The sequence below is a fragment of the Salvelinus namaycush genome, chromosome 19, assembly GCF_016432855.1.
Source record: "Salvelinus namaycush isolate Seneca chromosome 19, SaNama_1.0, whole genome shotgun sequence".
Classification (NCBI taxonomy): Eukaryota; Metazoa; Chordata; class Actinopteri; order Salmoniformes; family Salmonidae; genus Salvelinus; species Salvelinus namaycush.
In genome coordinates this window covers 34,833,388-34,905,476 of record NC_052325.1, presented here as the reverse complement: position 1 = coordinate 34,905,476, position 72,089 = coordinate 34,833,388, and the positions used below count along the sequence as shown (strand labels likewise).

The window sequence follows — 72,089 nt, the reverse complement described above, 5'->3', positions numbered from 1 at the left end:
CTAAGTTAGCAATTACTACAGTAGAGCCATCACATGCTGTAGCAGATACTATTGAGAATACTGACCAGGAAATAGCCATTCATGTGAGCCTTGCCTTCAAGACAAACACCCTGTACATATACTGAAGTAGAACGGGCAGGGCTCTTTGCTTCTCAGTTACAGACACAGCTTCTTCTGCAGCCCACTGGAAGGTTAGATACATTTACATGACACTGTGTTGAATTGTATGGCTGCCCTCAGCAAATTCAGTTAATGAAAACCTGAAGTCAGCAATACAACAATAGAGGTGTCATGAGCTTCAGCAGATACTATGGTGAATACTAACCAACCAGGAAATAGCCCCGCCTCCTTGACAAACATATGCAGAATGTGTTGTAAGACAAACTGTACATGCTTCTTACTCACTCCTATACCAGCACTAGGGGATGGTGCTACTTACTCTAGTCTGATCGTGGGTTTGGAGAAGAACTCATTGTAGAGCTGGTGCTCATCCTGACAGACGTGAACCATGAAGGCACAGCCACTACGCACCTGGGAGGAGAACACAGGACAGACAGAATCGGCACTGGCAAACCATGTTGAAGGCTTCTCAGATAATCAAAAGTGAATGGATTCTAGTAAAAAAATATATATGTGGTCTTACTAATGCACAGTGGTCCTTGTTGTTTTGACTGGTCAGGTCTGTGATGGTGGATGTGATGCTGGGGCTGAGGAGCTGCTCTCTCTGGTCCAAGTAGCACTGGTGGATCTCCTCTAACAGCTGGTGGTACCTGGAGATGCCAGAACGTGGGAAATAATTATACGTAGATGACAGAAAACATTACATAGGTGAGGTGCTCCTGATAATGGCGTTTTAGCATACAAGAGCCCCATACTTACTCAGGAATTCTCTCTGACCTCTGCTCTATCTGTTCAATCAGTGTCTGAAAGAACAATCACACAATTATTAATCTCTAGAAAGACAACACATAATTGCATACCAAAAGAAGGGTGGCTTAGAATGTTGATGGTAATTCCAAAAGAAAAAATAAGTAATTATACTAACTCTGACTTTGGGTGCAGCTGCTCTGAACTTGACATAGTACAGTGTGAAGGCATTGTCTGCGTTAGCCAGACCCAATGGATCCTGAAAGAAAAGTATATTCTAATCAGACATACAACTCAAGAGCGAAGACAGTTGATTGTGTACCAGTACCAAGTCACTATCGATAATAAAAGTGGCCGAGGAGTTCTTCCTACCCTTTTTGTTAACTGGTTGGTGAGATTCTGCATAGTGTTCACAGTGTGAGTCTTCATGAAGTGCATAGCTTTAGACAGACATTGTTTGAACTTGGCCAGATACACTGGGTAGTCCTTAAAGTTTGGCTGTAGGTGAAAAATAACAGAAATAAGTAAGTCATAACACAATATAGTGACACAGCTCTACAGTAGAATACGGACACTTTCCATTGTGAGCTGAAAATATACTTACATGGGATGAAGCATACTCTATACAGTCATCCAATTTTGAAAGCATTGGTATAAATCCTTCACTGTTTACAGACAGTGTGGGTGAGTTTAATTTCTGCAAAGACAGAGCGAGAGAGATGATGACCTTTTGCAATGCTCGGGTTAGGAACAAGATTCCCCTTCAGAGACATTTGCTCAAGGATTTCAAATGTCACAGCAAAGGAGGATGGATAATAGGTTTAATCAGAAAACCAGCATACTGTGTTGAGGTTCTCCAACTCATTGAAATAGGAAAGCTTCTGCTGTATGCTCTCAGCCAGATCCACCAGTTCAGACTGTTAAAGAGAAAAGTATATGTTGGCAGGGAACTATGATTTTGATAACAGGCTGACATTTCATGTCCGATGTTGCATTCCATTACAAATGGAAACAGGTCCATACTACTATGATCTGTTGGTACCTTTTGTGCCGCTGACAGTCTCACAGCCTACATGTAAAATGGTTCTCTACCTGTTCTTTAAGGAGCTGTTCACAAGCCTCATGGAGGGTGCCTGTCTTGTTGGACACAAACAGGTACTGCTTCTGCAGAGAGTCCAGGTGCTCAAGGGCAGCATTCACGTCACTCAGAATAGCATCACATTGTTCCTGATAACAATTGAGATGGTCTCTGGTTTTCCTGCAGGAGTAACACACACGGAACATTCCAGTAAATTCCTCAGAGATAGAGATCTAATGCAGTTTATGATGCACTGTATACAAATCTACTTTCAATTTGAGAGATCAGCAAGTGGAAAGACATGAACATCAAGTTCACCTGTGCTTAGCTCCTTCATCTTGATCCATTTGTGTCTGTAGCTTTGAAAACCAGGAGAAAAACTGCAACGCAAAGAACACTGAAATAGCTAACTACTACACAACAAACTAACACATGCAACAATCATATGATACGAAAAATAGTAGACAGTAAGGGCATGTAATGACAGTGTGTACGTGTGTGTGCCTCAGAGGCTACGTTTATACAGGCTGCCCAATTCGTATCTTTTCTCACTAATCGGATCAGCTCTGAAAAAGAGCTGATGTGATTGGTCAAGAGACAATTTGTGGAGAAAATATCAGAATTATTAGGCTACTTTTGTAATCACAGCCAGAGTGGTAGCATTGAAGTGTAATGAAAAGCAACACACCTGTTGTGCTGTCTCTATCCTCTCATTCTCCAGATCAAGCATCTGAAAGCCCTTGAGCAGGACATCTTCTGTGGAAGCTGGTACAGTTGTCGTAAATGGGGACCGTAAAGAGCGGGATGTCAGGCTGCACAAGTCTTCAATGGGCAACTGGATAGGGAACGCAAATGCGGTTTAAACCAACACATGACACAATCAATACTGTCATAGATCTCAAAATATTAAACAGTTAGAGCTATCTTTACCAGGTTTGATTGACAGGTTACTATGATATGAGGTTATGATTCGATGACTAAATGGTATGTTAGTGAGAGTTAGCTAAGCCTACTCACAGAAGTCATCAAACAAGCATATCAACTCTGGAAGTTGTTAGCAAAGTAGCTCGTTAGCCTAGCTGGCTAGTGGCTACTAACTAAGACTCAACAAACGACGTGGCAGACGGTTGCTAGCTAGCTATATATTTGAACTGGCAGCTAGCTAGGTTGACTTGTGACACTAACTAATGTTATGCTCCTTAGCAAGTCCCTCCTGACAATCCTACAATGTAATCAACCAATTTGCCTTCTGGAATGCATCTTTGCACCTGTCAACTAACTGCTAAATCGGTGGTAGCCTAGTTAGCTAGGTTATTAGCATTAGCAGCTAGCTTGTCAACTCACCTCTGCGGGAATAGGGAGGGTTTCAGCGGCAGCTCGGATGTCCAGAATAGAGTCCGTTTGTTTCTCGGTCAGGGGAGCCATGGCATCTGTCCGCCGGTCCCACTGTGACAGTTTTTCACGCGTTTCTTTATCTGTCAGGTCCAGAAAAGAATGGTCTGTAGACGCCATCATCATTCTCAGCAACATTAAACGTCAGCAACAGAGTACTTCCTCTTCCGGAAAAATAGGGGGAGGACTCTGACTACAGCATCCAATGGTATGACTACTTTTCAGAACAATTTCTTACTCATTGGTGGTTGAAACGCTTAAAACGTTGCACACATAAATAAAGGTGATAAAGGAGTGGGTGTTCTTAGGAGACATTTAGTGAACAGTGTCCCAGTACATAACTGGGACAGTGCTCCGACCCATTCAGGACACCTTCTCAAAACTGTGCCTGTGGAAGGACCCCATACACCCCAACCACGAGCTGTTCACTCCCTTACCGTCGGGTAGATGGTATCGGCTCATGAGTTCTGATACCAACAGGCTCAGAGACCGTTTCTACACAGCAAATGTTCTAGTGTTAAGGCAACACAGACTATAGTCTATATTGGTCCACACTTTTGAGTGTTAAATTAACACTGTGCTTAGTGCTGACCCTGTTACCCTTTGTCAGTGTTAGAGAATTAACACTTTCATTGTTATGCAATAACACCCTGTGTAGTATTTTTAACACTATGAAGTGTATATAGTTTACACCAGTGGTGTTATGCAATAATACCTCATATAGTATTTTTAACCATTACACAAGCATTTCGCTACACCCGCAATAACATCTGCTAAACAAGTGTATGTGACCCCCCAAAAATATTTTGATTTGAAGAGGTGCGTAACTCTTGAAAAGGTCACTCAGTGTTGGGTTAAGGACATTACAATAATAGTCTTTATTGCCACATGCAAGTGCTTATAAAGACTTTACAACTGGCACTTTAAATAAACATAACAATAGCCTACTAAAACTGGTACAACACTTCCACTCACAGGTCACCACTAAGCCATTCCTCAATATAATTACCCAGTGTGCCTTTTCAAGTGAATTGTAGAGTTACCACCTATTACTGTATTTGTTAGAGACATGGTTGTTGAATTCATACTGTACATGTTCAGTCCTGTGGACTTCAAGTGAGTTTGTACTTTAGGCAAATGCTATCATTGAAATTAATCTCTTTATGACAATACATTACATACTGTATATCATACGGCCTTGCTTTGATGACCAAGTTTTACCCTAACACAGTGGTGTTAGGAACCTCCTGGTTTACAGCCCACATCAGGACTGCAAATCACATTATTCTGGCTTGCAAAGTGATGTGTAATTCCTATTAGAAACCAGTCAGAGTTAGGATATCCAACAGTTTTTATTCACCCACAACCTGCATTCAGAATGACTGTCAGGGTTAGGAACATTGACAAAGGAGTCTACCTAAACCATTTAAACTGGATCAATCATTTCAATAACAGGCACATCTAACTAACTGATTGGATTAGTTTAGAAGTTTAGATAAACATTTTATTTATCTTTGTGCTGCATAAGATTAATTAATTAATCAATCTCCATGCAAAACCACAGATATTAAATACAATCCTAAAAAAATCTAGCTACAGTAGAGCATGCTGGGCAAAACGATGATGATGGACATGGTTTTGATGGGAATGTTTTACTTTCCAAAGAATAAAATGGACACAATCACACTCAACACTGATTATTAACACCAACACTGGGGTTATTTTACACCACTAAGTATTCATTTCATTTTTGTTGTTGTTAATTGAACTCCTGAATCAACACTAGAAGTGTTACACTGGAAAATCAACACTTGGTAACACTGGCATATTTGCTGTCTACAAATGACCAACAGAACTTGAGACTTCAAACAGTGAAATGCTTACTTGCAAGCTCTTCCTCAACAATACAGTAATACTAAGTCAGATAAAAATACACACGTGAATAAAGAAATATACAGTGCCTTCGGAAAGTATAAAACCCTTTAACTTTTTCCACATCTTGTTACGTTGCAGCCTTATTCTAAAATTCATAAAACTCAATGTTTGTCCTCATCAATCTACACACAATACCCTATAATGACAAAATGAAAACAGATTTCTTTAAATGTTAGCAAACAGAAATACCTTATTTATGTAAGTATTCACACCTTTTGCTATGAGACTCGAAATTGAGCTCAGGTGTATCCTGTTTCCATTGATCATCCTTGAGATGTTTCTACAACTTGATTGGAGTCCACCTGTGGTAAATTCAATTGATTGGACATGATTTGGAAAGGCACACACCTGTCTATATAAGGTCCCACAGCTGACAGTGCATGTCAGAGCAAAAGCCATGAGGTTGAAAGAATTGTCTGTAGAGCTCCGAGACAGGATTGTGTCGAGGCACAGATCTGGGTAAGAGTACCAAAACATTTCTGCAGCACTGAAGGTCCCCAAGAACACATTGGCCTCCATCATTCTTAAATGGAATAAGTTTGGAACCACCAAGACTCTTCCTAGAGCTGAGCAATTGGGTGAGAAGGGCCTTTGTCAGGGGGGTGACCAAGAACCCAATGGTCACTCTGGAAGAGCACAAGAGTTCCTCTGTGGAGATGTGAGAACCTTCCAGAAGGTCAACCATCTCTGCAGCACTCCATCAATCAGGCCTTTACGGTACAGTGGTCAGACGGAAGCCACTCCTCTGTAAAAAGCACATGATAACCCTTTTGGAGTTTGCCAAAAGGCACCTAAAGAACTCTCAGACCATGAGAAACAAGATTCGCTGGTTTGATGAAACCAAGATTGAACTCTTTGGCCTGAATGCCATGTCTGGAGGAAACCTGGCAACATCCCTAAGGTGAAGCATGGTGGTGACAGCATTATCCTGTGGGGATGTTTTTCAGTGGCAGGGACTGGGAGACTAGTCAGGTTTAAGGCAAAGATGAACGGAGAAAAGTACAGAGAGATCCTTGATGAAAACCTGCTCTAGATTGCTCAGGACATCAGACTGGGGCGAAGATTCACCTTCCAACAGGGTAACGACCCTAAGCACACAGCCAAGACAATGCAGGAGTGGCTTTGGGACAAGTCTCTGAATGTCTTGAGTGGCCCAGCCAGAGCCTGGCCTTGAACCCGTTTGATCATCTCTGGAGAGACCTGAAAATAGTTGTGCAGCGACGCTCCCCATCCAACCTGACAGAGCATGAGCGGATCTGCAGAGAAGAATGGGAGAAACTCCCCAAATAAAGGTGTGCCAAGCTTGTAGCGTCATACCCAAGAAGACTCAATTCTGTAATCGCTGCCAAAAGTGCTTCAACAAAGTACTGAGTAAAGGGTCTGAATACTTACATAAATGTGATATTTCCAGTTTTTTTGTTGTTGTGCAAAAACATATGAAAACCTGCTTTTGTTTTGTCATTATGTGGTATTGTGTATAGATTGATAAGGTTTTTATTTACTTAATCCATTTTAGAATAAGGCTGTAACGTAACAAAATGTGGAAAAAGGAAATGGGTCTGAATACTCTCCGAATGCACTGTACATGCTACCGGGGTGGCAGAAAACATTACATGCTAAATACACCGTCCACGAGCATGCGCCATCGCACGGGTGTTGATTTTGTCCATCCACACCCAACTCGATCAGTACATGCAGGTTAAAAAAATTAAAACCAACTGTGAACCAACTATATTATAGCTGAAATGTGTTCATTTTTGAGCAACCCAACCAAAACCACATGTGAGTTATAGATCTGTCATTTTCATTAAAAGCAAGTCTAAGAAGCGGTTGATCTGTTCTTTGTGTGCTATGGCTACGCTAACCATCCTTAAGTTTAGTTTTTGTGTATACCAGCTTTAAACTCCTGAATGTACAATACTTTTGGTTGTTGAAAATATTTCACAGCGGAGCGATTTTTGCATTTGCACCTTTAATTTGGGGGCATGTCGAAACACACATGAAACATTCGTGGACATTAAGGTAGCTTGCTACTGCTAGCCCATTTGTCTTGTGTGGGAAATTGTTTAATAACATATGAAATGTCTATGGTCCTTTTTTATGCAGAATTTTGTCCCTGAGATATACAGAATCGGAACCTAGTAAGTTATAGTTAGATTTAAGTTATCTTTAATTAATCTCTCCTCTTTTTTCTTTCAAGCAACCACTTGGGTTTGTATCTTCCTGATTTCCAATAAGGAGGGGACTTGTCCATCTCAAATTCAGACGATCATTCATGTGCGCAAGCGGTGTGGGAAAAGATTGAATTACATGTATGTGTACATTTATTTTGCAGCGCTTGTGCACTCAAGGTGGCCGGTGAGGTTAGTAGTGCACAGGTCAGCGGTTTCTTCACTTGCACCCACAATTGCACCCACAATTGCTAATAACCCATCCGCAACCACCCAACTACACTACATGACCAAAAGTATGTGGACACCTGCTAATCGAACATCTCATTCCAAAATAACAGGCATTAATATGGAGTTTGTCCCCCCTTTGCTGCTATAACAGCCTCCACTCTTCTGGGAAGTATTTCTAACATATGTTAGTGTAACGGATGTGAAATGGCTAGCTAGTTAGCGGGTACGCGCTACTAGCGTTTCAATCAGTTACGTCACTTGCTTTGAAACCTAGAAGTAGTGTTGCACCTTGCTCTGCAAGGGCCGTGGCTTTTGTGGAGCGATGGGTAACGACGCTTCGTGGGTGTCAGTTGTTGATGTGTGCAGAGGGTTCCTGGTTCGCGCCCGAGGTCGGGGCGAGGGGACGTACTAAAGTTATATTGTTACATTAGAACATTGCGGCAACAAGAGCATTAGTGAGCTCGGACACTGATGTTGGGCAATTAGGCCTGGCTCACAGTTGGCTTTCCAATTCATCGATTGAGGTCAGGGCTCTGAGCAGGCCAGTCAAGTTCTTCCAGACCGATCGCGACAAACCATTTTTGTATGGACCTCCCTTTGTGCACAGGGGCATTGTCATGCTAAAACAGTAAAGGGCCTTCCCCAAACTGTTGCCACAAAGATGGAAGCACAGAATTGTCTAGAATGTCATTGTTTGCTCCTGAGTGGCACAGTAGTCTAAGGCACTGCATCTCAGTGCAAGAGATACAGTTCCTGGTTTGATTCCAGGCTGTATCACATCCGGCCTTGATTTGGAGTCCCATAGGGCGGCGCACAATTGGTCCGGGTTTGGCTGGGGTATGCTGTCATTGTAAATAAGAATTTGTTCTTAACTGACTTGCCTAGTTAAATAAAGGTTAAATAAAAATACATGTAAAAAATGATTCATTATTCCTCATCCACCAAACTTTACAGGTAGCACTATGCATTTGGGTAGGTAGCGTTCTCATGTCATCTGCCAAACCCAGATTCGTCCGTTGAACGGCCAGATGGTGAAGCGTGATTCATCACTCCAGAGAACGCGTTTCAACTGCTCCAGAGTCCAATGGTGGCGAGCTTTACACCACTCCAGCCAATGCTTGGCATTGCGCGTGGTGATCTTAGGCTTGTGTGCAGCTGCTCGGCCATGGCAACCCATTTCATGAAGCTCCTGATGAACAGTTATTGTGCTGAAGTTGCTTCCAGAGGCAGTTTAGAACTTGGTAGTGAGTGCTGCAACCGAGGACAGATGATTTTTATGCGCTACTCGCTTCAACAATAGACAGTCCCGTTCTGTGAGCTTGTGTGGCCTACCACTTCTTGGCTGAGCCGTTGTTGCTCCTAGACTTTTCCACTTCACAATAACAGCAAAACAGTTAACATACTAAATAAGCTTTTATAAAGCTTAAAGATCACACCTTAACAGACGGTCCCTAACCGTGCATTGATTCTCTCAAGATGTTGAAAGAATAAATCATGTCTCTGCCCCAGTTCCATTTCTATTTTACTGCAAGAAATGCTTAATTCTGCACAAGTTCATATTATATTAGGCTATGTGAGATGTTATAGAGCACATAGTCAGTGTCCAGAGTTTTGTTAGGCTGCTATTCCATTTAAATAATCTGAACAGTATAGTTCCCTTGACGTGCAATTACCCGCCTTGTAGCCCCATGGAGAACCAAGCTGTGTAAATCAATGACACAAAATGTCAAACCCATCAAATGCCTTGCTTGTTAGTGCTCACTAGATTAGTGTCATAGCTGCAACAGTGCGTGAGGATTGCCAGGAAATCACATATTAAAACCCCATCAAAATATGTTGATGTATGTCGATTTTGTGTATAAAGCACACTTCTGGCAAAAAATTGTTATGTTTTTCCTCCAGGTTTTCTTCCATTTTCTGCAGTTACAAACTAGGATGTGGAACAATGTCACATTCAAAACAACTGGGAACTGGGAACTTAGAAATCTCTGACTTCAGTGCGTACAAGACAACTAGGAACTCGGGGAAAAAACATGCTCCGACTGGTAAAAATCCTATTGAACAGTCATTCAGCTCAAATTCCCATTCAGGAACTTGGGCCCCTTTCTAGATCTCCGACTATCCGTCCTGAAGATTACTGACGTCATGATTTGACCTCGTTTTTTTCGGACAACTCTCTGCAAAATGCTTCCTTCACGGTTTGAAAACAGTGACGAACATCACACGTAGCACCAACAGGTATGTGGGGGGAGGGTTCTTGAAATGTAACATCTCATCAAAATCTTGGAGCTGGGAGCCAGCGGACCATTCAAACCGTTTTTGCAATACAAAATTCTCCATATCCCCAAGGGAGGCGTGACAGCGACATGATTTCAGAGGAATGGCGACATGAGACTACCCGTCTTGTGGCTGTTGAATATGTACAGCACCTCACAGTCATCTCACATACAGTATGTAACGTAGCAGGCACTTCAATCATCCTCTTTTACTACTTCACCAAATCTTTCCCAAACATTAAAATACTGTTCTGGCCTTCCCTTCTATTTCTGTTCAACTCTCCATTTTGCATATTTTCTCTTATTGAAACTCTGACATTGTCCTTTTTGCCTCAGTGAATCAAGTTAACTTTTTCTTCCCAAGTTCCCAAAATAATTTGTCAATTGGTGTGTAGGCCTATTTGGTGTGCTAGTTAGGCTCTAAAGCTTAGGCTACGCACTAACATGCTGTCCACACCGCGAGCGTTGCAAAAATAAATGTACATAAATGTTATTCAATCATTGCACACACACTGCTCGCGAGAGTGTGCGTGGCCAGGCGCTAAAATGGAAGTTGGTTATATTTATGACGCTCAACGCGCTGCAAGTCCTGTCTCTCAAATCTCCTCATTGGTTTTTCGAAGCATTCACCCATGTGTCACGCCCTGACCTTAGTTATCTATATTTTCTTTATTATTTTGGTTAGGTCAGGGTGTGACGAGGGTGGGTATGCTTGTTTTGTTTTGTCTAGGGTTTTTGTATGTCTAGGGATGTTTGTAAGTCTAGGCATATGTAGGTCTATGGTGGCTTGAATTGGTTCCCAATCAGAGGCAGCTGTTTATCGTTGTCTCTGATTGGGGATCATATTTAGGTTGCCGTTTTCCCTTTTGGTTTTGTGGGTTCTTATTCTATGTTTAGTTGCCTGTCTGCACTAGCCATATTAGCTTCACGTTTTGTTATTTTGTTTGTTTTGTTCAGTGTTCATTCTTTAAATAAAGAAGAATGTACGCTTATCATGCTGCGCCTTGGTCTCCTCCCTACGACGGCCGTGACACCATGTGGGTGATTGAAAGACACTCCAGTCGGTTGCAGTAATGCACCGTAAAGTTGGTTGCCAACCGCCATATCAAGTCCAAAGAAGAAAAGAAGCCTGTAGGAAGGAGGAGAGATGATGAGAAACACATTTGGTTTACCATTTTATCTGTGGATTAATTGTCAGAGTAGAGGACCTTGTGCATTTCAGATAAAATAACAACCTAATGCTTATATCCCAGGACAAATTAGCTCGCAACAGCAAGCTAGCTAGCTAAATTGCCATAAATGTTTAGTGCTTTTTAACCTGTCCCCAAATTAAAATATTTGGTTCAGAGTTTGTTTTGATATTTTAACCTACGTGTCCTGATTGCTTCTGGTGTGGGTGAACAAACCCTGTTCCTGCAGCTACCCAGTACTTAATTTGGAAACCAAATGAAATCTGTTCAATAGTAACATGTTTTCACAACGAAACATATTTCATTAAACTGTTGACTGCCCCTGTCTCTGGGCTCTGGAGAAACAAATAAAGGAGATAGGGGACAAGATGGAAACTCATGGTGGTTAGATATTCTGTAGCTAAACGTAAAGTGTCAGTCTACTAATTATGAACATTAAAAAAATTCCCTATTACTAGGCTATTCAAAATCTAAAACAAATTCACTATAATTGTAGGCTAGATCTGAATCTGTTCAATGTAGACCAATTATGTAACAATGATATCTTAAATCAGTATTTAAAAGAAAAAATATTATGCCATGTGTAATATGCGGTTGGCTGTGTATTTTATAATGGCACAATCATTATTTTAATTCAGTTTTTTGGGGGGGCTTGGGCTCATATACAGGCCTATGCTTATGTATAAGCTCTAATATGCATGTGAGTGTTTTGAAATAATCATCACCTTAGAAAGCGCTGTCCATTTTGTTGTTAGGCTTTGAAACAACATCACCAATGACCATGTTTTCCATTCAGTTTCAACCTATTGTTCAACCTATTGTTGAACTTCTTTCTTCAAATTGATCATTCACAGTGAGGTGAGTTTTAAAAGCACATACTGTTTTGATGATAAGTCTTTGATGTGATTTTCGATTTGCATTTGCATTTATGCCAGAGTGGTTAAAGAGACAATAGAGCCATGAGTACCAGGCCATTAGCCTGATGATTGTTGGCGAGTTGGGTAGGCTACTACTAATGCATGCATTATTTGCTCGCTTTGAGGACAATACAGTGCCACTGACACGGCCCGCTACCAAAATCTGCGGGCTCTCCTTCACGTGGCCAACGTAAGTAAAACATTTAAAGGTGTTAACCCTCGCAAGGCTGTCGGCCCAGACGGCATCCCTAGCCGTGTCCTCAGAGCATGCACAGACCAGCTGGCTGGTGTGTTTACGGACATATTCAATCAATCCCTATCCCAGTCTGCTGTTCCCACATGCTTCAAGAGGTCCACTATTGTTCCTTTTCCTAGGAAAGCTAAGGTAACTGAGCTAAACGACTATCGCCCGTAGCACTCACTTCCGTCATCATGTCATGAAGTGCTTTGAGAGACTAGTCAAGAATCATATCAACTCCACCGTAACTGACACCCTAGACCCACTCCAATTTGCTTACCGCCCCAATAGGTCCACAGACGACGCAATCACAATCACACTGCACACTGCCTTAACCCATCTGGACAAGATGAATAGCTATGTAAGAATGCTGTTCATCGACTACAGCTCAGCATTTAACACCATAGCACCCTTCAAACTCATCATTAAGCTCAGACCGTGGGTATCGACCCCGCCCTGTGCAACTAAGTCCTGGACTTTCTGACGGGCCGCCCCCAGGTGGTGAGGGTAGGAAACAACATCTCCACCCCGCTGATCCTCAACACTGGGGCCCTACAAGGGTGCGTTCTGAGCCCTCTCCTGTACTCCCTGTTCACCCACGACTGCGTGGCCATGCACGCCTCCAGCTCAATCATCAAGTTTGCGGACGACACTACAGTGGTAGGCTTGATTACCAACAACGACGAGACGGCCTACAGGGAGGAGGTGAGGGCCCTCGGAGTGTGGTGTCAGGAAAATAACCTCACACTCAACGTCAACAAAACAAAGGAGATGATTGTGGACTTCAGGAAACAGCAGAGGGAGCACCCCCCTATCCACATCGACGGGACAGTAGTGGAGAAGGTGGAAAGTTTTAAGTTCCTCGGTGTACACATCACGGACAAACTGAATTGGTCCAACCACACAGACAGCGTTGTGAAGAAGGCGCAGCAGCGCCTCTTCAACCTCAGGAGGCTGAAGAAATTCGGCTTGTCACCAAAAGCACTCACAAACTTCTACAGATGCACAATTGAGAGCATCCTGTCGGGCTGTATCACCGCCTGGTACGGCAACTGCTCCGCCCACAACCGTAAGGCTCTCCAGAGGGTAGTGAGGTCTGCACAACGCATCACCGGGGGCAAACTACCTGCCCTCCAGGACACCTACACCACCCGATGTCACAGGAAGGCCATAAAGATCATCAAGGACAACAACCACCCGAGCCACTGCCTGTTCATCCCGCTATCATCCAGAAGGCGAGGTCAGTACAGGTGCATCAAAGCGGGGACCGAGAGACTGAAAAACAGCTTCTATCTCAAGGCCATCAGACTGTTAAACAGCCACCACTAACATTTAGTGGCCGCTGCCAACATACTGACTCAACTCCAGCCACTTTAATAATGGGAATTGATGGAAATTATGTAAAAATGTATCACTAGCCACTTTAAACAATGCCACTTAATATAATGTTTATATACCCTACATTACTCATCTCATATGTATATGTATATACTGTACTCTATATCATCTACTGCATCTTGCCATCTTTATGTAATACATGTATCACTAGCCACTTTAAACTATGCCACTTTATGTTTACATATCCTACATTACTCATCTCATATGTATATGTATATACTGTACTCTATATCATCTACTGCATCTTGCCATCTTTATGTAATACATGTATCACTAGCCACTTTAAACTATGCCACTTTATGTTTACATACCCTACATTACTCATCTCATATGTATAGACTGTACACTATACCATCTACTGCATCTTGCCTATGCCGTTCTGTACCATCACTCATTCATATATCTTTATGTACATATTCTTTATCCCTTTACACTTGTGTGTATAAGGTAGTAGTTGTGGAATTGTTAGGTTAGATTACTTGTTGGTTATTACTGCATTGTCGGAACTAGAAGCACAAGCATTTCGCTACACTCGCATTAACATCTGCTAATCATGTGTATGTGACAAATAAAATTTGATTTGATTTGATTTGATAATTAGCGGAGGAGTGGTGACCACCCCCTCTGATAGCTTGCACATTATTTGAAAAATTTAGAGGAAAAATGTACTTAAAAAAAAAAAAGTTTGGGTTTGGAATTTGTTCGAAGCTGCAAAGACAAGTTTTATCTTTTTACAGATGTTAACGAACCATCAGTACTGTACCAGTAATGTGGGAGTTGGACGTGAATGAATTTGCAAAAGCAAATTGTATTAATTAATCAATGATAATGAATAATCATACCTTGATAGGCTATCTGGGAATTAAACTTTAATTAACCTGAGAAGTTGGTTCATCTGTGTCACGCCCTGGCCTTAGTTATCTTTGTTTTCTTTATTATTTTAGTTAGGTCAGGGTGTGACATGGGGAATGTATGTGTTTTTGTAGTGTCTAGGGGTGTTGTATGTGTATGGGGCAGTGTCTAGTGTAGTTGTCTAGGTAAGTCTATGGTTGCCTGAAGGGTTCTCAATCAGAGACAGCTGTCATTCATTGTCTCTGATTGGGAGCCATATTTAAGGCAGCCATAGGCATTATGTTAATGTGGGTAATTGTCTATGTTGTACGTTTGATGCTTGTGTATGCACTTACGTCATTAGCTTCACAGTTGTTTGTTGTTTTGTTTAGTTTGTAAGTGTTTAGTTCGTGGTTCATCTTCGTCTAATAAAAGAAGATGTATTTTTCTCACGCTGCGCCTTGGTCCACTCTCTCACCTCAAGACGACCGTGACAATCTAGGTTAATATGGGAAGTTTAGAAGTGTCTCATTTGATTGAAAGAACTTTAAGGTATGTTCAACAATTTAACTTATTACATTTAATTAGACGATGATATCCAGTCAATGGAGATTGTATGGATTATCATAAGTGTAAACAGCAGTTCAGATGTTAGGGTACATTCACCACTAAGTTCACTTCTTAGTAAGGCCGAAGACACATGGGATTCCTGCTGGAGGCGGGACTTCCTTCAGTACTGGGTAGTTTGGACTGAGATTTGGACAAGCAAATTTGACTGATGAATCAATATTAATGATAAATCAAACTTGTATATTCTGTTTGGGAATTAAACTTTAAATTAACCTGAAAACCTTGTTGATCTAGGTTAATGTGGAAAAAGTTTACATTGTCTCATTGTAGAAAAGTAATCTATTTGGATATTATTTAAAAGATCTACTTGAGAAGGTAAATCTGGCAATGTTACTTCTTAGTTAAACTTCTTATGGCTGCAATCCCGGTAACGGGATGATATGACAACAGCCAGTGAAAGTGCAGGGTGCCAAATTCAAAACAACAGAAATCTCATAATTAAAATTCCTCAGACATACATGTGTTATATACCATTTTAAAGGTAATCTTGTTGTTAATCCCACCAAAGTGTCTGATTTCAAATATGCTTTTCAGCGAAAGCACTACAAACGATTATGTTAGGTCACACCAAACCACAATAAGCACAGCCATTCTTTCCAGCGAAAGATAGCAGTCACAAAAAGCACAATTATAGCTAAAATGAATCACTAACTTTTGATGATCTTCATCAGATGACACTCATAGGACTTCATGTTACACAATACATGTATGTTTTGTTTGATAAAGTTCATATTTATATAAAGAAATCGGAGTTTACATTGGCGCGTTACATTCACTAGTTCCAAAAACATCCAGTGATAGTGCAAAGCCACATTGTTTCAACAGAAATACTCATCATAAATGTAGATGATAATACAAGTTATACACATGGAATTATAGATATACCTCTCCTTAATGCAACCGCTGTGTCAGATTTCAAAAAAACTTTACAGAAAAAGCAAACCATGCAATAATCTGAGACGGAGCTCAGAACAAGAGTCAAATTAGCCGCCATGTTGGAGTCAACAGAAACCAGAAATTACATGATAAATATTCCCTTACCTTTGATGATCTTCATCAGAATGAACTCCCAGGAATCCCCGGTCCACAATAAATGCTTGATTTGTTCGATAATGTCCGTTATTAATGTCCAATTAGCTACTTTGGTTAGCGCGTTTAGTAAACAATTCCAAAGTCACAAAGCGCGTTCACTAAAACGTGACGAATTGTCCAAAGGTTCCGTAACAGTCAGTAGAAACATGTCAAACGATGTATTGAATCAATCTTTAGAATGTTGTTAACATACATCTTGAATAACGTTCCAACCGGAGAATTACATTGACTTCAGATGAGCGATGGAACGGAGCTGCCTCTCACGTGAACGCGCGTGGTCAAAGCATGGTCACCTCATGGCAGTGGTGATTCATTCCTGTCTCCTTCGGCCCCCCTTCACAGTAGAGTCATCAGACAAAGTTCTATTGACTGTTGACATCTAGTGGAAGCCGTAGGAAGTGAAAACTCATCCATATCTCGCTGTAATTTCAATGGGAGCTTGGTTGAAAATCTACCAGCCTCAGAAAAAATCCAAACAGGAAGTGGAACTTCTCAGGTTTTTGCCTGCCATATGAGTTCTGTTATACTCACAGACATAATTCAAACAGTTTTAGAAACTTCAGAGTGTTTTCTATCCAATAGTATTACTAATATGCATATATTAGCAACTATGACTGAGGAGCAGACCGTTTACTCTGGGCACCTCTGTGCACCTTTCATCCAAGCTACTCAATACTGCCCCTGCAGCCATAAAGAGAACATCCCTGGTCATCCCTACTGCCTCTGATCTGGCGGACTCACTCAATACAAATGTTTCGTTTGTAAATTATATCTGAATGTGCCCCTGGCTGTCCGTAAACAATTTACAACAATGAAATTGTGCCACCTGGTTTGCTTAATACAAGCAATTTGAAATGATTTATACTTTTACTTTTGATACTTAAGTATATTTTTGCAATTACATTTTATTTTGATAGTTAAGTATATTTAAAACCAAATACTTTTAGACTTACTAATTTTCTATTAAGGTATCTTTACTTTTACTTAAGTATGAAAATTGGCTACTTTTTCCACCAATGGAGTGCCAAAGTGGTGTTGGCTTGTGGAGAGATGTATACAGCAGTGATAATTATGGATGAGATCTCTATTGGTTGATAAAAGGGTCTGCAGCTTACCGTGAGGTATTCTGTGTCAGGTGAGCAAAAGCTAAAGATTTCCTTCTCACTGGAAGTAGCCCACCAGTTGGAGTTTATGAAGAGGGACTTGCCCGAGGTCGCCTTCGTCCGATTGTGCCACCACATGGAGAAACCACTGAGTTCTATGTACATAGAGTCATTCAGCCACATCTCTGCTAGGATTTTTTTTATTTACATTTTTATAAAAAACATTTTTTTTATTTAACCTTTATTTAACTAGGCAAGTCAGTTAAAAACAAATTCTTATTTACAATGACGGCCTACACCGGCCAAACCCGGACGATGCTGGGCCAATTGTGCGCCGCCGTATGGGACTCGGTTGTGATATAGCCTGGATTTAAACCAGGGTGTCTGTAGGGACGCCTCAAGCACTGAGATGCAGAGCCTTAGAACGCTGCGCTACTCGGGAGGCATATTCTGTAAGATTGCAGCTTTTCAAGTCCATCTGATAGAAGACTCTCAAACAAAGCTCATCCATCTTATTCTTGAGTGACTGGACATTTGCCAATAGAACGGAGGGGATTCTCTTAGTCTCAATCTCACCAGGATGCCGGCTAATGTATCGCATATACGCATGCAGAATTTTGTTAGCCCATGAAACAAAGCAATGGGGTCCGGTATGAGTGAGGGAACAGCTGAATCAGAGTTGAAATCGGATTTGAAGTCAAAATCGAGTTTAGTAATTGGCAATCTGATATCCAGAAGTGCTTGGTGGTCATATGTGATAATAATATGAACTTTCTGTACAACAAAAGTAAAGATTAACATGAAAAAAGTCACTAAATAGCAAAGTCGGGTTGGAACTTGTAAGATGTCACCCTTCTTGCCATCTGAATACACAGCTACAGACCCACATACAAACATCTTATTCTGAAAACTAGGTAGGCCTAACTACTGCACCTGCTATTTTTACCCAGTATAATTGTATTTAAGAAATATAGGTATGTTATGATACTGTGTAAATAGCACAAATACAGATTTGATCAAATTGACCAGCAATAATATTTCACTCATGTTTTTTTGTACACAAATATTTACAGATGCCTCCAATCAAACTACGCAGGTCTCTGTGACATCATTGTAGCCAGGCGATGTTCGTGCACTCGAGCTATGTCATGATCCATGTCTCGAGGGTGTCCGATGGTGAGGTCACGGTAAAATTCAGATATGTTCTAGTCTACTTTAGTTGAAAGGATTGGGGTCCAGTGGTCTTAAAGCCATGTTACTTGAGCACAAAAAGAGATGTCAGAGGGAATCTCATCACAGCTTAATCATTGTTGTATTGTGCTGAGGAGTTATTTAGAATAATAGTGACACACTTTTTAAAAAGTGGGTTAATAAAGGATACAGTGTGACATTAATGAGACATTTATGGTCAGTGAATTTAATCACAGCTAAAATACATCAGGTGAACCACATTGTTTTACCTACAGGGGTATCTGAATTCAATTAAAATTACTGTTAAGATTAGGTAGCAGACAATTAAAAATCATTATCATTACAATTGAGATGTTTTATTACAAATTCACTACGTGAAAAGTTTGTTGATGTCACTTTATTACATTTTTAACGAGGAATGTATACTAGTGTGAAAATAATGATGCAGGCATCAGAAAAAGTCAAATTGCTCAAATACCAAAAGTATGTGAACATACAGAGCCAATATGTGAGAAGAAACCAGCAAGGTATTTACAGAGATTGCACATGGTGCATTTAATTACAATTAACCCCCTGTAGGTCTAAGCCCTTAGATCGTCATATCTACTAAGCTAACATATGGAATTGGTCATAAAATGTATAATTTAGCCATTTGATTTAGAATTTTAGGACGCGTGTGAACAGGCACAATGGTTTCCACTAGCTACCACATACACAAAGTTAAAAGTACAGTATATATCATCAAATAAATCCTTAAAAAACTTTGTGGCCGTGGTAACTAGTGACGACCAGGTACAATTCCAATTGAATTTTTTTTTTCTCGAAGTGGCCTGCATGTCACGTGTCCTACTTATATCAGTACACACGTAACAACCTAATCATTCTGAAAGTTATATTCAATCAAATAAGCCACATGTAGCAAATTAGCGCATTTTTCAAAACCAAATTCGACACACTTTCTTTGACCAGACAAAAAACTCCTGTGCTTGGTGAGCAAAAAATAAATAAAACACCCAGTTATCCATCTCGCTTCACCTCTTCTTCTCGGGTCTTTAGCAGAAACACACAAGGAGCTATTCAATATTCAAAATTCCATCACCATCTGACGCGGTGGTGCGTCAAGTTATTTCTGTATCGAAATTTCACTTAAAATGGCTTCTATTTCAAATGTACATTTTCGACAATAATAAGCTTTTTAACATCATAGTGGTTTTTAACAAAGAGAAGATGAAGAATTTTCTCTGTTAATTTGTCAATCATAGTCAAGTTGTCAGTGCACTAAATCACCTAAGATGAACTCTTAAAATAACTCTTAACATGCTTATTATAATTCTAATTGTAGAGAGGATCTTGGTACACCTGCATGAAACAGAACAGGTGTAGATGACTAATCCTGATATGACTGCTTTATGAAGTAATCTGTGGTACTGCTGCTATGATGCCATGTCAAAATCAACAGGTTACACATAAAACGTTTATCAACATGCTGCTAACGATGGATACATGGAAAGACGGAAACAACCTTCTATATTTGTTAGAAGGAAATAAACTATTCTCAGAGCTGCATGAAAATAAGTTTGACTGAATTTCAAAACGTTATATCCATCTTCCTCTCTAAGCGCACCCCAAAAACCAACAAGCATACATATAGTAGTGTACATTAATGTGCAAAGCAAGAAATAAAATCCAATAAATGGTTTCCATAAATAATTCAAGAAATTAATTTACTTCTAATAAGAGCATGATTAGAGACATCTGGGACCATGGCTTTATTGTTTTATACAGCATTGGTGCTGGGACAAAAAGGCAGCCAGGTGAGGCTGCAATCAGTCTGTTCTGCTCCCTCTGTGTCTCTGTGTTCTATTAGCTGGACTGTTAATCCCGGCAGTCTGTTCCCTCTAGGTGGTCTGGGATGGGCAGCCCTGTGAGGACAGTCAGACACTTGTTCCACACGTTGAACACGGGACAGACTGGCTGAGCGAAGGCGATGTCGAACGTGTACAGGTGCTGTGAGCCGGCGCCATCGTAGAAGGCCAGGGAGCCAGCATCGTAGTCCAGCAACACCCCCACACGACGCAGGTGGGGGGACGGTTCGATGGGCATCTCCTTGCTGTTGTGACGTACTACCCAGGAGTTGTTGCAGCGAGAAAGTACCCACGAGGCAGAGTTCTTGCCAATCCACTCATGTTTCGGTGCTGACTTGTAAGCAACGCCCACAGCAAACCTGATAAAGATAGAAAAATAGAATATTGAATGTTGATGGCTCATTTTCTGGTAGTGGTCAAATAGCACCGATGGGAAATGATAGGCCTAACATCCTAGAGATTTTAGATTTTAAGATTGCGTTTACTATAGAGTAACAGAGACCATGATTGGATTTCCCAATCTGATTCTCACACACATTTGTCTCTCCAAATGTTCTAGTCTGATGTACTTCAAACACCACAGGTCCATATCCTTACCATGTGCTCCCTCCTATCAAGGCTTCCCAGTAGTGGCGCCCGCTGTCGATGTACACGTTCCCTGTGACGCCGTAGCTGCCCTGGCTGGTGAAGCGGTCCTGAGTGTGGCTCTTCTTGGACAACGTCTCGTCTCGCTCCACTGTCAGGTTGTCATGGGAGACCTTCAGCTTCTTGTGAGCAGACTTTGGGTCCAACTTGAATGGTTGACCTGTGAATTGACCATTAATAGATTAACAGTAAACAATGGTAAATATGCTATCTCCATATATCAAATCTCCAAAGATGCTTAATGATATCAGCATGGTACAGCTATTCGAATACGTAAACATACTGTTGGTCTTGAGTTTCCAAGGCTCACTGCTGCGACTCCCTGCCTGATTGATGGCCTTGACGATGAACATGTACTTGGTGCCACACTGGAGTCCATGCACCGTGTAGTGATTCTGCTTGATGTTGGGCACAATCATCCAGCTATCAGCCGAGTTACACAAACCTAGACCACAGACGAAGACAATCAGTTAATGGCAGATGAGAGAGAAAAAAACAACCACTGGATTGTAACAAACACACAATGTAAAATAAATTTGTTGAGATAAGAACACCTCCAATGAATCATTCTCCAATTGTTGTCATTAAATCAAACAATAACATTACCTATTCACTGTAGTATGAACAGGCACTGGGGCAGAAGAGGGCCAATTGCTTGATTCAGCATGCTGTAACCCTGTTAGGGTGATCTATTCCAACAGTCTGTCACTTACATGAGCCACAGGGAAAAATTCTGCCCATAATCTGCCTATATCCTCTTGCCTAGAGTCTGTGCCAGAGAGATACAGAGCAGAGATCTCTGATATCTTATTATCCACACAATTAAATGGTTGTTGCCCCCCTGCTGACATGATAAATGATTTCTTTGATCAGGATAGTGCAATGAAGACCCCAAAGCTACATACAGTAAGAGGCTTTCTATGTATGATTGCTCTCAGATAGCCTACCTTTTATGATTTAAAATGTTGTACCACAACAGACGTACTGTACAGACACACCCAACATACTGTACTGAGGACATCTAGACAAGAATTGTATACTTACTGACAACATTGGCTTGTCCGGTGAAGATGGCATACTGAAGCTCATAGGAGACCACACAGAACTCGTCATCAGACGTCCAGTGAACAGTGATGGTGTCGTTCGATGCCGTACATAATTCCGCCCGGATTATTGGGGGATTTGGTGCTGCAAATAGAAAAATATAGTTATTTTTATTCACGTCAGTTCCTGGTATGTGTCATTTAATGACAACAATGATGGACAGTTGACATAACACACAGTAGAGTACCGTACTTTGGATTGACACAATCAGTGTATTTTCTTATGTCCAACGTGTTATGTGCAGGGGATTGGAGATTTTAGGTAAATACAACCAAGCCCACTCTTGCAAGTGACTTTTACTGTGCGTTTTTCTTCTTATTTTTTATTTAACCTTTATTTAACTAGGCAAGTCAGTGAAGAATGAATTCTTATTTACAATGACGGCCTAGGAACAGTGGGTTAACTGCCTTGTTCAGGGGCCGAACGACAGACTTTGCCAGCTCAGGGATTCGATCCACCAACCTTTCGGTTACTGGCCCAATGCTCTAACCACTAGGATACCTGCCGATTCAGGTGGAAAAGTTACTGCTCCTTGAGCTACAACCCACTGCCTCAATACAGAACAGAGGACAGGACACCCTGCTGAGAATGTCCTAAAAGCCAGAACACTCAAAAGCCATTTCATTAAACTGTAAACAAACCTCAAACTGTATCTTCTAAACTTGTGAGCATTTCCTTGCCCTCAGGAAGCACTCAACAAAGCACCAAGGGTATTACCCAGTCAAAACCACTGTACACGCCACATAACATACACATTATACACAATTATCTACTACCACGTGTTGTAGATACGTGGTAGTAGAGTAGTGGCCTGAGGGCACACACTTAATGTGTTGTGAAATCTGTTCTGAAATGTATTGTAATGTTTTTAAAATGGTATAACTGCCTTAATTTTGCTGGACCCCAGCAAGAGTAGCTACTGCCCTGGAGTAACTAATGGGGATCCATAATAATTACAAATACAAATACAGTGTAGCTGTTTTCACTTTGACTTCTAAAGAAATAGATAAACAGGGATTGCACTATACCATAATCTCCTATTTCAGATAGAACTGAGTTATAGATATGTTCTTAATATCCTTAATATCAAGGATCATGTTCGGAGTTGTGTTCACCTGTGAGGTAATCCAAGCTTTCCAGCATTTTCTTTTCCCTTGTGAAGTCCAACGCAAACGTATCAAAGGTGTCATTTAGGTTGATCTCTGGTATCAGGATCTGAGAGGATGCTGTTGCCATGGACACTCTGAAACCCAAAGATACAGGATTCACGTGACATTTATCTTATTACAACCTGTGACTCTCAGTCAGTTGAGGGTTTGGATCATTATCACCACAATCGGTTGACTTGATAGCTCACCTTTCACAGATGCTTTTGGCTGTTTGCAGGAAGCGGGCATGGTCTGTCTCCTTGAGGGTGTGATCAGCCTGAGTGATGAGGGACGACGATCTCTCAATGATCTGCTTGCAGCTGGCGATCTGCTGGGCTAGCTTTCGCAGCCGTATAGCCTGAAAAGAAACAATGGATTATTGAATTCACTGGTGCAGAGGCAGGTACAGTAGACCTGCAGTATCAAGTCTACAAACCTACTTCTCAGGCTACCACGGCTTCAGAAACTGAAGGACTACCAAGGCTCCAGGTTCAATTGAGTTGACAGTTCCTACTTTAACGGTCACAATCAAGAGGTAATTCATTTGTACATAAACATATCACCATTTTCTCAAATTCAAAACATGCTTTTATTTCATCACATCTGCTTAAACCATTGTAAGAGATACACTTTGAGGATGGCATGAGGAGAATCTACATCCTCCATAACATCACCATGGTAACAGAGCCATTACATCCTCCCCTCTGGGAGTGTGGCTGCTTTCCCCCTCCGTCCATCGGCAGGGAGCAGAGAGCAGCCTCTGACTCCTGACTGTGACATGCGGCACAGGGCGAGGAAGGAAGCAGTGCTCCTCAGAGGGATCACAGGAAACAGGTGTGATGTGGCTCTGAACATGGCATAGCATGCCAGAGCCATCCCTCCGAGCCCCTCAATCTCTCTCTAATGACACTTATTACATTTTTTTATCTAACCTTTATTTAACTAGGCAAGTAAATTAAGAACAAATTCATATTTACAATAATGGCCTACCCCGGCCAAACCCTAACAACGCTGGGCCAATTGTGCGCCGCCCTATGGGACTCCCAATCACAGCCGGTTGTGATACAGCCTGGAATCGAACCAGGGTCTGTAGTGACACCTCTGGCACTGAGATGCAGTGCCTAACATGCTGACCAGACCGGACACGTCACGTGCGCGAGCGTCGCAAAATAAATGTAGGAAATGTAGGAATAAATGTAGGAATCCATGTTATTCAATTATTGCACCCACTTACCTTGCCCTCCTTTATCTTGGTGGCTATCATCTGCCTTCTCTGCTGTATGATGTCGATCAGGAGGTCACATTCTTCAAGGAGCTTGTTCTCTTGTCTTGATGCATTACACTTGGGAAGAGATTAGAACAGGGATGGTCAAAGATATGAATGTGGTGGTAGTTGATGGTTTTTCATTGCAGTGGCTTTGGCCTGATACAGGATAAAAGATAGTACAATATTCATTGTTAAAATACAATAATGCTCATATACAGTAACAAAGCCCCTCTGGCTCGTATGAGATAATAGTCCACTTGAGGCAGAAGACCTACCTAGGGTTTCCCAGGTTAGATCTACACAATACAGTCATCACACACAGGATAGCACAGTGCCGCAGGTGAGAATCAGCGGAGCATAGTCATTGCAGCAGTAGTTCTTTTTCCTAAATACAGCCAGAGCTGCTACATGGCCCAGTCTCTCTTTCATCTCTCTGTGGGCACGTTGTGTCATCTGTCATTTTAGTCCTCAATTGGTTCAAATGTTCAAATGTTTTTGCTGTGTTCTATCTATCTATTCCCCAAATAACCCTATACCATGCACATACACACAGACATTCACGCACGCTTGCCAATATTGCAATGTTTATAGGCTACAGTAAGATTAGCCTATATCCTACTTTATACAGTTAGGTTTACTGGCATATCCACTTTATTGTATACCCAGTGAACATATTCATCTCAGTAACTGTGTCCGTGAGATAATATTATATTATATCGAGAGCTTGGTTCTAAGGTTCTATCTGCATTTTTGTCAAACTTGAGTAATTGACATACTGTAACCTTATTCTATTCAATGTACTCTACCTATATAGTGCTCTAGATACCCCAATTCATGTTGTTAATTTCAAAAGAATACTAGATGAAAAGTGCTGACACCATTTAAACCAGTGAGGGTTCGGAACTTTAGAGCCAATTATCTCGGAATCATCTTTTTGCAGATACAACCTTATGTCACCGTTTTCTAACATGTTCACTGAATTGCAAAGTTTTGCATTTCACAGAATCTGGTGAGCTTGAATGCTAAATGACAATATTGAGGTTTGAGGCAATTTTTTTTTTTTTTACAATCAGAGATATTCCTTTTCCTTTTCTACGCACTTTATGTCAGCAACCACTGTATCTATTCTGGCACGTAATGGGTTAAATGTACAATACTCACAAGGAAGAAATCAACAAATCATATCATCAAATAATCAAACATTAGAAATGACACAGAAACTGGGAGATGTGCCACATAGCCTAATAGGGAAAGAGATAAACGTCCTTACCTCCACATGTTGGCAAGTCTGAATCAACTTGCCCATCAGAGTTTCCAACTCATTGTTCCTCTTGATTAGATTGCTGAGGTTAGAGTCCAAGGCTTGCTGTGGAAAAAAAGAATAGAACAAAACTATGAACAACAGAGTATGTAACTGAAAATAATATTCCTCTAGCAAACTGTACACAGTTCACAACATTTAGAAAGAAGGGGGGGGGGAAGTCAAAATCACAACCATGTCTGTCCACTGGTGGAAGATGATAAGCTAACAGAGAATCCCTTCATAGGGTCTGGTTGTGTACCATTTGGTGTGTGATCAGTCAGTCAGTAACCTCTGAGCTAGCCCCAATGCCAGAGCTCCCATCTTTCTGTCTGCTCACTAAGCTCCCAAAGTTGAGAGGGACAAGAAGAGCATCTGCCAGAGATTTAGGCAACTAAACCATGCATGCATTAATCACCCGCCGATGACTCAGATCAAACTCTCTCACAGCTTGACTATCTACGGCTCTATGGCTAGGTGAATATTTGGGAAGTTCTGTTTGGCTGTTATGCATCCAGAAGGTTCTTTATGTTGTATTATTGTCTGGCACAATGATTTAGATTGCAATGTATTACTCTTCTCCATGAAGGATTACATTGTCTTGCCACAGGGGTTATGCAGTGAGGCGTAAGGAGGGCACAAGGGCATTGGTTAGATGTCTGAGAGGGTTATTTGTTAACGGTATATAATCCTGGATTAATTTAATACTGTGATTATGCTCCAGGAGAATTGTTATGTGTGTATGGGTCTATAGATAACATCATGAGTCTACTTCACTGAATAAAAACAGTAAGAGAATACAAAAATGGAGTGCTATACCATTATGTTGCCCTCTAGATAACAGTCAATTGAAATAAACAACTTGTTGAAATACTAGATATAAAGATTGTCCACCATGTTTTTTATATTATTTTTTTAATCATATTAAGTACAAGCCCAGATGTATGATCTTAATTTGATCAGCCTGTTGCAGGAGAACTTTCCTGCAATGCAGGACATTTTTAACTTGTAGTATATTTGAGGTTTGTAATTTCCACTTTGAAATTTCAGATTTGATTTTCCCTTACGAATAATGTATCATCTCCTACAAAAATGTCCATTAATTATAATCCACATAATAATTCACATTTCCTGTTGAGGCGGGAACATTTTCCTGTTGTAGTAAACTGGCTCAAATTAAGATCCTACATCTCTACTGTATGATGAAAAGTTTAAAGAATTGAGTGAACAGAGAGCATAGAACTTTGGAGATCTGAAGGTGTCTGTGAAGTCACTGTTTAGCTAATGGTGGGGAAAGCTCTCTCAGGTCGGCCTTTTCGCATTGCGATTTCATAAGGCTCTGTGCGTCAGCCGTCAGTGTGTACAGAAATAGCATTTTTTTTTTTTTACTGCTCTCACCAAGATTATTTATTTATATTCAAGCAGAGGTGATGAAGCCATTAGAATAGCTCTGTGCTGTTGTGGATTGAAGGTGCAGGGGACCGACCCAGAGAGCCCTGGCTAGATAACAGCTGAGCGAGCTGAAGTAGCCTCACCAGAACAACAACCCACACACTACAACGCAATGAAAAATGCTCCAATGCAGTTCCTAAAGTATGAATGGATGTGTTATAATAATTGAATCTACCGAAAAAGGCAATTATATACAGCAGTGTGTTAATTTGTATGTTTGACTGTATAGTTGTATAATGCACTTGAAATAATTGCCTTGGTGAAGAAATTTTACATAATGCGAAAACAAAAGAAGTCATAGAGGGTATAGTAATGAATGATATGCCTCTTGGTGGGTTAACACTCTGTTGCCAGGCCAAAACAACATTGCTTTATGTAAATAGGGTATTTCCCTCTCTCTCCTGTCTCTCTTCCATAAACGTTTGACAGTTAGGGTGGCATGCCAGTTGGCATTTCAACTCCCAACAGGAGATAAAGCATCCACTTCCTCTCAGAGATGATTTATCCTGTGCCATTAATCTGAGAGGATTTGGATCCCTGCAGAAGCTCCCAGAACAACTCTGAGAGGAGAGACAGCAGGCCCATGCTGGAGACTAGATAACCCACTCTGCCAACTCCATCTCTCTCTGTTACTCATTTTAGGTGGACGTGGCTTCCTTTAGCCTTTTGAGGGTTGATGCACAGTTTTTGATCGTGGCCACTGGCAAGTCATCTACATGGTAAATTTCATTGTTTTGCATGTGAACGCACTCTTCCCAAGAAATGCACTATTTTATAATATATTAATAGAGTTTGAAATAATAAACCAGGCTATTGCCTCTTTTTACAATCGACACAATCAAAGCTTTCACTGTCCTTAGATCAGGTGGTAAAATTATGGAATAGTTGGCAGGACAGTTTCCAAACATCGACAGTGGTCTGACCTGTCCGGTTTTTGTCAGAAAGGAAGAGAGACTGAGCAAGCCAAAGCCAAAGAAAGGTGTGGGACCAAAAGCATTCCTCATCCAGAGGAAGCAGCTATTCTTCTCTCATCACGTCTGGATTACTTTAGGAAAACAGAACTCCATTGCAGGGAACTGTATAAACATGTTCTATGGTTGATGCAAAAAGTTGCACAATGAATCATAATAGTAGGGGAAATTAAGTTGAGAATCTTTCAATGAAAATATGAACAATATGTCAGATGAAAGTGAGGACAAAATGTAAAACTACTGGAAACTCTACAGTACAATAACCAATAACGATCAGTCTCATTATATAAAAGGGAAAATGTATTTTAACCTCCTTACCCTCTCTTCCTCACCTCTCTGTCTGCATTCATCACAAGGTAACATAAGAGATTTCAGACATGTACAGGTATCGAAATACTACTGTTACGTCTTTGATTCGTGTTCCTCCTACGTTAGTCAGAGAGTGCTACAGTGCATGTGCCCTCTGGGATGTAACCAAATAGGGCAGTGATGGGGCTTGGCAGAGGACCATCAGCATACTGTAGTCTAGCTCGTCAAGACTTGTGAAAATAAGAAATAGGGCATGCTAAGTGTAGTTAATTTTGCAACACATGTAGGATTCTTTTTGCATTTAATACCCTTGTATATGATTACTTTTTGTCTGTTTCTATTCCCCCTGACCTTAGTACCAAGGTATTGTCATACTATCTCCCCAAGTCAGCATATACAGTGGGGCTAGGATGACCTGGTCTTGGCTTAATTTTATGTTGTTGCAGCACTGTCCTTTGTGCTCTGTGTCTGTCACATGGGGCTATTGTCTTGATTTTGAAAAGTTTAATCTTTAACATAAAAGTGATAAGTCACCCCGCTTCACCTATTGAAGTTAAACCTATAAAATATACAACAGCCAAAGTACAAAATAATCCTATCTAAATAAATAATGTTAACAGAGAGTATTTGAAAAGGATAAGATATTTTTGGACATGGAGATGCAGCCATAGGCCTCAATGCAAAAGGTCTATGACGATAAGTAAGGACCAGTGTGGTTGTGACATTACAATTGCCATGCTCAGAATAACTTCATTAATTTGTTTCTGCCTCAGACATTCTAATCACATATATTGTAGGATTTGCAGTGAAAAATGTGACCACGCACACTGCTAGCCGTTTTTGTAATTTGATCAGCAACTTACTGTATTAATCAACAGTATAATACTGTATAAACTAAACCAAGTAGATTACCGTAGAATGCACAGTAAAGTACTGTATTTGTTTTACAGCACACTGAAAGACCTTTCTGTAATTTCAACAGTAAAACACTGTAGAATGCACAGTAAAATACCGTATTTAAAAAAAAAAGTATTAATTATGTTGCATTGTGGGAAAATGTGGGCAGGGAAAGAATCTCTGGCTCATTAACATATTTAAATCACACTTTGTAAGAGGCTATATTTGTTGGACCTGTGAGTGAGAATGCTGTACCCCCACAGAATACAGTAATATACTGTATTTTTGGAATTCTACAAATCTTGTCCTGAAACTCTACAGCAGCTTACTGAACATTTGCTGCCAGTAATTTACTGTAATTTAGAATATAGTACCATATTGCATTTTTGGAGCACCAAAAGCCTTTTAAACATTAGTGGATGCATGGTATTGTTGTTTCTCACTCATTAACATATTTTGAGGCGTGTCTTGTAAGAGGCTATGTTTGTTGCACCCGCTAGTGAGAGTGCTGTACCAATTTATTTGATATGTGGTAGTAGTTACCTAATACTTAATCTGATATAGGAGACAGATCAGAGTGGCAGAAAGTCTAAAATTGTTAAAGGTTGAGTGCAGGGCAAAACAGATCAAAAGGACATGAAACACCTAGTATTCATTAATATGTTTTAATATGCAAATGCATACAGCCAACCTGCTTGCTCTAATTCCTTGTAATTACAGTAAAATACTGTAGAAATAATTTTCATAGTTTATAGTCACTTTTACTTTATTGTACTGTGTTTCATTGCATGAATTTACTGTGAATATTTCAGTATTGTATTGGCACTATCCAGAGATGACCTATGATACAGTATATAATAAGATGTCTTGTTGTAATTACAATTATTTTGAAGACCAATGTATCCTTAACTACAACATTTTCAGTAACAGTTAGATAAACTTTTACTTGCTATGACTGTGACGTGTTTAAAAAAAAAATCTACCTTGGTTTAATGCACTAGATGTAAGTTGTTAAGGACAAGAGCACCCACTAAATGACCAAAATATAAATGTTAAAAATTCAAACTTCAAAGAACACTGGGTAATATGTCGCTGCATGGGCAATTTCAGTAATGTACTGTAAATTAGATTACAGTAAAAATTTTGGTAACATGTTTGGATTACTGTAAAATGGATTACAGTAGCGTACTGTAAAATTAATTACAGTTACTTACTGGCTTCAACTAGCCAGTGTAGTAGATAGAGCATCTTACATCTGGCAAGTAATATTGGACATACATGGGTTATAGTTGACCACAAGTCTGCCACTGCCCACTCTTAGTAATACCATTAAAATGCAGTGCAACAGTGAAGTAGGGGATAGTTATTTTCCTAGTAATGTAAATCTGGTAATGTATTTTTTTTTTATAGTGTTCTCTCTTGTGTTTATCTAACAGTATGATGGCACAAAAAGTGAAACTATGTTCCATAGTACATATCTATATACTGTATGTATAGATATGTCACTACTCATTACATAAACTATGCAGATCTCGCATAGAGGCCATGAAGCCATCCACAATAAAATGTGGACTATATTCTAAAGGTCAGGTTTACCGAGTATTTGCACATGTGCAAAATATGCTCCTGATATTTTCAGAGGGGAATAAAAGCGCCCCGGAAATGATCTAGATTTGACCTTAATATAATTTCTACTGTATATTGCATCATATTTGATACTCTAGTCTGTAGGTTTTATTCCCCATTGAAAATAGCAGCTATAAACTCTTAGTAGACCTGTCCCTGAATGTAGATACCGTAGATATCACCTGGTATGCTTCCTCCTGTTCACTCCTCTCACTGAGATAGCAGTCTGGAGTTCTCTGCACAATGACAGCATGATCAAACAAAGGAGAAACTGGTTAAGGCTGATGCTCTGACCTCAATCGCTATACTGCAATCTAAGATTACCGCATCTCAGTTTCACTGGGAGTCTGGGACCAAGCTTGACATTCGCCATTGGCATTCTCTTTGTTTTTGGTGAAAGGACAAGCAAAAATAGTTTGTGTGTATCATGTAATGCAAAACCCCCTTTTTATGATTCATGCTCAAGTAGTGTTATATATTTATATATGTGTGAAAAGTCCTGTGGTCTTTCAAAGCCATGCAGTGGAAGCCATGTGATCCCTAGAAACCTTTTCGCTAGACTTGACACCTACTCAGTTGCTACACTATTACACTGACTTCTTATTTACTAAAGGCATTAACTAAACACTGCCTTATGCAAATATTTACAAAAAATGTATACGCCATCAATAGCCTGTGATAGAATGACAATAGATAGGCTATGTCTACTGTACAGTAAAAATAAAAGACGGTAAAAAATGTTAACTACAAAAAAATTGTTTTAGCATCCACTTGATGAATTGAAAATACTAAAATAACAACTTTACTGAGAATATATTTCAATACTTTATATGTTGATCAATATAGAATTGTAAAAGGTTGAGGTCTGCTAACATCCCAGCCCTGCTTGCTGCATCTCTTGATAGAACTTGTCAAATGTGAGGGTCAATTTCCATGTGAAAGGCTAACTATAACACACAGCTGCATGGTTCTGCCTTGTAATAAAGCATTAATTGCTCCCATGAGGTTTCTGGAGCCATGATCGTGTCCCATGGTGTGTGTTGGCAAAATACTAACCCACAAAGCCCGAATCTCAGTGCTTTGACAGGGGCTCATTCAAGTCTAAAGTGGAAGGAATGCGTGGCCACCTTTTTGCGTGTTCCAGCTAACAAAGTCTCTCTCATGACGCCTTATTAATATGGAACCATGGAGGGAAAGTGGTTAGCTCTACTTAACCTGAAACCCTGGAAGCAATATTTTTTATTGGTTGGAATTACGTGGCAAATGTTACATTTAAGGCCGTCAAAGAAAGAGTGTCTTGATGTGTGATCTCTCCTTGTTCCCAAAGCTCTTGCTTTTGAAATATGAACAGAAATCACATTAGTTTAATGCTGTTGTATTATTGGGGAATCTGACCGAACGGGGATTTCCATTAGCCATTTCTGTAATACTTTCTTTTAAGGTTTCGTACGTCAAGAGCCAGACATCTGTAGATATATAATACATATCATATAATAGTGAGGTTGCCTGATTGTATATTGTGCTCTTGTACTGCACTGTTACCATCAGCAATGACTCCTGATTCACCCATTAGTCTTAGTCTGGGGAAACAGATCTAAAAAAGAGGATATCATTGGGGGAACGACTATTTATTGAAATATTGGATAATATGTATAATGTTAATGACTCAAGTTTAATGTGAATCTCAAATATAATTTTCAAATTCCATCATCACGATGTCTCTATGACATGTTGAACAATGTGTTTTTTTTCTCAAACTGCAGTAGGTCACAGATTTTTATGATATGGCCAGAAATAAAATATTACATTCTGGAAACAACAATATAACAATCACATCGTTTTAGTGTTTTTGAAAAGCTGCTGATATAAAATAGTAAGTAATGAAAAAATGAACTGATCTCTGAAAAATGTGTGGTGAATCTCCACAACACAAAAAGTGAATGGTCAAATATTGAATTTGATCAATATTTGTGTCACGCAATTCAGGCACAATCTTGTTAATCTAGTATACTTAAAAATTCAAACTTGATTTTTATTAAATTTGATTTTAAATCTCACCATGTGTACACAATGAGCTCTTCACAGTCAGTCATTAACTCCCCAGATACTCCCCAGACATTCCTGAAGCTGTGCACAGTATTGTACAGTAGCATCTCTTACCTTCAGTTTCTCGTAGCGGTCGCTGAGTGCTGCTACTTGGTGGTCCCGATGCCGACCGACCAGTTTGCACAAGGCACAGATCAACTGTTCATCTGTGACACAGTACATGTTCACCTTCTCGTCCTCGTGCTCCAGACACATGAGTCCCCTGAGGTGGCAGTCCGGCATGGGCTCGATCAGACGGTGGCCAGTGAAGGGCTTCTTATTGGGGTGGGTGGCCTTCAGGCACTCATCGCAGTAGGACACCTCGCAGGTGACACAGGTCTTGACGGCGTCTTGGGGAGGGTCCTGCTCACAGAACTGACACTGCACCCTCTCGCTGGGGGAGGTCATGGCCTTGCTGTCTAGGGCGGCCCGCTCGCGGCGAGTCTCACTGGGGGAGTTGGGCCCGCTCACGGAAGCCTTCTGAAAGCGGTCAATGATGTTCTGCAGAGTGACGTTACGCTTCAGTCCTTCTAGGCCCCTCTGGCTGAGGGTGATGACATAGCGACAGGTTGGGCACTGGAAGGCGCTGATGGACTGCACAGGCTCGTTGGGGGTGCAGTGGGAGACTAGGATGCGGTGGGCACAGTTGAAACACAGGCTGTGAGCGCAGGGCAAGAGCAGTGGGTCCTCGAAGAGCTCCAGACAGATTGGGCAGGTCAGCTCCGACTCCAGTGTTTCCATCTTCACGCACAACAAAGCGGTGTCGTCAGCAAAATCCAGGGAAGCTGATCAGCTATCTGTAGGGATGACATGTAGTACATCATTAGAGAATGGGAGAGAGAGAGAGAGAGAGAGAGAGAGAGAGAGAGAGAGAGAGAGAGAGAGAGAGAGAGAGAGAGAGAGAGAGAGAGAGAAGAGAGGGAGAGGAGAAAGAGAGAGAGAGAGAGAGAGAAGACAAAGAAAGCGATAAAGAGAAAGAGAGACAGAAAGAGAGAGAAGTGAAGGGTTCGAAAAGGGTTGAGCTATAGGGGGTTGTCAACCTTCCCAGAAAATAAATTAATGAGTGGTCTTTCCACATTCCTAATTTAAAGAAAACTGGAGATTACTTGATGTACTAGAGGAATAAATAGCAGGTACTGGAAAACACATCTGTGGTATCTTTATCAGGGGTATTGAATGAAATGAGGAAATGAGAAATGAAGACTCTTCTGAGTTTTGGCGTGTTCTAAACCCTTCAGACAAATATAAATGATTAAAGCGCCATAGAAATGAAAGTGATGTTCGTAAAAAAGTTAAGCAATCCATGTTGATCTTAACTTCCCCTGAACTTCCCCTGAACTTCCCCTTAACTTCCCCAATCCATGTTGATCTAACCTCCCCACATATTTTATAGGGAGGCACATCTGTCCTTATTCCCTGTGATGCAACAACCAAACAACTGAAGACTGTAATTGGGAAAAACAAACAAACAGTGAATATTTTATGTAAGCGTTTTGAGCTGTTTTGATGATATAACTCCAGAAACACGAAAATGACTCAAGTAGACATACAGTGCATACAAGAATAGCCATGTATACGGAAAGGCTTGGTCTGGCTAGCTAGCCCAGGGCAGTGCAGGACAGTGAGACCAGACAGCTCAGTGAAGCAGAAATCCCTGGCCCAGCTGGAGCTCCACACTGTGACTGGACTGATGGACACAGAGCCTTTGTTACTGGCCAGTCAGACACCCCAGCTGCGAGTAGACACTCTGTGACCACCACGTCTCCCTGTGTAAACTCTCTACCTCCACTAATTACGTGTGAAACAAGGCAAAAGCTCATTATCAGTCCAGCCGGGCACAAGTGGTCTTTGAAGTTGTGAGGATACAGCAATTACCCCAGGCCCCAGAGCTACAGGCCCGGGTTTGTTCCCCCTCCTATTCTAGTCAAATCTGCAGAGGCACTCAGCTAACCTACTGTATGAGACAAGAGACAATTGTCTGTTGCACTTGTCTCCCATGTCTGTGATGCAGACAATATGAATGCATCTGTGGGGCTTTGTTGTGCTACTATATTTGGTTTGTGCAGACATGGAGTTTAATGCAGGTGTCTGAATGTGATTTTTTTGGAGTAACAAAGTTCTCTCTGTTATCCAAGTTGATGAGACAAACTTGCTGGCTAAATGAGTAGGGGGGTGGAGTTTGTGTATCCAATGTTCAAAAGTGATGCTCAGAGAGTAGAAATATAACAATAGTTTGTTAGCGGTAAGGAAACATACAGTATAGGCTACTGTACTGCATTTTTCAGAAACATTTAGAAACATTATGATAGTTTATGGTTTCCTCCATTAAAAATGTAGTATAATCTTAGTGTCTTGACCTTGAACACCCAAGACACTTCAAATCATCTATTTTAAATGTCATTTTAAATCATCTATTTTTCATGCACAGTGCACACGACGCCAAGTTTAGATGTTTTGCACACTGAAGTATAAATTAATCTGGTGAGAAGTGAATGACAAAATCTCAACAATACTTGCTGATACAAAGTATATTGGTGCTCATGTCTACTGTAGTGTAAGAATAGTTGTTGTAGAAGTAGAGTGGCAACTAAATCCACAGATGATCACCGTCCTGACATGTTTGTCTCTTGTAATGTGTTTGACAAGTATTCCACAAGTCAAACACAACTCATATCGGTCAGAATATATATTTTTTGTACTTCCTCTAACCAAATGACCATACAACAGTAACAGTACAAATATCCTGAAATGTGTGACCTGTAAATTATTTAGTCTCCATTCAATGAAGCCAAATAATAGTTCATAAATATGCAAAAAGATCTAAGAGTTTTGCATGAACATTACAAATACTGTACACTAATGAAAACGTCTCAGCCTTAATGTCATCATACAAACAGCCACAAAAGCCCTACAGTTACACAAAAACCCTGTAAAAGTATACTGTGGCAGAGAGCCAGAACAAAGTGCTTCACAGCAACTGCACCTTACGCACTCCCCTGAAAGCTTTCCCATTCATAAGCAGTTTACTTTACCCACCGATGGATTTTGCCCCGCTTTGCACTGCAGAGACATTTCAGTTGAGGGGGAACTTCTGACCCAAATCATGAAAGTATATTAAACAACAACAAAAGAAACCCCCCGAAACGAGGCGGTGGCAGTGTGCAGTAACAGAAGAGAGGCCAGCATCCAGATGGAACAAGTCTTCATAAGGAAGTAATCCTGCGGTAGCGGAGCAGGGCTGTCATTAACCAGGAACCAGGAGACGGAGAGCAAGAGGTAGCAAGTAGCAAGCACAACAGGAAGAGCTGCCCCACAATTCCAGGAAAGCCAGCTCCACCTACAGTAGGAGAGCCGGCCAGCACTCAATTACTCACTGGAAGTATTGGCAGAGAGAGAGAGAGAGAGAGAGAGAGAGAGAGAGAGAGAGAGAGAGAGAGAGAGAGAGAGAGAGAGAGAGAAGAGAAAAAAAGAGAAAGAGCGAGAGGCTGGATATAAGCAGGGACAGAGCTCCATAGGACCCTGGTTGGTCTAGTCAGTATAGCTTTGGCCCTCACACAGGACAGACAGGTCAGTGTCCTCTGTGCTCTGAGCCCTGCCCACTGAGCCGTGATCCAGAGAGGAGACAGAGGACAGCGTCAGGATCCGTTTCCCTCCGTGACCGTCTCCTCTGCCTCTCCAGCGGCACAATGCTGCCCTGTGTGGCGGAACTTTTCTTGGCTCTGTCACCAGGGATTAAAAAAGAGAAAGCCTGACAACACACATGCACACATATACAGATGTAGGATTTTAATATGAGCCAGTTTGCTACAGCAGAAAAAAAATTCTGCAGCAACAGGAAATGTGAATTATTATGTGGATTATAATGAATGGACATTTTTGTAGGGGTTGATATACTTTCGTTAGGGCAAATCAAGTCTAAGTGGAAATGACAAACTTTAGAAGCCATTTTAAAACTCGAAATACATTACAAGTTAGCATTTCCTGCCGTGCAGGAACATTTTCAGCAATGAAAGACTGGTCAAATTAAGATCCTAAATCTGTACACAGGCACGCAGGAATGTGCACACACACAGGGGATGGGTTGGGATGGGAGCCTTGCTGGCAGCAGGATTCATCTGAAACACAGGGAGGGCAGGCAGGGATCTCTGATTCCCTGTGCTCCCAAACAACAAGTTGACGTAGACCGCACAGATTACATCTGTTGTCTGCCTCTATACAGACCATCAGTGTCTCTCACTGAGTTGAGGCAGTAAGCCTACAAAGCTTCACAAAATCATTATTAGACCACAAAAGCTCTACAATCTGTTTTAAAATTAAACCATTTCATTTCTAGCCCTCTCCTCAAGACCAGTGCAATCTGTAGACATGTGTCTCTTCATGATAAGACCTGTGTTCATTTGTTCCAGTGCCTTCTAAAGCGGGATTAATCACTTTTAGGTAAGGGTTTGTGTTCACCAAGGCATGTCTACCATCTACTATTCGCTCTTCATGTCCCTCCCTCCCTCCGGTACATTTGAATTCTCCTATCAAATTACATTGAGATAGAATCCCCTCTCTGACAGACAGATCCATACTGTAGACATTATAGACATGCCTTGGTGAACACAAAGCGGTGGGTATGAAAGTGAGAGACACATGGTGTTGGAGATGGCATGGGAATGTGAATGGCATTCCCCTGACTGACTTCATGTGAAGCCTCCAGCTGGGCAGGAATGCCTGCTGTACTGCTGTAGTGTTCTGTACTGTAATGTCAGTGACTCAGTGTCAGTGAGTCTCAGTGGGGGAGAGTGGGGTTCATCAAAACACACTCAGGACCCAGATGTTTCTAATGAAAAACCCATGCCCACAGTTCATTTCCACACCCATAGTAGCCTTACACATGCCTGCTGTTTTTATTTAAAAAAATTCTACACAAAGTACTCAAAGAACATTGCCACAAATATGCAACACATTCATGCAGAATACAAAATGAATTAATGTCATTTTTAAAACATTGTCTATAGGAAATACAACTTTACTATGCGTCAGTATTCTAGTCATACACAAAGATCATGTTGCATTAACCTTTTTCCCATTGACAAAACATTGATTGGAGATGAATGATCAATTGCCTTGAAGCCAGTCGCCTGTCTGCCCACTGCCAGCTTTGGAAAAGGCCCATATGAAATGTGACCTTTACGATGGGGCTGGGACGGGCTCTACAGCCAACCGGGGTTGGCACCTACAGTCATTGGTTGGCACTGAACCCACCATCGATAGCCAGTAGGACTGTGCATCAGCGTGGCCCGAGAGAGGGAGAAACACCACACAAAGAGCCAACTAACACCGCCTAATGTGTAGCCACACCTAGACACCACCAGCCTAAAGAGCCCCACAAAGCTCTCGTCATAAAGGTTGTAAGTCCCCAACATTTAGAGCCAGCAGGGTCAGATTAAGTGCAGGAAAACTGATAAATGGCTTACTCACAGAGTTAACTGTAAATAGTTTATTCCCAGGGCCCAGACATGCAGGGTGGTATCTCTGCAGAACTGAAAGAGCAGCGGAAACAGTAAACAGGGATAGGCATCACTGCAAGGTGCTTGCATCTTGTATCAAGCATTAGTACTAAGCAATATGGCACTTCAGGGAAACTCTGAATTTGGATATTAGGCCTAATAACTACATTGAAATGTTATTTAAACTAGAGTCATCCTTGGACAAATATTACCTTTTGGGCTCCTGCATAGCTAAGCTGTCTAAGGCATTGCATCTCAGTGCTTGAGGCATCACTACAGACACCCTGGTTCGAATCCAGGCTGTATCACATCCGGCCGTGATTGGGAGTCCCATAGGGCGGCGCACAATTGGCCCAGCGTCGTCCGTGTTTGGCTGGGGTAGGCTGCCATCGTAAATAAGAATTTGTTCTTAACTAACTTGCCTAGTTAAATAAAGTTTACGTTTAAAAAGAAACAAGATGTGCTCTCATTCTCATTTTTGTGGCCGATTTTTTTCTCTCCAATTCAAGCACCTTTTAATTGGCTATGCCAGACTCTTTTATCATCTCTAATGATGGCCGCAATCCATATATTTATTATTAGAGAGAGAGAGAGAACTTGCTCTTTTCCCCTTTTTTCCTGGGGCAGATACCTAACATCATTATCTGTAATCCTGTCTTCACAGCGTATCTGTGACCAATGTGTGGCCTGGTGCTGCACCCAGAAGCAGCCGTCTCAATGGAGTGGCCCAACAGCCCACTCTGTCTGCCTAATGTGATTTACAGCTGTGGCGAGAGGCAGATGATTAGACAAAACCTCTAATCTCCCAAATCTGCACCCGTACACATCACTGTGATTATCAGCAGGGGCCTCATCCTGACCCACATTCACCAAAAACATGGGAATTTACTGCTTTCATATATTAGAAAACAAACGAGGAAGCACAGTGGTGTGCTGTGCTATCTGAGTGGATGATAGAAATCAACATTTGTTTTACTTCAAGGGTACTCCACCTGTCAAATAGGATTATGTTGAAAAGGCAAACCAGCTTTATTCAGGGGTTTGCATTATACTGCGTTTCTACTATTGTGGCGAAGCTAATGCACAACCAATTGACTATGGATTTGTACTGCATGTATGGAATTATAATGATGAGCATGTGACCTGTTGTAAATTTCGACAATCATTTCAGTATATTTAATATTTTGATTTATTAGGATTCTCATTAGCCGACGTCAATGGCGACAGCTAGTCTTACTGGGATCCGACACATAACAGAAAATACATTACAGACAAAAGACTAGAATTTACATACATTTAAAAACATGAACATGTAGTTTATGTGCATCTCTCAGTTACATATACATGTCATTACATACACACAACAAGTAGGTCACATGGGGGAGAGGTGTTGTGCCGTGAGGTGTTGCTTTGTTTGTTTTTTAAACCAGGTTTACTGTTCACTTGCACTATATAAGATGGGAGTTCCATGCACTCATGGCTCTGTATAATACTGTACGTTTCTTTGAATTTGTTCTGGACCTGGGGACTGTGAAAAGACCCCTGGTGGCATGTCTGGTAGGGTAAGTGTGTGTGTCAGTGCTGTGTTTAAGTTGACTATGCAAACAATTTCGTATTTCCAACATATTCATGTTTCTTATAACAACAAGATGTAATGCAGTCAGTCTTTCCTCAACTTTTAGCCAAGAAAAACTGGCATGCATAGCATTAATATTATCCCTTTGATTATAATAAAGTGCAAGACGTGCCGCTCTGTTCTGGGCCAGCTGCAGCTTAACTAGGTCTTTCTTTGCAGCACTTGACCATATGACTGGACAACAATCAAGATAAGATACAACTAGAGCCTGCAGGACTTGCTATATTGATTTTGACAGTACAGTAGGTGTTGCATTTGTTAAGTTGATGTTCTGTTGAGGGATATTGATTACAAATGTGTGCCAATAAACAGTAGCCTAGAGTAAGGGGTGTACATGTGAACAGACAATAATACAGTTATGAAATGCAACCATCTAAAAAAAAATACACTGCAAAGGTTTTTTTTTTGCAGCTGAGAGTCCAATGCTGATTTGAGCAAAGATTAGAAACTGGAAACGGAGGCCACTAGTTGGATTGATACATTGCCAGTTAGCCTTTAGCCAGCCAAGCAGTCAAAGAGCTTTAGAACAGAGGGTTTGTTAACTAGGCCAGCTGCTGGCAGGGCCAGTCTTTCTGTAGGTCATCCTGGTCAGTAATCAGAACAGCCAAACTCTCCCATTTCCTCCCTGCTGCTTGGCAGGTGGCATCAGCAGGAAAATGTTGTTTTCTTTCCATAACCACATGAACTTTCACTGAATCCCCCTAAGACTGTTGCTTTCCCAGCAAAGCCCTAGACCAGCATAGATGTCATGATAACAGAATTGGTCGCAGTTGGATTACACTAATCTCAAATTCCAGTCGTTTTAATTAAAACATGATCATCAAAACATCTTTCGTCCCTTGATCCCCAATAACTCAGTGGATTAAATTGAGGGTTTATGAATATCTCAAGAAGATTATGCGTCATTGAAAATGTATGGGTTAACTTCAAGAGATATATTTTCATTCTTATGAAATGTACTGTTTACATAGCTGCGTTGTGATTTCAGATCACCACATAGAAATTGATGGACAACTCAACCCACTGAAAAACAGGTTAAAGGGGGACATCTTGTGGCTGACATAGAAACTGCCTGACACTGCCGATCCCTGACATAATTGAATATTTGGTTATGCTGATGATAAGTTATGAGCTATGCATACACAGACTTCTGAAATACTTTCTATAGTAGCGTCAAACAAAAAGTTACTGTTGTAGACTCCCAAACAAACACACTATCCCGACTGTACCGTTGCTTCTTTACCTATTTCAACACCTACATTCCAAAGACTGAATCTCAACAAATGATTCACTGACTGACACATTCCCTGATACCTCTAGTGGCCAGCCCACAAGGTTTCCATGGTGATACATTATTTACCACACAAGTGATCAAAGAGCGACTACAGAGAAAGTCAGGCATTCTTCAGCTCTACTGGGAAACAAAGAGTTACTAATTAATAAGGAAAACCCCAGGCTCCAACAGCAAAGTCTAAATGTTACACTTAGAAAATAAGACGTTCATAAGGATGACTTGCCCACAGATAAGCTCTGTTGTAAAACTACAGGCAAGCTTCTGTCACAATATTACACATAATGCTTGAGAGTTAAAGAGGTAACCCAGATCGCGAAACACTGCTATCTTTCACTTGTCTTACTTTCACTTGTCTTATCTTATCTTATCTGAGGTGTATTACATTTGGTGGGACATCAGGAGATGTGTTTTGTCTTCATAAGGACATATTTCCAATCCCCTGGTAGCACTAGTATAACCCTCAGACTGTGTAACAAACTCAAGGTCTTTATTGGCAATACACTGTTGAAAAATAGCAGCTTCACTTAACAAAAACAGCTTTAATTGACATTTGTGAGAAAATAACATTCTAAACTGGTCACATTCTACAAGCTGAAGAACAATAAAGGCTGGCATTTCAACTGCATTCTGCAAACAGCCTGCTTGATTCAAATAAAGATGGATTACTTGTTAATCCGGTCTTATAAACGATGTTTTCATGGCGATCAACGTGTAAACCTTGGCATGATGTCAGCACTGAAATTGGCATACCAGCTTTTCTAATCACAAAATGAGGTGACATCCAAAGAATGCTGATTACAGACAACACATTGCACATAATCACACCATTGATGTGTTGTTGTATTCTTTCCTTTCACATTCACATGGCCTCTCCACCGCTGTGTTATTCTACACTCTGAAACGTCACTTTGATAATTCATCTGTCGTCAAACATAATGGCATTTCTGAGTGCAATGCAGCAGTGACATCAGCTTTTGAACTGTACCCTGCCTCGAGTCTCAGAAACTTGTTCTGTCGACACACTGATATCAAGCACTTACTGCACACGCACACACACAGGCACACACAGGCACACACACACACACACACACAGAGAGAAAAACCACTTGCTTGAAGGAAAATAAGCAACCCCAAAGTAAGCAGTAACCTCTTTTTTTACCTGCCACATGGCTAAAGTCCCATCATCCACAAACAGGGGGAAAAGAAGAGAGGTCTCACAGTTGACAAGTCTGGTAATACTGTACTAGGCCAATCCACTGTAGCAATCTGGACAAACTAGCTCACCCCTACGCTTAAGCGTTTACCTCCAGTACCAGTATATTGGCTCTGATTTAAGTTTCTGGTCCTCTAACCCTGTCCTCTCAGCCTATTGAGAAGAGGCAGGAGGGTTGAAGCTGTCCTCCTTTTCTCTCTGTTCTACTGAGTACTGTATCTGGCCCCTGTGGGCTACAAACTGTTGCCCTAACCAATCACACAGAAGGGGAGGGACCTCTGAGAGAGGGGGGGGGGGGTCTGTTCAGGGATTGTGAGCTGAGAAGCATTGCCATCTAATGCTCTGTTAAGACAGTATTTCCAAATGGGACATATGGTATTACTGTACTATAGCATGTTTATAATCCAATAACCATAAATCATAATTTATGTGGGTTAAGTGACTTGCCGTTGATGTAAAACCACAACAGGTATAACAACGTTATTAATGCAGTATATCACAATGATTTTTGTTATGCGCCACAACATACCAATGTTGATCTAATTGATGAAAAACACATCTGTAACAATATGAGGTGGTGGGTCTCATCCCAGTCCCCGGGAAACTCAACACATACGTTAAAATTGACTGTATTATACTGTAAAAAAAGTAAATTATACTGTAATCGGAATTAATTAATTAATGGATGAATGAATTACATTTATTGAGGGGAGGGGGTTTGTATTTCACAGTATTTTACTGTAATTACAGGGGATTGGTGCAAGCAGGTTGGCTGCTAGGTAAAGTGTTTACACGTTACAATATACTGTATTGATGAATATTTGTTGTTTGATATCACTTGCACTTCTAGAAGCTTTAACAAAGGCTTCCCGAACTGGTAGCGACGATAGGGCAAAATGCTCAACAATTTAAGGTTTGAAGGTCATGAATAGTCAAAATCATGTTTTTTTTATGACATTGGATCAAAGTAAGATGACCAAAGTATGAAAAATGACTGTTGCTTTTACATTGATAAAGTTTGATCATAAAGTTACTGGCTCTCTCCCCCATGTCAAACACTTGGATTCAGGAGGCGGGGTTTATTAAGGCAGTAGGGTGACCTCACCCTAACTCTCATTTTAGTACACCAATGGTAACATGATATTCTCCTACCTAATTTCAATAAGTACCGCCTTGTCAGCAAATATATTTAAAAGTGTGCATTATTCATCTATGACAAAGATACTTATATGTTTCCCCTTTCATCTGTGTCTGGTGTTAGCTAGCTACTGGCTAGCTAGGTCATCATACGCTCCAAAGAGTTTTTTACTGTTGATAATACCCCAAATTACCATATAATTTACATTGTTATGTTACAGATTGTATTATACTTCCACAGAATTAGACCACTGACATAACAGGTCAGCAACACCCGCAGTGGAAAAAAACGAAAGACTTCCATAGTCATATTGGCTATATTGTTACCCATTCGCTTCTTTATGAAAACTGTGTTTATTGTCACAACAGCATCTTTTCAGCATTCTCATTGGAAACATGATCATAATGCTGACCTGACAAAAAAGCAGAACACTGGGATGTTTTATCTTGACTTCTATCAAACTTGACCAGTAAGTTTCTCGCACCGAGCACACGCTCCATCTTGCCCGGTAAACACTTTGACTGTCACGGCCGTTGAAAGAAGTGGACCAAAGTGCAGCGTCGTGAGCGTACATATTCCTTTTATTAGAATGTCGCCAACAAAACAAGAAACGAAAGAAACAACCGTGAAGCTTACAGGGCTATAGTGCCACTAACAAAGTTAACTACCCACACTGAAAGAAGGGAAAAAGGGCTACCTAAATATGATTCCCAATCAGAGACAACGATAGACAGCTGTCCCTGATTGAGAACCATACCAGGCCAAAACATAGAAATAAAGAAACATAGAAAACAAAACATAGAATGCCCAACCCACATCACACCCTGACCTAACCAAATAGAGAAATAAAATGGCTCTCTAAGGTCAGGGCGTGACAGTACCCCCCCCCCCCCCTCCAAAGGTGCGGACTCCGGCCGCAAAACCTGAACCTATAGGGGAGGGTCTGGGTTGGCATCTATCCGCGGTGGCGGCTCTGGTGCGGGACGTAAACCCCGCTCCACCTCTGGCTCACCCCACTTTGGTGGCGCCTCTGGTGCGGAGACCCTCGTCGCCGACCCCGGACTGGGGACCCTCGTTGCGGGCCCCAGACTGGGAACCCTCGTTGCGGGCCCCGGACTGGGAACCCTCGTTGCGGGCCCCGGACTGGGAACCCTCGTTGCGGGCCCCGGACTGGGAACCCTCGATGGCGGCTCCGGACTGGAGGCCGTCGCTGGAGACTCCGGACTGGGAACCCTCGTTGCGGGCTTCGTGCCATGACTCCTCACTGGAGGCTTCGTGCCATGGATCATCACTGGAGGCTTCGTGCCATGGATCATCACTGGAGGCTTCGTGCCATGGATCATCACTGGAGGCTTCTTGCCATGGATCATCACTGGAGGCTTCGTGCCATGGATCATCCCTGGAGGCTCATTGCCATGGATCATCACTGGAGTGAGGAGACGTATGGGCAGTCTGGTACATGGAGCTGCCACAGGGCTCACCAGGCTGGGAAGACATACAGGAGGCCTGGTTCTGGCAGCAGGCACAGGACTCACCAGGCTGGGGAGACATACCGGAGGCTTGGTTCTTGGGGGAGGCACCGGATACACTGGGCCATGGAGGCGCACTGGAGGTCTCGAGCGTAGAGCCTGCACAACCCGTCCTGGCTGGATGTTTATCTTCGCCCTGCACATGCTGGGCGCTGGCACAGGACGCACTGGGCTGTGCAGATGCACCGGAGACACCGTGCGCAGAGCCGGCGCAGGATATCCTGGGCCGAAGAGACGCACTGGAGACCAGGCGTGCTGAGCCGACACCATCCGTCCTGGCTGGATGCTCACCCTAGCCCGGCAGATGCAGGGAGCTGGGATGTAGTGCACCGGGCTGTGAACGCGCACTGGAGACACCGTGCACTCCACCGCATAACACGGTGCCTGACCAGTACCACGGTTCTCCCCACGGTAAGCACGAGGAGTTGGCTCAGGTCTCCAACCTGATTCAGCCAATCTCCTCATGTGCCCCCCCCAAATTTCTTTTGGGGGCTGCCTCTCGGGCTTCCGTGCTAGCCGTGTGCCCTCGTAACGCTGGGCCCCTTTACTCGCTGCCTCCGCCTTCCTCGATGCTTCCACCTGCTCCCACGGCAGGCGATCCTTTCCGGCCAGGATGTCCTCCCATGTCCAGGCCTCCTGAAAGCGCTGCTCCCCCTTACCACGCTGCTTGGTCCGTTTGTGGTGGGTAGTTCTGTCACGGCCATTGAAAGAAGTGGACCAAAGTGCAGCGTGGTCAGCGTACATATTCCTTTTATTAGAACGTCGCAAACAGAACAAGAAACGAAAGAAACGACCGTGAAGCTTATAGGGCTATAGTGCCACTAACAAAGTTAACTACCCACACTGAAAGGAGGGAAAAAGGGCTACCTAAGTATGATTCCCAATCAGAGACAACGATAGACAGCTGTCCCTGATTGAGAACAATACCCGGCCAAAACATAGAAATAAAGAAACATAGAAAACAAAACATAGAATGCCCACCCCACATCACACCCTGACCTAACCAAATAGAGAAATAAAACGGCTCTCTAAGGTCAGGGCGTGACATTTATTGGACATTGAAACATGGAAATAGAGGAATGTGTTTGTGGTGAAACAGTTGACTGAGACCGTGTTGATAGTCTCAGTTTGTTGGCACCAGTTGCACCGCTCTGTGGTCATGTGGGGAAAAAATTTCCTCTCCTAACGTCTGCAGTAACCAGGCAAGTTTGGCAGCCGCCTGTTGATGCCATCACATCGTATAACATCTGATCAATGCAAAACCTTGGCTTCCATCACACCTCTATAGCTAAAGGTTAAGGTATATACCGTAGCTCAGCTCACATGTTCCACTACCTGGAATGACCTTTAATCAATGACCTCATGGGATCACTATGACTATTGATATCTCATAATAAACCCTGTGTTAGTTTACCGTGCTAAGGCTCCAGCACAGCATGCTGGCTACAGAACTCAGGCAGTAATCGATTTAGATTGGTAATTACCCAGAGCCGGACCCCTGCCATGAGAACGCTCATATTTCCTTTTTCACCACTGAAAGAGACATCCAGTTCTTCTTGGGTTGAGCAAAGATTGAGCAATGAATAACAATATCTCAGTAACCAATTACACTAGAGCAACTGGGCTTACCGTGATGAAATACTGTGGTTTAAATGTGGTACAAATCCACAGTAGTGTGCACAGTCTATTTTGACAACTAATCAAAACAGAATCCTCTGAGATGAGAAGTGTGTGTGAGTGGCCAGTGCACACTGCATAACGTCTGTCATGGAAATCTGCTCCAGTATGACGTTGATGGCCTACAGTAAATACAATTGCTGCCATTGTTCCTTCTTCATCCTAATCAACATTGGCATATCAGTCCCTCAGAGGGCTGCCACAAAACAACATTGTACAGTTGCCCTATCTTAATTTGAGCCAGTTTGCTACAGCAGGAGAGTATTACTGCAGGAACAGAAAATGTGAATTGTTATGTTGATTTCTAGTTATTGTTCTTTTTTTGTAGGGGTTGAGCCATTTTTTGTTAGGTCAAATCAAGTCTGAATTTTTTTGGGGGAAAATGACAAACTTTAGAAGCCTTTTTAAATCATGAATACACTAGAAGCTTGATCCTACATCTGTAGGACACATTTCCAGCCCTGTGTATTCATTGTATTGTATTGGACACTGGCCAATAGCTGTGTACAAATACTGCCCCTATCAATCAATAGTGACCTCTACTTTCCTGATGGATTTAAGGCCAGACACCACACCCTAATCGGGTCCCCCACCCCCCACCCACCTTAGCTGGCAATGGTTTATTGTGATGTGATTAAGAGGTCACTAAATATAATCTATTTTGGTATTAAAATGTTTGATAAATATTTTTTTTGAATATGCAAATGAGGCGCTATCAATTAAATATACAAATGTAAATATGTATGTTTAATGTATTTTTAGCACATTATTCAGAAGAAAATGTTATCTAGAATAAAAATTGTACAACACATCAACAATTCATTTTGTAACAGTCTGGAAAACATACTTTATCTAAGAATAACCACACAAAAGTTGATGAACGTAGATGCTTCTGGAGCTGAGAAAAAATGTGTTGGTGTGTTGGAAGAATCTAACTTTTGGGAAATGGCAGTTAAAGACAAGTACACTACATTTAGACTACTAAACGCCAAACGCCTATTTAGACCCAATCACCATCTCTTCAAAGAAAATTACTACACATATTCCAGTTTGTAATGTCCCCTATGAAATGGGCTTTTAAATTGTGTGGGATTCAATGTTTAAATTGTGTGGGATTCAATGTAGTGAGCTTTGATATTATGGATATTTAAATATATATACAGTGCATTCGGAATGTATTGAGACCCCTTGACTTTTCCACATTTTGTACGCTACAGCCTTATTCTAAAATTCAATTAAAAATAGTTTCAGGAAACTAGGCTTATGTCGCGGCTCATTACTTCACAGGAGACCTGTTTGAACGTAAACTTATTTTTTTTATCAAAATGTGTTTTTTGGCAGAAATGCCTTCTCGAACATGTGAATTTGCCATCTGTAAAGACGAATAACATTGTTAAATTACGAGCCTAGTTGGTTTAGCCAAAGAAAAGACAGCAACCTTCCCTCTAGCCATGATTGGATGAGATAATGAGTGGGCTGGACATGCCGAGAGAAGAGTTTGGATTGGTCTGCCATGTGGCACGCTTCTGTCTATTTGAACTGGTCAGTATGTCTAGGTAATCCTGTCTAACGCTTCTTTTTTTAAATGTATCGCGTTTTAAAATTGCATATGTGTTGCTCCCCAATTTCTGGAGGACCGAGTTTTGAAATCAGTGGACTTCGAGTATGATAGCTATAGGAGATGGAGAAAACACCTTTCTCAGGATTACATCTTCAAACTAAGGGCAACCATTGCATCTGACAGGAGACGCGTCCATCCATGAATGATGTATACAGGTAAGATAGTCTAGCTAGCTACATTTTCAGATATTACACGTTTCTAATTTTGAGAGAAAGGGCCATTTGCTTGGCTAGCTATAGCCTAATGTTAGCTAGCTATTATTTGTCTATCAGAGCCATTTGCTTAGCTAGCTATAGCCTAATGTTAGCTAGCTAACATTGAACCTGGTTGGTTTGGTTTATTTACCTGCAGATTCATGCAGGGTAGTAACGTCATGAGTTGCGATTATGGTTCATTGTTTACCTAGCTAGCTACATGTTGTACCAAAAGACTCCATTATCCAAGTAACCATTTTGGTGCGTTCGTAAATTCAGTCTGGCCATATACTCCGATATCATAGCACTCTCATCTGTTTGTGCCAGAGCGCAGAATAACTGCTGAATTTACGAACGCTCAACACCCATTGAAGATGGTCGGTGTCAGTAAACGTCAGCAAGAAAGAGTAATTCAATTGTGCCAGCAGCACAGTTAGTCACCAACGCTCTGGATAACATGAAAACAGCCTTACCAGCTCTGCTAGAGCGAGAAAAATGGTCAGAGTGGGATGTTCTCTCATTATGTGTATGGAAGTAGCTAGCAAGCTAGCCAATGTCAGCCAGTTAGCTTGGGTGCTTGACTGCCGTTGTGAGGTTCAGAGCGTTGGGTGTGCGCTCTGAACTCTCAATCTGACAGCACAGTTGTAGTTACCAACGCTCTGGATTACATAACAGCCTAACCAGCTCTGCTAGGGCGAGTAATGTTCAGTGAGCTGTTCTGTTATTTCTGTCTGGAAGTAGCGATCAAGTTAGTTTGGGTGTTTGACTTTTGTTGTTAGTACAGAACACTTGGATCAACCCTTAAAGAGATGGGTGGGGCTAAAGCTTAAGAGGGTGTGAACGATGCTGAATGGGTCAAATTTTGCTACATAAGCACGATTTGAGCCGGTCGGTCACAAATAGTTTTTTCCCCCTCATCAATCTGCACACAATACCCCGTAAAAAAAAAAGCAAAAACAGGTTTTGCTAATTTCTTAAAAATAAAAACTGAAATATCACATTTACAAAAGTATTCAGACCCTTTACTGAGTACTTTGTTGAAGCACCTTTGGCAGAGATTACAGCCTTGAGTCTTCTTGGGTATGACGCTACAAACAGGCACACCTGTTATTTGGGGAGTTTCTCCCATTCTTCTCTGCAGATGCTCTCAAGCGCTGTCAGGTTGGATGGGGAGTGTCGTTGCACAAGTAGTTTCAGGTCTCTCCAGAGATGTTTGATTGGGTTCAAGTGCGGGCTCTGGCTGGGCCACTCAAGGACATTCAGAGACTTGTCCCAAAGCCACTCCTACGTTGTCTTGGCTGTGTGCTTATGGTCATTGTCCTGTTGGAAGGTGAACCTTCGCCCAAATCTGAGGTCCTGAGTGCTCTGGAGCAGGTTTTCATCAATGATCTCTCTGTAATTTTCTCCATTCATCTTTCCCTCGAACCTGACTGGTCTCCCATTCCCTGAAGTTGAAAAAAATCCCCACATCATGATGCTGCCTCCACCAGGGATAGTGCCAGGTTTCCTCCAGATGTGAAGCTTGGCATTCAGGCCAAAGAATTCAATCTTGGTTTCATCAGACCAGATAAACTTGTTTCTCATGGTCTGAGAGTCCTTTAGGTGCCTTTTGGCAAACTCCAAGTGGACTGTCAAGTGCCTTTTACTGAATAGTGGCTTCCGTCTGGCCACTCTAATACATTTCCCAAAATAAATAAAAAACTGTTTTCGCTATGTCATTGTGGGGTATTGTGTGTATATTGATGAGGACATTTTTGTATTTAATACATTTTTGAATAAGGCTGTAACATAACAAAATGTGGAAAAAGTCAAGGGGTCTGAATACTTTTCAAAAATATATACGCAACATACAACAATTTCAAAGCTATTACTGAGTTACAGATCATATAAGGAAATCTACATAAATTCATTCTGCCCTAATCTATGGATTTCACAGCCACTGGGGAGCCAGGCCCAGCCAATCAGAATATTTGTTTTTTTCAGGCTCCAGTGATGGGATCAGCTAATGTGGACATACATATTGCGGGCCGAACGTTCCACCACCCCGTCTGGGTTGCCGAGGTCAGAGAAAAGTGGCTGTTGATTTTGGACTTCCTACACAGGGAAAGCTGACAGCTGGATCTTCGAGCTGAGGTGATAATCTTTTATGGCAGTCCTGCCATACATCTTCGGCGTTCCCGAAGACTGAGACACTCCAGACCCCAGTACTATCAAAGCCTTGCCCTTTGGAAGAAGACATCTCACCCCCACTAGCAGGCACGCGACCTGTGCAACCCCCCAGTGTACAGCACCCTGTGGACGTGATTACACCAACCTACCCCATGCCCAGCCTGACTCAACCCCTATTCCCCACACTCATCTAAGCAGTGACCCCCAGGTGTGGACTACAACCAGGTAAATTACATAACTGTCAAGGACTCCTTCCAGCTGTCTCGGGTGGATGAGTCCCTTGACTTGGTGGTGGGGTCCACATGGTTTTCTTCTTTAGACCTTCTTTAGACCAATGTTTGAACGACTGATGGAGAAAGTACTGGCTGGCATGCCTCCTGAATGCTATCTAGTGTTCTTAGAGGATGTGTTGGCACATGGGCTGGACTTTGATGCTGCCTTAGAGGCGCTGAGAGAGATCTTAGAGAGGATCCGTGCCGCAGCCTCAAGCTGCACCCTGAAAAGTGTTGCTAAGGGAGGTCACGTTCCTCGGCCACAGAGTGAGCAGTGAGGGTCTCAAAACAATGGAGGACAAAATCGCTGCAGTTCAGGACTGGCCTACCCCCAGAGACATTCACTAAGTACCGGCATTCTTGGGCCTAGCCCAATACTACAGGGGATTTGTGGAAGGCTTTTCAATAGTGGCTGCTTCTCTGAACTGGCTCCTGAAGAAAGGGAATGACTTCCAGTGGAACCAAGAGCAGCATGTTGCCTTTGAAGCCCTGAAAAAGGCCCTTTGTGATGCCCCCATCTTTGTTGCCCCAGACTCACAGAGACACTTCACCCTGGCCACCGATATCAGTGGAAGGGTCTGGGAGCAGTCCTGTCACAGGTCAACCCGAAGGATGAGCGGGTAGTGGCATACTATAGACATACAGTACCTTCAACAAGGCGGAGAGGAACTACTCCGTCACTCGCTGAGAACTCTTGGCAGTAGTGGACTTTACTCATCACTTCCGCCACCACCTCTGTGGCCTGCCCTTCGTTATACGAACAGACCACGCAGCTTTGAAGTGGCTTTTTTCCTTTAAAGAACCTGAGCGCCAAGTCGCCCGCTGGATAGAGCAGCTGCAGGCTTTCCAGTTCACCATTGTTCACTGTGCTGGGGAGAACCACTAAAATGCTGATGCACTGTCCAGGCGGCCATGTGGTCCTGAGTGCAAGCATTGTGAGCACACAGATGCTTGTGAAGTGCTGGCACTGTTGCCAGCAGACACTGATAGGTGGATAGAACAACAGCAGGCTGATCACGACCAACAGATGGTGTTTGGCTGGGTGGAGGAAAGATCTTGCCCCCCTGCGATGAGGTGGTGGAGCAGTCACCCATAGTGAGGGAACTGTGGTCATAGTGACCTGGGTTAGAAATAAGAGATGGATAACTAAAAAGAAGCAGGTTGGAACCAGCCACAGGTGAGGCTCGTTCGCAGTTGGTATTCCCCAAGGTCCTGAGAGAAGAAGTGCTCGAGCTACACAATGGACGCCCTGGTGTAGGACATTTGGTGTTACCAAGAGACTGAAGCGAACCCACCAATCATTCTACTGGGGACAATGTAGACAGGATGTGGAGGATAGTGCCCTCACCATAGTGCCCTCAAAGCTCATCACTAAGCTAAGGACCCTAGGACTAAACATCTCCCTCTGCAATTGGATCTTGGACTTCCCGACCGGCCGCCCCCAGGTGGTAAGGGTAGGAAATAACACATCCGACACTCTGATCCTCAACACGGGGCCCATCAGGGGTGCGTGCTCAGTCCCCTCCTGTACTCCCATGACTGCATGGCCAGGCACGACTCCAACGCCATCATCAAGTTTGCCGATGACACAACAGCGGTAGGTCTGATCACTGACAACGATGAGACAGCCTGGGAGGAGGTCAGAGACCTGGTCGTGTGGTGCCAGGACAAGAACCTCTCCTTCAACATGATCAAGACAAAGGAGATGATTGTGGACTACAGGAAAAGGAGGACCGAGCCCGCCCCCATTCTCATTGACGTGGCTGTAGTGGAACAGGTTGAGTGCTTCAAGTTCCTTGGTATCCACATCACCAACAAATCATAGTCCAAACACACTAAGACAGTCGTGAAGAGAGCACGACAAAGCCTATTCCCCCTCAGGAGACTGAAAATATTTGGTATGGGTCCTCAGATCCTCAAAAGGTTCTACAGCTGCACCATCGAGAGCATCCTGACTGGTTGCATCACTGCCTGGTATGGCAACTGCTCGGCCTCTGATTGCAAGGCCCTAAAAATGGTCAAAGACTCCAGCCACCCTAGTCATAGACTGTTCTCTCTGCTACCGCACAGGAAAGCGATACCGGAGGGTCATGTCGAGGTCCAAAAGGTTTCTTAACAGCTTCTACCCCAAGCCATAAGACTCCTGAACAGCTAATCAAAGGGCTACTCAGACCGCTCTTTTACACTGCTGCTACTCTCTGTTTATAATCTATGCATAGCCACTTTAACTCTGCCTACATGTACATTTTACCTCAATTACTTCAACTAACCGGTGCCCCGGCACATTGACTCTGTACCGGTACCCCCTGTATTTAGACTCTCTTGTTATTTTACGGCTGCTGTTCAATATTTTTTTTTTTTTCTTTTTTTTTTCTCATTCCTATTTTTTACTTAAAACTTCTTATGGCTGCAATCCCGTTAACGGGATGACATGACAACAGCCAGTGAAAGTGCAGGGCGGCAAATTCAAACAGCAGAAATCTCATAATTAAAATTCCTCAAACATACATGTATTTTATACCATTTTAAAGGTAATCTTGTTGTTAATCCCACCAAAGTGTCCGATTTCAAATAGGCTTTACAGCGAAAGCACCACAAACGATTATGTTAGGTCACCGCAAAATCACAGACAAACACAGTCATTTTTCCAGCCAAAGACAGGAGTCACAAAAAGCAGAAATAGAGATAAAATTAATCACTAATCTTTGATGATCTTCATCAGATGACACTCATAGGACTTCATGTTACACAATACATATATGTTTTGTTAGATAAAGTTCATATTTATATCCAAAAACCTCAGTTTACATTGGCGCCATGTTCAGAAATGCTTCCAAAATATCCGGAGAAATTGCAGAGAGCCACGTCAAGTAACATAAATACTCATCATAAACTTTGATGAAAGATACATGTTTTACATAGAATTAAAGATACACTTGTTCTTAATGCAACCGCTGTGTCAGATTTCAAAAGCTTTACGGCAAAAGCACAATATTCTATAATCTGAGATCAGCGTTCAGCCACAAAAGGAAGCCATACAGTTACCCGCCAAATTGTGCAGTCAACAAAACTCATAAAAAGCATTATAAATCTTCACTTACCTTTGCTGATCTTCGTCGGAATGCACTCGCAGGACTCCCACTTCCACACGAAATGTTTGTTTTGTTCGGTAATGTCCATCATTTATGTCCAAATAGCTATTTTCGTTAGCGTGTTTGGTAAACAAATCCAAAGTCAGGAAGCGCGTTCACTAAAAGCAGACAAAATTTCAAAAAGTTCTGTAACAGTCAGTAGAAACATGTCAAACGGTGTATTGAATCAATCTTTAGAATGTTTTTAACATAAATCTTCAGTAACGTTCCAACCAGAGAATTACATTGACTTCAGATGTGCGATGGAACAGAGCTCCCTCTCATGTGAACGCTCATGGTCAGAGCATGGTCAGGTCATGATAGACCTGACTCATTCCTGTCTCCTTCGGCCCCACTTCACAGTAGAGGCATCAGACAAGGTTCTACAGACTGTTGACATCTAGTGGAAGCCGTAGGAAGTGCAAACTCATCCATATCCCACTGTGTATTCAAGGGTCTTGGTTGAAAATCGACCAACCTCAGAATTCCCACTTCCTGTTTGGATTTCTTCTCAGGTTTTTGCCTGCCATATGAGTTCTGTCACAGACATCATTCAAACAGTTTTAGAAACTTCAGAGTGTTTTCTATCCAATACGAATAATAATATGCATATATTAGCAACTAGGACTGAGGAGCAGGCAGTTTACTATGGGCACCTCTGTGCACCTTTCATCCACGCTACTCAATACTGCCCCTGCAGCCATAATATTTTTTTTTTCTTAAAGCATTGTTGGTTAAAGGGATTGCAAGTAAGCATTTCACTGTAAGGTCTACAGCTGTTGTACTCGGTGCATGTGACAAATACAATTTGATTGGATTTGATTTTGATTACACAAGGCAGCTGCAAGACCGCATGGATGTTGCCTACAGATTTGCCCGAGAGCAAGCCAAGGCAGCTGGTGTGCGACAAAAGAGAGGGTACGATGTGCAGGTGATGGGGCAACATTTTACATCAGGAGACCTGGTGTGGGTGTATGGCCCTAAGAGAGTGAAAGACAGGAGCCCCAAGCTGGACAGCAACTGGGTGGGTCCCTGCTACATGGTTGGCCGGGTTGGAGAGGTCGTATACCGAGTGAGGCTAGCATGGCCACACAGTTGTCACCCACCGAGACAGAATGACGGCTTATCAGGGCCAGAACCAGCCCTACTTCGCCTGTAGCTCACCACATCCCAGAGACCGCAGCTCACCATCCCACAGAGACTGCGGCTCACCCTCCAGAGTCACCCATTCAACCCCCAGTCACCAGAGGGCCGGACGGCCTAACCTCTGGTTACCCGGCAACATCAGAGCCACTTCTGAGGTGAAGTGGTGACCCCAATGGGGGCACTGGTGCCTCCATCAAGGCCAAACACTACATTCCCTGCTTCCACTCTCGCACCCAGAGCTGGGCACCCTTCTCCGCCTACCCCCATTGCTCCAACCCTGAGGCTACAGCGTTCAGATACTTTATCCTTGGGGACGAGGACTTGAGGGAGGGAGCAATGTAGCGACCCTCAAGGGGTAGGGTGGGCAGATCCTGCCCCAACCTGTCAGCACCAGTCACATTCAATGTTTATGGTGTTTGTCATGGTAATAGAAAAGGGCTGCTCATAGGTTTTGTGGGGATATAACCAGTGTCTCTCTTGTGTTTATCTCTCTGGGGAGATACCTCCCGACTGTGATGTATCTAGTTCAGGCTAGGTTTGTTGTTTTGTGCAACTCCCTGTTACCCTGTGCAGTGTAACATTAAAATACCTTTTGGCGTTAACTGTATTTCTCTATCAGTCCATTTGTTATTTAAGCTATCAAAGTTATAAGATCGGGAAACCCGTAAACGCCACAGTATTTTGATATATTTACTACATAAAAAAACAAAATGCTATTGTTGCCTTTTTCACTGGTGTTACCTATATTTTAATGACAGTTCAACCTTTCCAGAATGTAATTTGATTATTTAATTTGCATATATATTCAAAGACAGAAAAGGTTCATGATAAAATTAAGAAATGTTTTTGATTAGTAATAATTTACTTTAAACAAAACACATTTTTTGTTTAACGTAAACGAGTGACTGTAACACCAGTGACCAGAAACACCAGTAACAAATCTTCAGACTATTCTACTAAAACCAGCAGGAACAGTAACACCAGTGATGGTAACACCAGTCACAAATCTGCAGAAAATATAGAATATCTAAGATGGTGGCCACAGTATCCAAACCACATTTCTTAAATTCTAAATAAATCACTTAATCATTTGATTTCATCAATTATTTTAATTAAATGTCCCTTTACCCTTACTTTAAACTGTGTAACACCAGTGACACATCTTAAGGCTTCACCTGAAATTACCAAATTAATCATTCAATTGCTATGAAGAGAGAGAGCCCTACATCCAATGAACCTTTGACCAGGTAAGAAGTTCGTTTTTTTAATTGTGGTTTTTATAATGGGGTAACACCAGTGACATTAAATTGAGGGACAGCTATTCCCTGTAAATTATTTATAAAATTTAGTTGATATTTAAGTATTTTAAGTAATACACAAAACAAATATAATACTTCCCTTGGTATTCTTAGATTTAAAGTGGGAGAAAAAAAAACATGGTACTAACTATGTTTTATGATATATACAGTACCAGTCAAATGTTTGGCAAGCGTGTACAAAGCTGTCATAAAGGCAAAGCGTGGCTACTTTGAATAATCTCAAATCTCAAATATATTTTGATTTGTTTAACACTTTTTTGGTTACTACATGATTCCATATGTGTTATTTCATAGTTTTGATGTCTTCACTATTATTGTACAATGTAGAAAATAGTAAAATAAAGAAAAAGTATGGTGTGTCCATACTTTGACTGGTACTGTATATATATAAAAGTTTGCAATATAACTGTCTTACATATGTTTTATTAACATTGGTCTAGGGGTATGATTCTCGCTTGGGGGTGCGAGAGGTCCCGGGTTCAAATCCCGGACGAGCCCCCACTTATGTTACGAATCCCTTTGGCCCGACAGTCTAGGGGGAATGGTAATGGGACCCGTAACATAACTCATGCAAATTATAGTAGTGACAAAGTAAGAGTGAGAACGAAATAACCACAACAACTAATATCTACCGTCAAACACCCAGGGTTTATTTACAAACACATGGTAATGGGGGGAGCAGGAAAAGGGGCTGAGCTGGACCCAAGGAAAGAAATAATAAGTATCCACAAACACCCCTAAGCTAGACTAGCTTACTTCACCAACAGCTAACTAACTAACCAAAAATACAGTAGGTGGTCCGCCCAGTTCTAACTAGTGTATTTAACAAAGTATTCCTACGGGTAAAGTATGCCCATGGGGGACTTATCTTGGTACCCCCTTTTCCCACCGTCAAACAAACACCATAACAAAACCAATGCTCACCAGCTGTGTCCTCAAATACTTTTGACATTAGTAGGCAGATTGCCTTGGTACCTTTGTTCAGAGAGTCAGAGGTTGACTCCTATTTTTGTGTATTTGAACGTATAGCCGTAGCATTGAAATGGCTTGAAGAGGTATGGTGCCTACTACTTCAGTGTAAATTAACTGGTAAAGCCCAGGAGGTTTTGTCAGCGCTACCTCTGGAAGACAGTTGGAATTATGAAGTGGTCAAAGCTACTGTATATTAATTTAAAAGTGGTTAAAATTCATAACATTTTGATAATTCATAATAGTATGATAAACTAAATAAATTAGATTTTCAATTGTATTTTGCATAATAAAGGAGCCAAACTCACAAACTAAACTATTCTCTTCATATTAACACAGAGAGAGATGTCACCCTACAAAGGATAAACCATCCTCATCACCACACCTACTATGATGCTTGAATTTGATGTCTTTGTTAATAAAAACACAAAACCAGCTCTCCTGTATGTACACACTATCGATAAGATTAGCTGAGGCTTGCGGCCAGCTGACCACGAATCAGAGGGCAGGTCAGAAACTTCCATCATGGAAACAAACAGAGAATCTTGTGATTATCTCTTACCAGTCACTTCTCCACACACAGCCTGGGTGACAGATGAACATAGCACTGGCTTAGATGCCTTGAAGAGCAGGAAAGAGCTGAGAACACCACTTTCCTTTCTTCAGGAGCCTTTCTCTCTGACATGGTTGGTCTCTCCTGGTCTCGCCTTTGCCACTATCTGTGAAATTCTCATCACGCACGCACGCACGCACGCACGCACGCACGCACGCACGCACGCACGCACGCACGCACGCACGCACGCACGCACACACACACACACACACACACACACACACACACACACACACACACACACACACACACACACACACACACACACACACACACACACACACACACACACACACACACACACACACACACACAGCCCCTCTCTCTTCTCTAATCCTCCTCATAAAGAGTGCAATCCAAATAACTCCAGCAGACTGCAGAGACTTCTCAGGCTTTTCCTCTTTGTGTTGTGTTGTTGGCTGGAATCATTAACTTGGTCCCTGGAGACTTTGGGATGTAAATAATCCCCCTCCTCCATAGGGAGGATGTCAATCAAACCTGGTGGTGGAGACTGAGGGGGCTGGCTGCCAAGGAGACATCCCTGATTTAAGCAATAAGGCCCGACGACGTGTGGTATATGGCCAATGTACCACGACCAAGGGCTGTTCTTATGCACAACGCAACATGGAATGCCTGGATACAGCCCTTAGCTGTGGTATATTGGCCATATACCACAAACCCGCAAAGTGCCTTATTGCTATTATAAACTATTTAGAACAGTAAACAAGTCATTTTACGACATACCCATGGTATATTGTCTGATATACCACGGCTTTCAGCCAATCAGTATCCAGAAGCCAAACTACCTGTTTTATAATGGTAATTAGGAAATTGCAATGTATGGGATAAGAGGGATATCGGGGAGTGGGGATATGGGGACATGGGGATGGGGGTATGGAAATGGGGGTGTGGGGATTTGGGGATGGGGAGGTGGAGGTGGCACAGCTGAGCTGGCCTGTACATTGATATTGGAGCGGTCTAATGCACTGCATCTCAGTGTGCCACCCTGGTTCGAATCCAGGCTGTATCACATCCGGTCGTGATTGGGAGTCCCATAGGGTGGCGCACAATTGGCCCAGTGTCGGCCGGGGTAGGTCGTCATTGTAAATCGTAATTTGTTGGCGAGCCTAGTTCAATAAAGGTGGCGAGCCAAGTGCAATAAAGTTAAATAAAATAAAAAATAAATATTGATTTGCAATAAGAGACTTGATACATGTAATATGTGTACATAGCTATTTAGATGCATTATTGTTCACCATACAATTTCATTGTTCATATGCTACAGTTACATATCTACAGGCATTTAGCTTGCGAGTACAGTATGAGCATTTTCTTCAAGACATAAGATCATTTTTAAATGCATAAGTAGGGATGGCATTGAGGAGAGTTGGCGGGGAGGTGTAAGGCTTTGGTTGCCATGGTGGTGTGCAACAGCTCGACAGTGCATCTTGGCTCTTGTGCCAAACAGCACTCTAATCCTTTCATGGCAAGTCCTCCAGCTCAGCTCTCTCTCTCTCCCAGATCAAAGCCTGCTTGTCTCCTACTGGGGCCCATGGCTGCCTGTCACTCTCCTCCTGCTCTCCTCTCCTCACCCGCAAGCTTTCCTCTTCTTACTGTGATGACTGGTCAAATGTTTTGAAAAGGCAAAGCAATTTGTTTACAAAGACTCTCTTCGCACTTGGCAACTGGACTTGTGAAGGGTCTTTCTGTTCTTAAGCTGACGACTTGACATTGAGAGGCTTGAGGAGTGTTACTGATGGAAGGTTTATACAAAGGATTCATAACAGAGGTGTTCAAGTTGACGTTTAGTAAATCTGGGTTGCCTGCCCCTCTCTTCACATTTTAGCTTGACAGGAGCTTCCAATTAAAAATTTGTGAAATGTAGTGTGTTAAATATTAAATTAAAACAGCATTTTAACATGTATACATTGCCCTCATTTAAAAAGATCGGACAAAGGATATGCAAACAACTCATGACTGTAACACATATCCTGTACACACACAAAGCCGTGATTGATTATTCTCACTTCGCTTGACAGAAGTATGTCCCACCCCTCATTATAATACCACATGTGCCAACTCTAAAAGACACCAACCCTGTACCCATCTGACACACAAATGACAATATATTTCTACACTATAGAAATACTGCATTGAAATAACTCTTATACTATAGCTTCTGTATAGTTGCCTCTGTATAGTTTCCAGGTAAAGCTCCAGAGTATACGGGATTGGTCCATAATAGCATTTTCCACTCAACTTTTTAGAAATTCCATCATGATTGATGCAGCAGTGTTGTTTCCTCAGCAGTTAGGTTATTTGGGGACAAAACATTTTTTACTGGTAACAACTGGTTTAGCAGCAGAAGGTCAAGTCCAATATCACACCCATTTGGAGCTGAAATAAAGATTGAGTGGAAACGGTTTTATTTTGTTACATTTTGAACCACTCCAAAAGGACATGTCTGGACTGTGGTTAAGCAACTGTCTCCACCTCACCCACATGAAATCCAACCTGATCCTAAATCCAGGCTGACACACAAAGCTACATTTATGATTTTCTGAGAGAAAAACAAAAGAAACAAAAGCATGATGGTTTTGAACTATTAACACTTTTTAATAAACTTCCCTCAACAACATAATAATACCATAAACAGTCAACTTCTGTTCCGTCAATTTGTAGTCTACATCTGACAGTGTTGTACTTGACTGAAGTATATAGCGTCGAAACTGAGACTGGGATGAATTAGGTTAAACATTAGGGTACACTCTTAAAAATAAAGGTGCAAGTTGGAACCAAATAAGGTTCTTGAGAGCAATACCACAGGGAAACTATTTTGGAGTCTTGGAAGAATCATAAATGGGACGGTTCTTGAAGGAACCATACAAAAATTCCAAAACCAGAAATGTTTCAGCCCTCCAGGACAGGAATTGAATAGCCCTGCTTTAGGGTTTTAAACCGTATTTACATATTTCCCAGGGTGCCTTTAGAGTGAATTGTAGAGTTACCAGTACCACCTATGACTGTGTTTGCTAGTGACAGAGACATGATTGATGCATTTATTCATTGACATAGCTATGGCCTTCATGTATAATTTTGTCATAAAAATGTAATTATTTAATACAAGGCCTTCAGTTGAGGGCCTTCTTTTACTCTATAGAGTGGCCTGTAACTCATAGATTACTGCCCACATCAGGCCTGCAAATCACATTATGCTGGTTTGCAAAGCGAAGTGTAATTCCTATTGGAATCCAGCCTGAGTGGGGATATTAAATATTTTCAGAAGAAAAATCACCCGCAACCTGCATTCAGAATGACTGCCAGGGTTGGGAAGATTAAGATACTAGACTACTGTACCTTAATACCAACACTGGGGTTATTCTACACCACTGAGTGTTAATTTAACTCATTACAGTGCTAATTTAACTCTTGAATCAACACTAGAAATGTTACACTGACAAACAAACACTAGTTAACACTGGCCAATTTCCTGTGTGCTATGAAAGGGACACATCTGCATGCTTCCATTCATTTGAAGAACCTTTTAGAATTCTGAAGAACCAGATGCCATGTCAAGAACCCCACACTTAACTCAAAGGTGCTTATTCGGGCAAGAGTTCTTGAAGGAACCTTAAGAACTGAGGAAGAACCATTTTAAGAACCTTCATTTTTTTTCAATGTAGCAACAAATACAGCTTCATCAAATCCTGAATTCTTTGAATATTCATCAGTGAATGAAAAGTTATAAACCTCTTACGTAATTTACACTCAGAAATATTTACTTAGAAGTAATTGTCTTGTATATATGAGCATTTACCATTTGCTCTGATGACTACCATAATATAGAACAATTCTTCCAAACAGATTAATATTCATCCATGCTAAATAAGTCCATTAGTAGCTCAGGGCTACTTCCTTGGTGGTGCTGGGCAAGTCAAACATAAGAAATTGTGGCTTAGAAAAACATTCTTGGAGTAGAAGATAAGGGATGGAACAGAGAAAGCACTGAGGCCTGATGGATCCAAGAGTCTAAAGCACATGGGTGTGTCAGATATGGGATGTGTCATATGGACTGGATCCACACAGATCCATCCATAATTTACTTGCTTTGGTCTGGTTGTTGAACAATTTAACTAGTCCACATGATTCCAACTAAACAGATAGATTCATATTGAAGATTTCTGAACATAATACACTTCTAAAATGCAAGATTTCAGGTACAGGCCATATTCTCAAAACGAGCCATATTATTCCCTATTTTCAAAAAATGGCTTAACAAGGTCCATAAATATGCTTCATTAATTAAAATGCTGTTATGTCCTTCAAATCTTATGTCCTTCAAAAACCTCAAACTAGAAATACAAATCTTAAGGATTCATACAACACAATTACAAATGAACTTCTACTGCACATGTCCAGATAATGGATCACCATGTCAAGAAGCTCAAGAAGCTATGCCTATATATGACATGTTCAAGCAGCTCAGAATAAATAGCTAGAATCATTAATTACAACAACTTTCCACAACATTTAGCCCTTGCATAACAAGCACTACTCACATGCTATGGTCCAGGGTGGTCCTGTCCAACGGAGAGGAGAGATGTAACACCCACTGAACGGTTAAACACTCTACTGCATGTCACTGGCACATGGATGAAACTCTGCCTCCAAACAAAACACAGCCACCTAGTTAGTGTGGTGCCTCTCCCTCCCTCTGCCCCTGACCCAGCCGTAGCCGTATGTTCATGGAAGCGTGTAACGGGCTGGAGTAGCGTCACTTGCACTGGGTTATTTCATGGACGCGGCATCCATTAAAGGGCTGGGACTGTGCTCTTGGCCCTGACACTCCCCTGTCGCTCCCCTCTCTCCCCTCTCCACCCCATAAGACAAAAGGCAAGCAAACAAAGACGGGGGAGTATGGGGGAACCTTGGGGATCAGGCTGCACACAGATGGGGTCAGTCTCCAAGCCTCTGCTGCATCGCTGCATCACAACCATACATCATCACAAAAGATACATGAAGAATACACTGCTCAATAAAAGCTCCTCATGAGATCATGGTGAAATAAATGTGCAATTGCAAGAGGCCATACAATGGGAGAAGATCTAGGGGAAAGGAGGACTTCTTCATTGATGTGTTGATGTGTTAGCAAATCAGATGTGAGAAAACGCAGATGTAATCGAAGTGAAAGCATGCGTTAGGGATAGGATTTTTTCCCCACAGACTTATTATAAGGTCGTATAGAATATTTATCTACACATTAAAACATCTAATAATAATAGAATCAGATAGGGGTTCTGCGGCTTGTAAATATCAACTTCATGAAAAACATGATTTTATAGATTTAGCGGAACCCTTATTTGAAGGTTCTATAATGAACCATGCTCCTAAAGTTCTAAATGGAACATGCACTGTTCTATAAAGAACCCTTTCCCAAGGTTCTATAAAGACCCATTAAAAAAGGTTTTATATAGCACCAAAAAACCTTCCGCTATGGTTACAACCATTTTTGTGGCTTTTAGAAGCCTTTTTTATGGTTCTTTATAGAACCTTTCTCAATCTGAAAGGTTCTTTGTAGATCCTTTTGAAGAACCATGCAGAATTTTTTATTCTGGTCAGTCATTATATTCCATAGGTGTTATTGCTGTGTTCATTGACAAGTTAAATCAAGTGAGCTACCTTTGAAACAGCTGGGTGTCCTTAAGGAGAGAATTGAGAACCACTGACCAAATTGGTCATCTTTCACAAGACACCATCACTGGCCAACGTCATCTAATATATGTAGTGGCATAACACAACACATTAGATAAACTGGAATGACACTCTTACTCATGGTTGCACAAAACGCTGCCGCTACTTACAATTTAATTATCACTAAAAGAGCAAATAATCATTTTGCGAACTGTAAATAAGAGCTTAAATGGTTCTTTGTGTCATTATGGTTGCACATAGAACCATCACCCTTTCCAAAGTCCTCAATTTTTTGTGTATATTCATTTAAGTAATTTAGAAGATACTCATATACAGAGCAACTTACAGTAGTGAGTGCATACATTTTTCATACTGGTCCCCCATGGGAATCAATCCCACAACCCTGGTGGTGTAAGCACCATGCTCTACCAACTGAGCCACATAGGACTATACAGAGCAACTTACAGTAGTGAGTGCATACATTTTTCATACTGGTCCCCCATGGGAATCAATCCCACAACCCTGGTGGTGTAAGCACCATGCTCTACCAACTGAGCCACATAGGACTGTGTACTCAACCACCCAAGTACGTTCAACCACCCAAGATACACAACGTTAACTTGAGGGATGAATCCAGCATGAACTGCACTGCACTGAACACAATCTGCATCATTCTGAGAGAACATTATCACTCCTGTTAAATTCTACCTTACTCCACTGTCCCTACGGACAGTTCTATGTGCACACGGTAACCATGGCAAAGGTTCAAGATTTTAATTACTCTGCTGGCCTATCAGTAAGATGATCTCCCCCAAGGGCTCACTACTGAAACACACATGGTTGATGGATCAAATAAATAAACATATAAATGCATTTCCCTCTGCAGCAGTGTTCTACTACAATAAATGATGAACCCTCCTCTAATCTATCAACAATACAAACAAAAGAATAGCAACGAAGATAACATCTAGTATCCTCTTTACCTTTGCTTCGGGTTTTTCATTTGAGTAGCTGTGGTTGAGTTTCAAGCGAGTGGAACTGGAAAGCCATGTGTGTGCCACAGCACAAGATGCCCTTAATGTAAACAACCTTTGGACTGCATTCTGATTAGCTTGGATAACATATAGTTGGCTGTGAGGGGCTATAAGAGGCATTGACCTGGAAGTTATGCTTTTCCTTTGAGTATAGGGCGGCTATACTACAGCTTGATTGTCTCCATGGCTACGGCCCTGCCTGCCAGCACTGTGGCATCAGATTCCATGCAGCTTTTTCTCTGCTCTCTCTCACACAAGCTCTAGCCATTCAACAGCAGCCATGATCTGAATTGACACAGTGAGGTATGTTTTTAAGAACATAGATGGGAAAATACTTGGAGGTGTGCTGTTTATTTACAGTGAAAAGCAAATTCTCCAGTGTAAAAAAAACATCAAGTATGTGTGTGAGTCTGAGTGTGCACAGCAAATTCTCCAGTATTAGATCAACACTGAAAGTGAGGATTTGTATAGACACTGGAACAGTGTTAAATTAACACATTGCCTTTCGAGTGAATTGTAGTTACCACCCATGACTGCATGTGTTAGTTACAGAGACATGGTTGTTGTATTCATCCATTTAAAATTAAAGTACATTTATTTAAAAGGTCATGCATGAACAGTCAAAATCATGTTTTTCATGGAGTAGGGTGATATTTGGATGAAACCAGATCGACGTAAGATCATAAAGTTGGGGTGTCAGCAAATATATTTAAAAGTTTACATTATTCATCTATGGTAAAGATACTTACATGTTTCCCCTTTCATCTGTGTCTGGTGTTTGCTAGTTACTTGCTAGCTAGGTCTTCAGCCAGCACGGAACAAAAGGGGGGAAGGGTCATTCAAAACATTATCAGTGCTGCTGTGAACCGCATCACAACAGACATGACAAACGGGAGATGTATATATAAAATGAAAATACAACATTCATGCAATTTAAATGTTTGAGTAGCTTTGTGTATTACCAAATTAGCTTGAGGTGATTTTACTGCAATACTGCTGTCTGCAACCACGCTGCTTGACCTTTATTTAACAAGGCAAGTCAGTTAAGAACAAATTCTTATTTACAATGACGGCCTACCAAAAGGCAAAAGGCCTCCTACGGGGATGGGGGCTGGGATTAAAAATAAAAATATAGGACAAAACACACATCACGACAAGAGAGACACCACAACACTACATAAAAAGAGACCTAAGACAACTAAATAGCTTGGCAGCAACGCATGAAAAGACAGCATGGTAGCAACACAACATGACAACAACATGGTAGCAACACAACATGGCAGCAGCACAAAATGGTAGCAGCACAAAACATGGTACAAACATTATTGGGCACAGACAACAGCACAAAGGGCAAGAAGGTAGAGACAACAATAGATCACGCGAAGCAGCCACAACTGTCAGAAAGTGTCCATGATTGAGTCTTTGAATGAAGAGATGGAGATGAAACGGTCCAGTTTGAGTGTTTGTTGCAGCTCGTTCCAGTCGCAAGCTGCAGTGAACTGAAAAGAGGAGCGACCCAGGGATGTGTATGCTTTGGGGACCTTTAAAAGAATGTGACTGGCAGAACAGGTGTTGTATGTGGAGGATGAGGGCTGCAGTAGAGATCTCAGATAGGGGGGAGAGAGGCCTAGGAGGGTTTTACAAATAAGCATCAACCAGTGGGTCTGCGATGGGTATACAGAGATGACCAGTTTACAGAGAAGTATAGAGTGCAGTGATGTGTCCTATAAGGAGCATTGGTGGCAAATCTGATGGCCGAATGGTAAAGAACATATAGCCGCTCGATAGCACCCTCACCTGCCGATCTATAAATTACGTCTCCGTAGTCTAGCATGGGTAGGATTGTCATCTGAATCAGGGTTAGTTTGGCAGCTGCGGTGTAAGTGGAATGATTACGATAAAGGGAACCAAGTGTAGATTTAACCTTAGCCTGCAGCTTTGATATGTGCTGAGAGAAGGACAGTGTACCATCTTGCCATACTCCCAAGTACTTGTATGAGGTGACTACCTCAAGCTCTAAGCTCTCAGAGGTAGTAATCACACCTGTGGGGAGAGGGGCATTCTTCTTACCAAACCACATGACCATTGTTTTGGAGGTGTTCAGAACAAGGTTAAGGGCAGAGAAAGCTTGTGTGTAGAGCATTTAACACAACATCCAGGGAGGGGCCAGCTGAGTATAAGACGGTATCATCCGCATATAAATAGATGAGAGAGCTTCCTACTGCTTTAGCTATGTTGTTGATGTAAATTGAGAAGAGCGTGGGACCTAGGATCAAGCCTTGGGGTATTCCCTTGTTGATAGGCAGTGTCTGAGACAGCAGATGTTCTAACTTTATACAGTGCACTCTTTGAGAGAAGTAGGTAGCAAACCAGGCCAAATACCCCCCAGAGACACCAATACTCCTTAGCAGGCCCACAACAATGGAATGGTCTACCGTTTCAAAAACTTTGGCAAAGTCAATAAAAACATCAGGACAACATCGCTTAGAATCAAGGGCAATGGTGACATCATTGAGGACCATTAAGGTTGCAGTAACGCATCCATAACCTGAGCGGAAACCCGATTGCGTACCTGAGCTAATACTATAGACGTCAAGAATGCCAGTCAGTTGATTATTGACAAGTTTTTTTAACACTTTTGATAAACAGGGCATATAGAAATTGGCCTACAACATTTAGGATCAGCTTGATCTCTCCCTGTTAATAAAGGATGCACCGTGGCTGCCTTCCAAGCAATGGAAACCTCCCCAGAGAGGAGATACAGGTTAAAAAGGTCAGAGATAGGCTTGGCGATCATAGGGGCAGCAACCTTAAAGAAGAAAGGGTCTAAACCATCTGACCCAGATGTTTTTTGGGGATCAAGTTAAACAAGCTACTTTAGCACCTCAGACTCAGTGACCCGTTGTAACTTTGTAGCGGGCAGGGGAAAAAGAGGGAGGAGCATTGGGGATAGTCGCACAAGATGGGGTGGGAGATTAGGAAATGTTGGACGGGCATGGAGGCATGGCAGAGTCAAATAGTAATCCTGACTTAATGAACTGGTGATTAAAGAGCTCAGCCACGTTCTCCTTGTCAGTTACAACCACATCATCAACATTAAGGGACATGGGCAGCTGTGAGGAGGAGGGTTTATTCTCCAGGTCTTTAACCGTTTTTCAGAACTTCTTGGGGTTAGACCCACAGAGAGAAAACTGCTCCTTAAAGTAACTAACTTTGGCCTTCCGGATAGCCTGAGTGCACTTATTTCTAATTTGTCTGAACAAGAGCCAGTCAGCCTGAGTATGCGTGTGCCGAGCAATTTGCTAAATGGAATTCTTGAGGTGGAGTAACTCTGCCAGATCACGGTCGAACCAGGAGCTGAACCAGTTTTTAATTCAAATTTTCTTTATGGGCGCATATTTGTTAACGATACAACTGAAAATATCAAAAAAGAAGGTTAAAGCGTCTTCGACGGAGGGGGTCAAGCTGATTATACACCAATTTACAGAGGCCATGTCAAATCAGGCCATGACAAATCAGGACAGGTTGTTTCACTGAGCAGCCATTACAAACACAGGCTGTAAAACAGTGATCACTAAGGTCATTACAGAAAGCACCAGACTGATACCTATCAGGATTATTTGTAAGGATAACATCAAGGAGAGTAGCCTTTTCTGAGAAAGATTTAAGGAGTCCCATTGCTTTAGGACTTGGTCAGGTGGTTTAAGCATGTCACTGTTTTGTTCGCCTAGCAGGACAAATTCAGACTTAGTGTAAAGGGCCAGGAGAGAGCTTAGGGCATTTAGGGTACAGGCCGGTGCTGATGGTGGCCAATAACACCTGGCAACAGTCAACAAAGAGTTATTTGAAAGTTGAATGCGTAAAACCAGCAAATCGAATTGTTTGGCGACAGACTTGGTAGGGACAATCGAGCACTGAAGGTGATCCTTGGTAAAGATTGCCACTCTACCACCTTTGGAAGATCTGTCTTGCCGAAAAAGGTTATAACCAGAAAGGTTAACATCAGTGTTCAAAACATTCTTTCTTAACCACATCTCAGTAATGACCAACACATCTGGATTGGAGCTGTGAACCCACACTTTCAATTTATCAAATTTAGGTAATAAGCTTCTAGTGTTAATATGCAGAAAACCAAGGCTTTGAAGAGAGCAGAAGTCAGTGAAGCAGATATCAGAGTACAAATAAGAATTGGGGCTAGTAGATGGGCCAGGGTGTACATGCACAATCCCAGATATAAGCAGCAGTAATACAATCAGGGCACGGCAGAGGACAGGGAGAGCTCTGCAGTGTTGATTTAGAACATTTGAATGTGCATTAGATGGCAACAAGATCATAATGTACAGCAATTTCATCAGGTAACATGAATACAAAGCTGGCGAGATGTGGTTAGAATAGGATGGGAGGCCAAGAGTCTGTGTAACCAATAGAGAGTCAGAGTCCCGAATGTGTGAACAAACATAGTCAGTACCACGGTTGAGTAAACAAGCAAATTCATAGTCAACAAAGCACGCAGGAGTCATGAGGCAAATAGCATAAAGCACAAGAGAAAAATATAACGACTTGGGGCTAGTCATTGTAAGTTCAAAGTCACTTACCCCAACAGTGTGTGTGTGCTGGAGGAGAGCGAAAGCTCAGGAGAGAGGAGGGAGTGTGGTGGGGGTACCTGTACCAGACAGGGGGAGACAGGCCAGGGCAGATGGTCCACAGATCACCAGGTGGAATCCAAGCAGCAGTGCAGCAGGCAACGGGAGTAGGTGTTACACACACTTGGGAGAAACTTTTTTCGGGAGGCAGATTCCTTGTAGAAAATCCCAGCTAGCTAGCTAACGTAGCTAACGTAGCTAACAAGTCTCTGTTCACCGTCTTTTCCACGTGGAAAAGGAGGTTGTTAGCTAGCTATATCTTTTCAGTTTTGGCGAATGGTCCTTTACGACGTCCAAACAAAGTTGTCCTGGGCAGTATTTTTGAGATTCTGAGGAGGATATCTCTGCACAGATGGAGGGGGCTGTGAAATTGTCATGCTCAAGAGTTTTCACACCTCTGCCTTCTCATTTCAGTGCTAATTTCAGTCTGTTTAATTTCTAGCGGCTTTTTAGCTTAATGGCCTTATTTATTTAGCTATATATATCAAAATTACCTAGAGATTATTGTCTTTTAATTTTGGGCTTCAGAAGTAAGTTCAGACTGAACATTACTCACTCAGTTTTGTGTTGGATGGTATTTCCAGGTTCCAATGTGTTTCTTCTGCAGGTTTTGGTTTGTTCTAAGTTTTTTTTCTTGATGATCCTTGGTGGTAATAGTCCAATCAGATCATTTTGCCCAAAATCAAGGTTTTAGGTATGGAATTGTGATTTGGAATGAAGGTTTTGATGTTGATGGTAGTATCCTGTATAAGTCCTTGCGAAAGATTCAAGTTTATCTACATTTATCCAACTCTAAATTCTATCAAAGTAAGGCGAGCTCATTAATTTATCTCCCCACCCACTCAGTCTGTCTTTTCAAACTTCCTGGTAGTGAGAGACAAAGTACTCAAATGTTGAGCAATTCTATCCGAAACAAATATTATGTGTGATATTTTAGTCACTCAAAGGCTATTTTACATGGGAATCAGAATGACTGTTCGGGACCTTTAACACACTATAATACATATTTCATAAGGCCTGAGTTTGAGGTCCTACACTCTAAACATAAGAACTCTGTAAATGCAGGAATTAACATTCATTGGTGTAAAATAACCCCAGTGTTGACAAAATAACCAGATTTGAACCAAAACCACTCCCATCATTATCATATTTACCAGCATGCTCTATTGCAGGATGAATTTAAGAATTGTTTGTTTCAATATCTAGGTTCTTGCATGTTCATTGATTGATTAATTAATCTTATGTTTCTCAAATATAAATGAAATGCATTTTCTAAACTAATCCAATATGTTACTAGTTACTGAAATGATTGTTCAAATTTAGACGCTTTAGGTAGTCTAATATTGCAGTTTTCCCAACCCTGGCAGTCATTCTGAATGCAGGTTGTGGGTGATTAAAAATGCTCAAGGTTGGATATTGGCACTCTGGCTGAATTTCAATAGGAATTACACATCACTTTGCAAGCCAGCATAATGTGGAAGGCTGTGTGAAAAACCCAACAAGCATAGGTTAATTATTAAACCATCAATTTAGTTTTCATTCTGGGTTGACCAAGCAGATGGAATAATGTAATCTATAGGTTATATTCATGGTGCGTGGCTTATTAGGGGTGGGGCTTTAACATAGTTAATGTCATTCCTGGTGATCATGTAAACTTTGTTCACAACAAAGTCATATTTTAATTGAACACAATTGCACATTACATTTTTATAGACAAATATAAATGCCTTTATTTTCATATTAGTGATACATAGTGGTTACTATTACAGTGGGCTTTGCATATGCTTTCAAAGGTCATCCAGTGTCAAAATCAGTTTTTTTGTGAAATTGGATGATATTTGAAGGAAACCAGATTAAAGTATGATGACCAAAATATGAAAAGTTATTGTTGCTTCTACATAGATAAAGTTTGGTCATAAAGTTACTGGTTCCCTCCCCCATGTCAAAAACTTGGATTCATTATTAAGGGGACAACGTGATGTCACCTTTACTCTAAATTTAATTTGCCAAAGGTAACATGATATTCTCTAACCTAATTTCTATAAGTAACATCCTTGTAACCAACATCAGAGAAGGCATGTTTGCGGAGGGGTGCG

At 41.7% G+C, this 72,089-nt stretch overlaps 2 protein-coding genes across 3 annotated transcripts in view; both read right to left on the bottom strand.

Annotated features, from left to right (window-relative positions):
- Positions 1 to 3,474, bottom strand: part of LOC120064360 (conserved oligomeric Golgi complex subunit 3-like) — a 12,779-nt gene extending 9,305 nt beyond the window's left edge. The window contains exons 1-11 of one of the 2 annotated variants that reach the window (XM_039014886.1): positions 3,290 to 3,474; positions 2,634 to 2,780; positions 2,264 to 2,325; positions 1,960 to 2,125; positions 1,710 to 1,784; positions 1,472 to 1,564; positions 1,240 to 1,365; positions 1,046 to 1,126; positions 880 to 923; positions 644 to 770; positions 440 to 531 (exon numbers count right to left, since the gene is read on the bottom strand). In XM_039014886.1, coding sequence (XP_038870814.1) covers positions 440 to 531; positions 644 to 770; positions 880 to 923; positions 1,046 to 1,126; positions 1,240 to 1,365; positions 1,472 to 1,564; positions 1,710 to 1,784; positions 1,960 to 2,125; positions 2,264 to 2,325; positions 2,634 to 2,780; positions 3,290 to 3,463 — 1,187 coding nt within the window. In that variant the 5' untranslated portion in view covers positions 3,464 to 3,474. The remainder of the gene's footprint in view (positions 1 to 439; positions 532 to 643; positions 771 to 879; positions 924 to 1,045; positions 1,127 to 1,239; positions 1,366 to 1,471; positions 1,565 to 1,709; positions 1,785 to 1,959; positions 2,126 to 2,263; positions 2,326 to 2,633; positions 2,781 to 3,289) is intronic. The other variant, XM_039014887.1, reaches the window with a different exon arrangement.
- A 15,447-nt stretch (positions 3,475 to 18,921) lies between these two features.
- LOC120064359 (E3 ubiquitin-protein ligase Midline-1) lies at positions 18,922 to 43,034 on the bottom strand. The gene is made up of 10 exons (XM_039014885.1): positions 42,794 to 43,034; positions 33,285 to 34,006; positions 25,840 to 25,935; positions 24,537 to 24,644; positions 23,512 to 23,660; positions 23,270 to 23,397; positions 22,095 to 22,238; positions 21,334 to 21,495; positions 21,003 to 21,210; positions 18,922 to 20,764 (listed from the first exon to the last, which is right to left on the bottom strand). Exons 2-10 carry the CDS (start codon positions 33,948 to 33,950, stop codon positions 20,416 to 20,418), a joined length of 2,010 nt encoding a protein of 669 aa, XP_038870813.1. The 5' UTR covers positions 33,951 to 34,006; positions 42,794 to 43,034; the 3' UTR covers positions 18,922 to 20,415.
- Positions 43,035 to 72,089: the final 29,055 nt, after the last annotated feature.

Excerpts from the sequence above, each read along its gene's own strand:
- LOC120064359 (XM_039014885.1), bottom strand. The coding sequence starts at position 33,950 with ATGGAAACACTGGAGTCGGAGCTGACCTGCCCAATCTGTCTGGAGCTC. Across the intron at positions 21,496-22,094 it reads CGGACAAGCCAATGTTGTCA|GTTTGTGTAACTCGGCTGAT; the intron begins GTAAGTATACAA and ends TCTGTGGTCTAG. Across the intron at positions 20,765-21,002 it reads TTGATAGGAGGGAGCACATG|GTTTGCTGTGGGCGTTGCTT; the intron begins GTAAGGATATGG and ends TATCTTTATCAG.